We start from the raw sequence: 68,619 nt of genomic DNA, 5'->3' as shown, positions 1-68,619 counted from the left end.
GCAGGTGAATTGAAGCATTTTGATTTGAGTTCATCCATGTTTGCCAATTTTACAGACAAGTAAGCTACAATTAAAGTCAGAAGTGGGACCCTCTAATCTCATTTACTCTGCCCTTGAGCAAACATTCGAGGCTCACCTTGCGAGTGGGCTTCAGGCGCACAATCTTAAGAGCGGCTGGGACAACCATGCGCTTCCTCTGTGGAACAAAACTCAAAATCAGATAAAAGAAGAAAACACCTCATCTAAACATTGATAGGACAGCATGTCTCAGACATTATTTCTTTTCAAGGTCAGTATTCAAACAAGGTAGGTAAGGGATTGAGTGTTACATCACAGACAGCAGGTTAAAGTCACATGTATGGGCCACAGAGAATATGGATTTGATTTGGCCCTTGGTTGTTAACCGAGATCATCACCTTGTCATAGGGTGGGGGGATACCATCAAACACCTTCAGCCTCTCCAGAGCAGCCTGGCCTCTCTTGGTTTTGTGGGGCAGCATGCCTGGTTAGCAGAGAAAAGTATTTTAAGTTACCTACACTGTCCAATTGCAACTTTATTGTGTTATTTATCCGAGCACAAATGTACACCCTGACTCAACTCAGCAATCAGATCCGTAAAAGTTTGTTTCATCAATAGATGATCAGCTTCGGGATAAAGAGCTCATCATTGTCAAGTAAGGAACAACTTGTGCTGGGGCAAATGAACGCTAACATCACACTTTACAATGAGTCAGCTCTTAACCTGAACGTGACTCCCGTACTCAGATTGATATTTCAATCCCACACCAGATCCCTGTTATTAGGTTATCATCATGAATGGTTAAAAGGATCCACAACTGAACCACATTTAAGCAAACCACTTATGTTACTGAAAAATATTTTATTTCAATTGCGTTAAACTTAATGCATGTCCCAAACGCAGCCTACACTTAAGAGCATATTTACTCCACTTGAACTGAGCTCAGCAAATAGTCTGAGTGCAATCTAATCATTTCTCAAGTACATTTATAATGTATATAAATGTCTTTCACAATAAATATATCCATTTTTCGGTTGTTATTCTTGCTATATTCTCAGTGTAAAAATCTTTCATCAGCATTGGAATAACTTGATATGCTGGTGAGACGTTTCCGTATCACATTTTCCATGGCACATTTTCACCTCTGACAGTCCTCCAGAAGATCCTGCTGGGTGCTCTGAAATGGTAAGGTCCACGAGAGGGGTTGGTGTTCATCCTCTTACGCAGGAAAGCCAGATACTTCACTGCACAGAGGCACATGATACAGAAATACTTTTAAACAAGCTCCGTATACTTAAAGACACTAAGCAATGGTAAACATAACTTCAGTTTTTAATGCTGATGTCTCAGATGGTAGTGCATGTAAGGTTTTCTCATGGTCAATCAAACTCGAATTATAGTGGTAAAACATCACTGACAACAAGCATGTCAAAGAAGGCACAATGAAAACAGTTTAATGGGAACAGACATACACCCAACTTACGCTTGTTGCGGTAGAAGTTGCCAGAGATGTTGATGCCTTCACATCTAACCACCACCACTTTGTGTCCTGAATGATGAAGAAAATAATTATTCGTAGAGATCCCAAGAAAAAAAAGAAAAGAAAAAAAGTCCAGTCATGTTATTAATTTGTGACCCGTCTCAGATGGTAGTGCATGTGAGTTTTCTCATGGTCGTTAAACTCAAGCAAAGCAGATAATAGATCTTCATTGACAGATCAAGACGACAGGGCAGCTTCACGTTCAATGTGCTGTTCCGTATTTGAACATGGCCACTACACAGAGCTTAACAGTAACACAGATATCAACTAACATTTAGCACGTTACACTTCAATTTCTTACTTAAAACTCACCCAGCAGAACTTGTTTAGCCACAAGGGCAGCAAGCCGGCCGAGTAGATGGCCCCTGCCATCAAGCAGCAGAACCTGCAGGTTTGAAAGACGGAAAGAGATACTGTTTATCTGACCTAAAATCCGTTTGCACAGTGGCGCTAACCAAATCAGGAGTGTTTCAGATTTTACTCAATACCTACAGACAGCAAGTCACGATTTTAACAAGACTATTAACTCTCAAGCAGAAACTGCAAGAACTGAACTTCACCAGTGTTGATTTTAAACGCTTACTGATTACTTTAAGAGTTGTATCCCTGCCTCCATGAGCCTTATAGTGACTGGCACATGGACATTAATGACTTACCGGTTAGGCTATAACGTTAGCTTAGCATCAGCTTCAAAGCATGCCTACACGTCGACTAATTTAGACTTTGACAACACAGATGAGCATTAAAGCATAGCACCCGTTTTTATACAGAGTATAAGCCTCTTAAATTATAGTAAGTGTATCCAGACGTCACTCAGATTTAGAAACAGCCAGGACAAAAGTTAAAGCCAGCGAGCTAACTGCATTGACTCGTTAGGGAAGCTGCCATGATGAAGGCATGTCTACTCAGCTACGGCTAGCCGTCTCAAACGTTTTAAAATCCAGTGTTAAAACAAACACCGAGCAAAACAACGATTACGCCGAGTGTTCCCGTTGTTATCGCCCCAAGTTTAAATGTAAATAATAAGATTTAATTTCGACTAACATGCAAAAAGAAGGAATTATGATTCCGCAGCAGATGCTCACCTTATTGAACCGGTCCGCCATGATGTGCGAAAAGAAAGATACACGGGGTTGCTCGTGGTAAAAGGCAGGGGCAGACGGAAGTGACGACACTTATATTTCTTTCTCGCGGGAGGTGTGTAAAAAAAAAATATCTAAAAAAAAATATATATTGTATATTGTATTTTATTATATTTTTTTATAAAATATATATATATTTAAATTCTATATATATATATTATATATATTATATTTATATATATAAAAAAAATCTCCCCCCTTCCTCAAGCTCAGGTTCTCTACCAGAGGCCTGGGAGTTTGAGGGTTCTACGCGGTATCTTAGTTGTTCCTAGGACTGCGCTCTTCTGGTCACAGACCTCAGATGTTGTACCCGGAATCTGGTGGAGCCATGCTCCCAGTTTGTGGGTCACAGCCCCCAGTGCTCCAATTACCACTGTGCCTTTAATCCCCACATCTTTTCTAGATCCTTTCAGCTCTTCGTATTTTTCGATCTTCTCGTGTTCCTTCTTCCTGATATTGCTGCTGTATAGAATTGCTACATCTATCACTACTGCCTTCTTCTGTTGTTTGTTGATTAACACGATGTCCAGTTGGTTAGCCTTCACCAGTTTGTCAGTCTGGATCTGGAAGCCCCACAGGATCTAGGCTTGGTCATTCTCAACCACCTTAGGAGGTGTCTTCCATTGTGACCTTGGAACCTCCAACCCATACTCAGTGCTGATGTTCCTGTACACTAAGCCAGCCACTTGGTTATGGCGTTCCATGTACGCTGTTTCTGCCTGCATCTTACAGCCTGCCACTATGTGCTGAACTGTCTCAGGAGCATCTTTGCACAGCCTGCACCTGGTATTCTTGCTGCCATGATTAGTGCTTCTGTGCTGTCCTTCAGTCCAGCCCTTTGCAGGCACTGGTAGGATTTCTTGATATCAGCCACTTCTTCTATCTGTCGGTGGTACATGCCGTGTAGGGGCTTGTCCCTCCATGATGGTTCCTTCTCCTCCTCTGCATAATCAGGTTTCACTTGGGTTTCACTAGAGCCACTGTCCAGGATGAAACAACCAACATCCAGGAATACATCAGGAAGATGGCCCCCAAAGATGAACTGCTAAGTGAATACCTCAGGTAGCAGAAAGCCGATGATGCATTTCCATTTACAATGTTTAATAATTGGACTGAGATGAAACGGAAATTCATTTTGATTAATAAAGTCGTTGTCGGTCGCTGTTTAGTTGAATGACGAGTAATGGTATAGCAGATTCTTATTTCCAATAAATTGATACTCTCTTGATTCCCAGCTGATAATTTCTCAAAAATCTCCTCCTCAGTTATTTCTACTGTCAGGTTTAAACCTGTAACTTTAGCATAATATATAATAATATATACCTCACATAGCATATAACAAAGCATAGTCTCCTGATTGCCAATATTGGGCTGATATCAATTGTCATAGTTGCACAGCCATCCTGCTGTATGCTGCTTTTAATCACTTGTCATTTCAAAGTGATTTTAACTTAGAATGGGCTTGTTGTTAAAAAGCAATGTTAATTGCGACCATCCTTAAGTGTAATTCTGTGCTCACGTTGGCTCATGTTCTGTATTTAGAGACAATGCACATTGGAACTGCTCTGATTTATTTTGTTCAGAAATCCATTGGATGTGACCTCTGTGCTTCAAGGCTGGATTACCAACCAGGGAAAATTAGCAACTACCCCAGGGCCCAAACCCTCATTGCCCTGTGGGGTCCATATTCACTGTATGCCAGTTGGTTCATGGTCCTGTGGTGTATTTCATGGGACTTATAGAGCAACTTGATGCACAATGACACACTCACAAAATGCATTTAAAAACCCAGGGCTGTGCGTCAATTTTTAAAAGGTGTGTATTTCTTAATAACTTTGTTTTTAATCAAATTAAAAACATTGTTTGTAAAATGTCAAAAATGTATGAAAGAGTTGATTTGAGTCCAAGGTGATGTCTTCAGACTGCTTGTTTTGTCTGACCAACAGTCCAAAACCTAAAGATATTAAATGTGCATTGACATAAAACAGTAAAGAGCAGCAAATCCTCACATTTGAGAAGTTGCAATTAGGGAATGTTTAGTTATTTTCCTTAGAAAAAAAAAAAAAAAAAAAAAAACCCACATTGAATTGCCAATGCCATTACAAATTTATTTATACACGGACTTCTCCAAAACAGGGGAAATGGCTGAAAAAGTTGTACAACTTACGTCACAGCATGCTATAGAAACAATATTCGTTTTGTGAAGGGCTTTAATAACTAGCATAGCATTTACAGAAATATCTCCCACACATTCCTGACTGGCCCGGTGACACAGCGCACGCAGCAAACCAAGTAATTAGTAAAAGGTGTCCGACTGGGACGGTGGGAAAAACAGCAACTTTTGCTTTTAGGGAGGTTTCACTCAGTCATCATGCTTCAGCTTCCTGATCTTTCCCTTATGGCGGTCAATCTCGCGCTGCAGACGTTCAATCTCCTTTTTGTGGTGATCAATTTCCTCCTGGTGGTGCTGCTTCAATGCAGCCAGTTGCTCCTGCTCCTTACGTCTTGTTTGCAGATGGATAGATTCGGCAGCAGGAGAAAAGAGAGAAAGGAAAGGATAAACAGGCAGAAAACAGAGGAAGGGAACAGAGAATGGATAAAGAGACACGATAAGAGAGAAATTAGGGCAGTAAGAGATGATCGTAATGAAAAGAAAATATGGTGACTTGTAAGTTCAGTAAGTAGTACAGCTATAAATAAAGCCAAAGCTCTCTGTCCACATTTGGTTGCTGTAAAAGGAAGAAATACATACTTGAAGTACATCTCCTCCTCAGCGGCCTGCTTCTTCCCCATGGCTCCACCTGCCTCTCTGATGGACCCTCCACCTCCCCCACCTTTGCCTGCACCTTTACCCAGCTCACCCAACTGAGCAATCCAAAGAGGGAATGATAGGCATAAACAGCAAACATCAGCAACAAATTAGAGCCTTGTTACGGCTCTACTCTGTGGATATTTCTTTAAGGGACAGAGGCCTCAAATGACACAGTTTTAGTTAAAGTTAATTTCTCTCTTAGGTTTTGTTGTCAAGACATATCCATGTGATATTAAGGTAGTTGCACCCGGTGAAAACCAGACTATTCTGAAGGTCAAGAATCAGTTTATATCACAAAAGGAGGGGAAAGGGCCTCTTCGTTTGCCAGATGACAATAGAGACAGAGGTACTGTATTTGGAACAGACTAGAAAGTGTTTGTGCAATAACAATGCAACCAAGACCTCACGACAAACCAGGACATACTCTAGGACTGATTTGTTTTGATTACAATGCTTTGACAGACTACTACTGGTATTTTATTTAGACAAAACTTGATATGATTAAAGTGAATCCCTGCTAATTTATCCACGACATTTTTGTATATCTGTCCTACTGAACAATGCCCTAAAATTGCATTACTACAAAATTCGTCTGACGTATAATCATGTCACGGTTTATGTATTTGTCATAAAGGTACATTTCAGATAGGCAAAACTACCGGGCTAATTCTTTTTAAATGTTTCACATACAGCAGTATAACGGTTATAAAAAGCAGTGGTTTAATCTAGTGATGTGTTGCCAGGACGCATTTTACCTGGTCGGTTGACATTCTCAGCTGTGAGTTGATAAAACTCCTGATGTTAGGCCTCAGAAACCGCGCCATGTTTGACTCTCACATGGGAAAACAGCACTGACAGTGGCTTGTCCTTGTCCATAAATACTCACCGTAGGACGGCGCCATTACTGGCACGACAGGGGTGACGACACGAGCATCGCGTTGGAAAACGGAGTCAAATAGCAGTTCGTGAACCTATATACTTTGTACAGTACGCTGCCAAATTTGACTTTATATACGTAACAAGTGATGTAATCTAGTGTAAAGAAAAACAACGTTTCCCTTTTTCGTAATGGTATGGTCTCAAAAATGGACAGCGTGGTACCGCTCGTTCTTTGCGGAACTGTTGACCTTACGTTGACGTTTATTTTATTATTATTATTATTTTATTTATTTAGTATTTATATCATTTTACCTTATACTTTTCGTTAGAATATTACCCACATACCATTCACATACATGGTCATTTTCTGGTACCAATTTTATTTTCTGTTTTCTTTAAAGAATTCGAATATTATGTTAAAACTATCTAACAACACCCCCCCCAAAGAAAAAAAACCCTTATTAGTACGCACCACTGATCATTGTTTAATTTATGTTTTTTCTTCTTTTTTCTAAATTGCTTAAATAATTGTAATGGACTAGTTTTATTTCATGTTTTTAAATGTATTATTGTATTGATTGAAGTTTTCAGATAAAGTTGAAAGAAGAAAAATCTTAACAGAAAAAAAGGTTTATTTAAAATCTCCACCGTGTCAAAATTAAAATTTCAAAAAGCTACAATGGATTCAGTAAAGATCATTTAAATTCATAATTGCAAATAAGTCATAAGGAGCAATTCATATATAAATAACATGCCCTATTACCAAACTACTGCTGACATTAAACTACAACTTATCATGGTGTATTACTGGAAGTTGTCACAGTAAGATTTAAATAAAGGATGACATGTACTGTCAAAATAAAGGCTCGGAAATGCCATTCCATTTAATTTTCAGAACTATTTAAAAAAAACAACAACACAAGCGTCCAGAATAAGTGAAATGCTTTGAAGGATTTTATTCAACGCTGCAAAGGAAGTATACAGTCCCCTCTTTGAACAAACCAAGCACTGGCTTATTGGTGAAAGGACCCTCGCAGACCCCCTTCCCCAAAGTCCCCCTATAAATACTTTGCTTGCCAGGCAACTCTGCGCTCACTCACTCTGGCCCATAATCCAAGAGAAGAAACTAAAAAAAACACCATATCAACTTAAAATTTCAATCCACATTTAACATTTTTCACAATTTACTTCACAAGTCAATACTCTACTCATCAAAGTTACATATGTACAGGAATGGTTGCACCCTTGTTGGCGAGCAAGTGCTTTAGAAAAAGTAAAACAAGACACCCCCCAATGAATGTAAATAATGAAAATCACAAGTCTAATCCAAATTCAAAATTAAATTTTCTGCACTGCTCTGTTCATAACATTTCCATTATATTTCCATTAACAGCTATAATTAGAGGCACTCATATTTTTTCACTGTGATAAAGCATCTATACTGTAGTTCCTTTTGCAAAACTGGGGATTTGATTTGATAACTGGATTAAAATGTATTCTCTTGAGCCTGCCCGGAGATGTTGCGTTTATAAGGGGAAAAAAGAAAAAAAAAGAAAAGAAGGCTAGAGTTGCACTTGAGGGACAAATCAAATTCTGGCCTGTGTAGCTGCAAAAAGTATTGTCATGAATTTTGCAAGATGTCATCTATCTGCCCACCTACCATGTCTGTATTTGTTTTCCGTTTTTTAAATTCACAACAAATACAACTCGCAGTATACTGTAGGATTAACTGTCTCTTTAGGCTTATGCTCTTAACAGTCAGATGCAATGTCCACATCACAACAGGAACACATGGGTGTGAAAGTAAAATTCCAGGTTTTGTACATGACAAATTGTCTTTCTTACTCTTCCTTTTTAGATTAAAAAAATGACAAAGTTATATTTATTATTTCAAAAACTAAACTATCTGCAAAATGTGACCTGTGCTCTGACAACAGCTTTTTTAAAACACACATTGCCCAGATGTATTGATCTCAGCAAGTGCTTATTAGGTCTCTAGTGAAAGAGCAGAGACTTCAGTACAGGCTTATGATTTTTTTTAGGCTGCCTTGTGCTGATATGTTTTGGTTTTGTTTAAAACAAAGTTTCAAAGGGAACAAAATGGAAAAAATGGACAGTGAAGAACAGACCAAAACAAGATAAAACAAGATGGGGGGATGAAGATCGGCAAAGAAAGACCAGGGTGCATCACAGGGCCAGTAGCGGTCTGCGGAGGCCCTTCGGAGGAGGCAGCGGTCGCCGCTCCCCCTCCCAGCCCCATCAGTCCTGCTTGACGTTGCCCAGTGCTCTGAGGCGCTCCAGGAGGGGAGGGTGGGAATAGTGCCACATGGAGAACAACCAGTCAGCCACGGGGAAGCCCAGGTTGTCCTTGTTGAGCTTGATGAGGGCAGAGTAGAGCTCGGCGGCTTTGCCCATGCTGCGTGCAAAGGCATCTGCCTGGAACTCAAACCTGCGACTCAGAACTGTCAGACAGAAGGACAGGAGCTGCAAAGAGAAAATGTAAAAATATAAATTTGTGACTATGTAGATCTGTAAATAATGAGGTATATAAACAACTCAAAAACACTGGAATTTCACCAATACAATGTTTATGGAATCTCATAGTCACCTCATTGTACGGGGAGAAGATGAACTGGAAGATAATCATCAAGCCTATTAATGTGGGTTGGCTGTCATTGAAGCCAAAAGCTACAAACAGCTCCTTACGTCCAATTAGAACAGCAAATAGGGAGAAGCACAGGAAGGAATTCATCTGCAGAAACAAGAGTCAGCAGATGTTATTTGCATATTAACCTAAATCTGTATAAATAAAGTAAACACAGTTGGTTTCATTCAGTATTTAACCAAATCCATTTGGCTCTAGTGGTTTATGCCTGCCTTTTATCTATCTGTACGTAGGTTGATTTCATGCTCTTTGTGCGGTCATTAAAATGAACAACCAAAAGAGATTAGAGAACCTTAAAGAAAACAATACGGAGGAGAGAAATTAATGAAATCCCGACCTGACTGATTACAATATTCTTTACAGTATGGCCAAGCTTCCAGTGGCCGAGCTCATGACCGAGGACTGCAAGGATCTCTGGGTTGTTGCAGCCTTGTTTCTTGTTCTGCGTAAATATTTTCAAGAGAAAAACACAATTGGATTACCCAGAAAGACAATCCGTTACAATCATTGTCATTACCAATTATGCATTTCATTTAAATCCCAGAGCATTCCAGGGTCTGACAGTCAAGATTATAAATTCAAGGCCTTGTTTGGTCAAATCCAAGAAGGAAAACTGTGAAATTTAGGGCAAAAGTATGGTCGACAAAATTAGACGTTAAAAGGGCTACTTTTACTCAAAATGAAACATTATCAACATCATCAGGTACTGTCAGGGTAACCTCTTCATTCACAGAATACACAAGCTTTGAAACCATTTCAAGGCCATTAAGGAACTGGTTTATATTAGTGCAATAAGAATTTTTCTGAATTTTTTTTCTCGTGAAGTTTATGCCTATGTGACCTTGGGCTTGGCCTTTGCTTCACAAGGGGTCTCATCAGTCTCTGGCTGCTCGGGCTGTGGCTCTCCAGTTTTGTTGAGAGGCGAGTAGTCTTCCAGCAGAGTGTCAAACAGCACAATGCGTTTGTTCTTGAAGAACCCATAGAAGTATGCATTGCTGTGCGATGAACGCTTGGAACCTGAAAATACGGAAGGCATTCATGACAATTAAAGAGTGCTCTACCCACAACCATCCTGTAGAAATGCTCAACATATCTTAAAAAACTTTTAAGATAATAAGCAAGCATGCAAATTAATATACAGGCATGCTGGGTTTAGTTATTACTTTACCTTCGACAACATAGACTTTTGTGAGGGGGAAGCTTATACTCTTGGCCATAGCCTCAATGTCTGTCTTTAATTCTCCATCTGGCAACGGAGTGAACTTGTCAAACAGGGGAGCAATGTAATCAGCATAGATGGTAACAAGTACCTAAGAAAATAGGAGAAGAGGAGATGCATGTTGATGAATTGGTGGTTAGCAAACAAGTAACCACAGCCCAACTAAGGAGTGACCTATGTAGTACTTTTGAGTTACTCCCTTTTTACCAAACTACACATTCTTTTATTACACAAAGATGCCTTTTCTACAAGTTCACCCATTGTTTAACAAGCTGGAAAGGTGAACACAGCACTAACCAGAGACACAGCCAGGGTAAAGAGCCAGGCATAGATGAAAAAGTAGTCTCCACCGATCTTGATGATGTACAGGAGCAGCGAGGTCACAGGCAGCAGGATACACTGGGTCACAACAAACTTCTTTACAGCATCCTTGAGGAAGAACCCCAACGTCTGAGAGAAGACCGACAGAGAAGGAGAGGGAACAGTCAGGATGTGCGTGCAATTGTAGGTGTGACTAATGGTAGCCTGGGTTTTAAACTAATCCCACTAGACCTCTGATGTGGCTGTTAAAAGTCTGTAGTTTTAAGATGCTGTGGTCTGCTTGAATTCATATCAGTTACGATAGATTCCAATAGCGAAAAGTTTTCACAATGCATGTTTATTATGTTTCAAACAATCATCGTTTTTGCCAAAATACAGCTAAACTAACTACTTCCATTGCATCTTTGGGGCTCGTAAGAGGGAGACAGTGTCACACATCCCTCAATTCATGTTGGATCCATGTTGGCTGCAAACCACTGTGACCGTCATGACATCAAGCTGATCACATCTGCAGTTCTTCACGAGGAAGGAAACTACAAACAGCCACATTTCAGGTCGCCAGAGGGTGAGTGCTGCTCAGTCAGTGTACCTGCTGATTGAAGCCGTGCTTCTCCTCAATGACAAACGTATTGTACAAACTCCAGGGAAGTCCAGTTAAGGCACTGAACAGAGTGGCAAGCGTCAGAAACACGAGGGACTGGGTGATCTCATACTCTGAACCGAATCCAAAGCGAGTTGTCACAGAACCAGCGACGCCCCAAAGAAATGGGATTCCACCAAGGAGCAGGATCAACTAAAAAGTCAATTACACCATTATGAAGAACATTTTAAGTATTTGGCACAAACATTGAGACACATTGGACACCAAGTTAAACAGAACATTCATGGTAGGATGATCTCTCTTTCCGATTCTATGACTTATACGACTTAACATGACATATAAAGACAACTCTGACCCTTTGACACTCATGGTTAACCCACTTGTATCATCACATCATCATCCTTGAATGACAAAACACATATTGTCAAATGATCATTGTGTTTAAATAAACTGGTTGTTCATACCGTCCCCTCAGTCTCAGAGTAGAGTCCAGACCAAAAGCTGAAGTTGCTTTTATCCAGCTGATAAAGACGTGACTTTTCAAATGTTTCAGAATCCATGATCTTCCCTAGCTCAAGGGGCACATGTGTTGTTGATCTGTATATCCTCCTCTGTTGAAAAGAAAGATCAGCATCAATGTTTAATCTCATTACATTTAAAACAGGTCATCACAGTACAAACAAGGGGAACCACCTTTCTTGTAATGCCAAGCTGCATATTTCAGACAAATTATTTATAATTAGTTATCCGTGGCATTCAAACATTCTAAAATATCAGGCAACATGAGAGAAAACTGGTAAAATGGCATTTCCAAAGTGACAATAAAATAATAACGCTTTATGTGTTATCATTCTGGGCTTCTTTTGTCCAAGTGTATGCTCCAAAAAGCACCTATTTGACCTGTCTACCTTTTCCAACAGCTAGCTCAACAGTAAGACATGCCCATCACAGAAATTCAGGTTCATTTTCCCTCTAAAAATGGCCAATTTGAAAATAGAAACTTTCCAAAACTACACCCAACTTAGCAAAACACTCCTTTTGCTACTCTGATACCACACACATTTACACTTTCAACTTACTTTAAACTTTAGAATTATTAATCCAATATTTTTTCAAGGATATTTTGCACTGCCCATACAACAGCCCCGTATTAATGACATAGCAACTATTTGACCTATGTATAGACAGGTTGTTGCCCAAGGCTTGTCTGTACATTGTAGCTATTTGATTAAATTTGCTTACACGTGTATCCTGTGTCTAGCTGTAATCTGTTGTCTGCACTGTGTTTCAGGACATTAACTGCGAAACTAGACTCAAATTCTTTGAACGTGTCATCAACTTGACAAATAGGGTTGATACTGACTCCGACTTTTGACTGAGCCTTCTCTGCACTATGTTCTGATTCAACTCCTCTTCCTGACTTGACCAAACTTCGCAGATGCCAAAAATCTTCATAGATGCCAGTGGAGAAATAAGGGGAAGTAAGCTGCGCATTTCAGACAGTAAAGAGAGAACATGCGTCTCCCAAGTTCTGCTAGCTGCATTCAACACTGACTTAATATAAACTGAGGTAAATAACCAAATATATTCCTCAAAAATTTTGTAGGAGGACAATGTTTATGTCTATGAAATTTTCACACACATGAAAGGCCCAGATATTCGCATTTATAACAATCTTAAAATAGTATTTATCTTTATACATTTGTAGATTTTTGACAAGGTCTTAACATAACAGCTGTTATATAAATGTTTTCATACGAGATGTGTAAAAAAACAATTGGCTTTCATGTTATGTGCACCATTAAACTAATTTCTAATACTTTTCTGTTTGAAAGAATTGCTCAATCACAAGTTTTATCTTACCTACCGTTAGCCCACTTCACGGATCAATGTATTTTACAGACTAGCTGAAAAATAAACATTTACAAATCTAAAACTCTGACAGTCTGATACTAACATTAATGATTGACTTACCTGTCTGTAAGAAAGGTATGCTTCCCATAGATACACTGTCCACGAAAATCCCAACACAGCATAAAATATCTGCTTTTCGACCGGGAGGTCAAGTATAGTTTCAACCATGTTTGCTCTATTGTTGGTCTATGTTGTTTGAGCAGGGCTGACTAGCTCGGCAGGCTAACGCTAATGTTAACGTTACCTAGCCTGACTGGTAGCTTCAGGCTAGCAGCTACTTAGCTCCCGCTCTACACACAAACAAACAGAAACACTTTAAAGTTGAATGAAGTGAGAAGTGTCCCCACGTTAAATCGACAGATACGACCTAATTCGGAAACCTCTGCATCCAGTTTCCATTCCTAAATCAAGGCTTCTACAGCTAATATCTTTCCATTCATGCGAGACTCGAAACCATCGGCGAAGTGTGGCAACGATTACTGTCCCCATTGAAACACCTACTAAAGCTGCAGTTCCGCGGCTGAGGAACTCACTGAACAGCAAGTATGCAAGTTAATAAAACAACAAGTCTTAATACAAACACCTGTGAACAGATACCATCACGCAAAATTGGTGTAAAATGAGATATGTAAAACGTAGTTACTTGAAACGTGGACGGCTCATTCTTCTGTCTTAACCCAAACGTTTTAAGATTGTATCCACCGCTTAATGGTCGCAAATTAAATCGAGTCGGATCAGATACATTCAACAAGAGCAGTGTTACGATCTCCACTCGCAATGTACGTAACGGTAGCATACGCAAAATTTCTCTGTTAAATGAGCCAGTCGACAAACATGTGGCTTGCGTTTTAGTGGGAGCAAATGCAAAACTGGAAAAGTTCCTCATCTTCCTTTGAAAATATGACATTCAGTTTTGAAATCCAGTGAATGCTATAAACACGCCAAAAAAAATAAATAATCCTAGCAAACTAAAGAAGCTGTAATTCAAAGACAAATTTAAGCCTGTAAGGGGCACTAAAGGATCCTCAAACCTGTGGAGAAACTATGCCACACCCAGTTTATGCAGAATATGGCCTTATGTGCAAGAGTTTTCAACTGTATGGTTTAATGGAAAAGCATTCTGATCTATATAAATATTTGTCTAACATCTGTGTCTATTAATTAGCATATAATCACGAGAAATACTGCTGGCCTCCTATTAACCTCCATTTCTCCCAGTTTCCCTATGCTGTAATATTACATGGCTTGAGGTTTCAATCCGATTTAACACTCATTTATTTAATAACATTCACTTTGTAGCTTTTGTTAATAAGGAAGGTTTTAAAAACTAGATTTTGGCAAAGGGACCCTCTGAAAGCGTGTTTTTGTGCTTCAGTAGAACATATTCTCATACAACTGAACAAATTTACTCCAATTTTCCACAAATTTAAAATGTCACACTGTGAGCCTGGGGCATATTGGGCTCCTGGAGGTCTGGGGCCCCAGGGCAGTTAGCTGCTGTTGGTAATCCAGCCCAAACTACACAATTAACAGACTTGTACAGTGCAAAGCCCATTTTTTGGATAAAAGAGTGCAATTGTGGGTAATAAACTATGCAACTTTCAAAGTAATCTGTACTCCTTCTAAATACTGAACTAGAAACAGATGATATCCATCATAGTGTGAAAGATGTTTTTGAAAATAATTTTTTTTTTTAAATATACCTGTGTACCAGTAAACTTAAAAGCACATTCCAGCCTAAAAATTAAAACTCAACAAAATTAGACTCAACAACAGATTTTAATCATTTTTTTCTGTCTGTTCTTTCCATTAAAAACATTAATATTACATGTTAATGTGTTTGACTGAGTCTTCCTTGCGTGTGTTCTGCCTCAATGTTTTGATTGTAGAGGAAATACGCCCAACGTAGCAAAATTCTACAAAGATACCATTTAACTGTGACTTCAAGAACTTGGTATTAAAAAAAAAAAAAAAAAAGTAAATGACACAAATCATTAAGCGAATTGCTTTATTTCATTTCCACATTTATTTTATTAGAAAGTGTTACATACATGTCTGCCAACATCTGTCCACTGCATCCCAACATTGATTTAATATAAACTGAGGTGAAAAATAACGAAACATATTCCTCAAGAACTTTGTAGCAAGGAAATGTTTTTCAGTCACATGTTCACACAGGTGAAAAGGCCTTGCAATAAGCTACTGACCATTTCTAACAATCTGAAAATCTGTACATTTATCTCAGCGAACTACAGTATATACACTTGTGATGATGAGTTAACGTAACAGGTGTTATCTGAATACCTTCATAACATGTCTACAAAACAATCATCTTGGATCTGATGTGCACTGTTTAAGCTTGTTTTTTATCTTATGCTAATTTCTACAATGCTTAAGTTTGGCAACCGTAAAAAACAAACAACACAAAAAACCCATAATACTATCATTTTGGGACAAAGAAAAATACTGGTACACTGTTTGTGAAAATACAAAGTAATTTGCAATAGCCTTGTTAAAAAGATGCTCAGTTAAATTAACTTCCAAGAAGCAGTTTGCTGTTGTTGGTGTCTGATGGGAAGAGGTCAGGCAGGGTGGTGGTACACACAGGTCTCCCCAGGACCACCACAGGTCTGAGGTACTGAAGCTGTTTGATGGCCAGGTCCCCACACCCAGCCAGAGCTTTGTCCAGGATGGACTTCAAGTTTTGGACTGATGTGAAGTCCCCAGTCATAGCGTGGGGCTTCAGCAGTGGGGAATGAGTGCGTCTGCTGCGGGTGTGAGAGATCCCCAACTGGTTGTTCTCCTTAACAGAACAACTGCGTCTGAAAGCGTCTCGCCGTTTCACTGGCACTGTGTTTTTGTCTTTCGGGGTGGTTTCTTGTATGAACTTGAGGAATGAGGACTCAAAGCCCATGGGCTTATAAGCGGCGATGTCAAAAGGACGTGGAGAAGGGCTACGAGGCTGAGGGTCTTTCATATTTGACGGCTGTTCCGACAGTTCGTTTTTCCGTTTTAGTGGCTGGCGAACAGGAGGAGTGGGCAATGCTGCTGACCCGTTAAATATTTTACCACCATCCTTGTTGCTTGATGCATCTTGGAAGCCCTCTTCAGTAGTAAAGCGCAGTGAGCATGGTGGCGAGAGGTCGACAGTGACGGGACGAAGCAGAGGTTTGATTTTGTCCAAGCTTAATCTCTCCTCCTGTTTCTGACTGATCTGTGTAGCTGCAGCTGAGTCGTCAGTGTGCCCACCGGTGCTTGGTTCACCATACAGCACCTCATCTGCACCAACAAGGACGCCATTTCTCTCCACCGGGGGCGGCTCTTCCTCTTCCTCCTCTGGAAATCCCAGTGGATTGTGATTATCCTCATCCTGTGTGTCTGCCTTAATGGAGAGCAGGCTCATGGGTGCAGGCTGCCCCCCTGTGTTTTCTGGCTCTGCCTGATACTCCATTTTGCGAACCCCATTAGGGGCACACGCTCCCGCCACAGTTGGCCTGGCCGACTTCCTCTGAATTAGTTCCTCCAGCTGCTCAGCATTAAAGACAAGTTTATCTTCATTCTTAAAAAGATCCTCTCGTCGCATGCGGTGAACCTTCAGGTAGTGACGGTGCAAGCTCTGCATGTATGTGACGACAGAATCACAGTCCTGAACCATACATGGGTATGCCACACGCAGACAGCGGTCTTGGCACATCTGTAGTGCTTCTTCATGAGATCTGAAGACAAAACGAGTGTAACAATTTCTTTTTTGTTTCTTTTTTTCTCCTGACTCTTTATTCTCCTCAAGACACGGCTCGCCAATTTCTTCTGACTGGGCAGTCACTTCAGGGTTGGGACTCGATCTCTCAAGTGTGGTGGGTGAACCAGATTCTTCTTTCTGAGGACTCTGTGGTGTGACGATGAGCTTCTTTTGGCATCCAGTAATCGACTTCTTGTGAGTACTCTGTAGACGTACCACCAGTGAATCGTAGTACTCACAGTGACTATAAAGTGTATGTTTTTTAAGTGCATCATCATGGCTGAACACTCTTGTGCAGCCTTCATACTTGCACCTTATTAGCTCTGGTGGTTGAGAGTGGCAGTCTCGAGTGTGACGCACTAGGCTGCTTTTAAGGTGGTAGGAGGCGCTACAATTGGCAAAGTGACATTTGTATTGGGGCTGAGGTTCATCTGAGTGTGGAAGAGACCTTTTCTTGGCAGGCTCTTTTCTGACTTCTGGACTGTGATGCACATCAAAATCTTTTTCCAACAAGAGCTGAGAGCGATTGTAATGATGTACCAACTGTAAGTGACGCACAAGGCCTCCCTGGGTGGAAAAAGCTGCATCACAGTTTTTTGCTACACAATGAAAGGGCTTACTGAACTTATCCAGTATATAGCAGAGATTACTTTTGGCTACCAAACGTCTTGTAGTTCTGACCTGTTGTGTGGTCCTATCCTCACTTTTTCCCTTCTGCTCATTGTCTTCCACTCTACTCTCTGCTTCATCCTCCCCTTCCTCATCAGATGGAGAATGATTATCAAAGTTTTGTCCATTTTCGCTTATTGTGGCTGAGTTTTTTTTCTCAGGTTGGCGTTGCAACTTAGGGGTCTCTTTCTTCCTCACTTTTGGACCTTGGTTCGTTGAGGGCTGAGATGTTTGCTTTGCAGGCTCTTTGTTTCCCTCATACCGTACAGATCCACAACTTATTTTGTCCACCAAAGTCTCACTCAGGTTATGTATCTGAATATAGTGGGCCCTCAAGACATGTTTTTGTCTGTGACTTTTGGAACAGAGCTGGCAAACGTAAGGCTTAAAAGATGTGGTTTTCAGGGAAGTCAACCTTTTGGCCTGTTCGACAGTTCGGCCATGTTTGGTGTTATAGTGTCGCAGTAAGCTGTAACTCTGAGCAGTCCTGAAGCCACAACTTTTTACCTCACAGATATATGGCTTAGCAGTGGCTAATGATTCAACAGCGCCTTCTCCATCAGTAGCTGATGCATGTTCAAGTTTGACTTTTAACTTTTCTTCGGGCAGATGTGGAGGTCTCTTCTGAAGCAATACAACAGGAGGCTTTGCCATTATTGCCTGATGAAGAGAAATTTGCGATGCATTAGACTCTGAGTTGGACTGAGGTGGCTCACTTGGCACACTGTGAGAGGATGAGGAATTCAGGTCAAGTTTACTGAGCCCAATAAGAATCTCTTTCAGGGCATCATTTTTTGTTAAAAGACTTGAAGAATTTGATTCATTATTTTGGAGATGAGTGGATGCTTTTCTTTCTTTGCCAGCCTCCACAGGTTGAAATGGAGCTGATAGCTCATTTCGCCCCTTTTCCTCACTGTCTGGCTCAGTTTCAGTCTTTACCCCTTTGGACATTGAGCCACGCTCTTTGTCATGTTTGTGTTCTTTGTTCTCCAGTTTAAGATGTTCTGGGTGGGCACATTTCAGATGTCTCTGGACATCTCTGGCTCTGGAAAAAGTCATGCCACACTTCTCAAAACCACAGGTGAACTTGCTTCCATCAAAACACACAGCCACCAAGGTCATTGTTGCTTTGGGCTCTTGGCTGTCAGATTCTTGCGAAGAGGAGGCACAACTCACTGAGGAAGAGTTTAGGACATCTCCATTTACAATCTCTTCTGAATCAAGTGACTTATTAAGGCGGGCCGTCGCTTCAGGAACAGTCTTAAGAAGTTTCCGCTTTGCCTTCCTCTGAGCCTCAAAGTCGTCTTCAGAGAAGGTGATGTTGTGTGTGGATAAATGCTTTATAAATTCCTTTTTGGATAAATAGTATTTTCTACATTCAGCGCTAGAGCAGGTAAATGCCGCATCTCTGAAATGCTGTGCTTCATGGTGATAGATTTGTCCCAAGTCAGAGCAAGTGACATAACAGCCTTTGAGCTCACACTGGTAGTTGAGCTGATAGCCATGGGTCTGTTTGTGTGTGACAAGTTCGTTGGAAGTGCGAAACTGAGCGCCACAACCTATAACCACACACATGTAAGGCCGATCACCATAGTGAACCCTTCGATGTTTGCGGTGATGGTAAGCTGAGACAAAGTGCCGTCTACAAAAAACACACTTCTCCCGCTTGTCTCTCATCTGGTGAAAATGTTTCACATTCTCATCCCCTTTGTGCTCTGACTTTAAGTGGACATATAAGTACTTGGAATGTTTAAAAATCCGAGTACACCCAGTTCCTGGACATGGATACTCATCTCGGTTCTGCAGTTTGAAGTGCTGGTCAATGTAATCGAATGTTATATGCTCATCATCGTCCAAACTCTTCTCTTTCACAGTTTTGGCTTGCTGCACGATGTGGTGAAGCACGTCTGGATCATGTGTGGATTTGTAATACAGCATTAAAGAAGGGTCAATGGTGATCTCGCCTGGCTCAACCTCATCATCCTCATCTATCTGTTTCTGCACGTCCTCTTTCTTTACATGGTTTTTGTAAAGATGTGTTTCACTCTGAATGTGTTGTTTCATGTGAGGGACAAGTTCCTTTCTGCTCTTAAACCTTTCCAGGCACACAGGGCATGGATTGCTGTTGTCCTCTGCATGTCTTTTAGAGTGGTGAATAATTTGGGTGTCAGTTACTGACCTCTTACAAATCTGACAGCAGAACTTGTGTTTCTTTGCCTCTGAATCCCCTTGGATTTCTGGTAAGATAGAAGACTGCTTTTTATCCTGCTGCTCATGACCATCAAGACTTCCATTTATCCTCTTTTGATGCTCAGAGTCTACTTTCACTGTGACTCCCTGTGGCTCATGTTGTTTAACCTTCTCTTGTTTGTCTACCACCTCGTCCTCTTCCCCTTCGGACTCTGGCATCAACCCAAGAAGAGAGATGCAGTGATACTTTAGAGTTTTCCAGTCCCAGAATTCGGGGTCAAAAGGCCAGTATGCTTTCAGGGCTAGTAGCAACTCGCAGCGTAGTGAGTTGGGAATAACCTCGTTTTCCTGGTCATACTTTTGGTCTGGGCGTAAATAGAGCTCCTCAAGACAGCTGAAGACCTCTTGACAGGGGCCAAGTAGGAACTCTGTTAGTTGGCAGGCACGCAACACTTCAAGGTCGTCTGGAAGAAGACAGGACACTGTTTTACAGACAGATATCCTTGTTTCTGAGTCTTCCTGCTTTGGAAGTTGAAGGGCTTTGACACAAAGTTCTACTGAAGCAGGTACCCCCAGATCCTCTGCCTGAAAAGAGAGTGATATATCATTACCATTGAACAGGACCCCGAAAATCACAAATTTAATGGTGATAAGACCCTATTTACACTTGTCATTTCAATATGCAGTGGCCGGATAAAACCCAGATGAGATTTAAGATGCTTTCATTTACACTTGGCCACATGTGTGTCTCTCTGTTGGCCAAATCACAAATCAGATTAAAATCCATTTTTGTTTTCCCAGGCTAAATTCAAATAAGGGCTGGCCCTCCTGCAGTTCAGGAGGCAGCGATAATGTACTTGAAGCTGTCCAGTAACTACCAAAAATGCCACAAAAATAACAACTTCAGCAGTTTAGTTACAACAATAAAAGTTTAGTTAATGTTAGCTATGAACTGTCGTAACACAAACACATGAATGAATCGTGTTTAGCAGCAGCAGCTCGGCGTGCCTTGTATTTGATCCTATGTATAGAAATTACTGGAGCTTTTTTTTTGTTGTATGACGAGAGAGAACAATTTTAGTGTAATTTTAGTGTAACTTTTGCTGCTGTTATCACTGGATACAGACAAGACGGACCCTGTAGAAGATATTTCCACCGACAGCTTACTGACGTAGTTATAGTCGGCAAGAGTAAAGATTACGTATGCATCTTGAAGAGATGGATGAATTTACACCTTTTCGACATCTAGCCATGAAGTGTCTCCAGAGGTGGTTTGAACACAAAGCATTTTACAGTCACACTCTGAAACTCTATAGGTGAAATGTTGTTGCAATTAAAAATGCAAATCAATGTAGTAAAAACATGGATGATACTTCTGTCTTAGCTTGGGTTCCAGAGAAGTGAATTTACTCCATTAAAGAGTAACTCAGTACTTAATTATGAAAGGAAAAGGAAAAAAACAAAAACAAAACATAGCTGCACTGGCCTCTATGGGTTGAAATGTACAGTGTAAGTCTCTTGAACCTATGACCAAATCCAGCATCACAGCTCAGTGTGGTCAGGGTGGCTCTGTATTGTAGTGCCAAGCTATATCCCTGCGACACAGGGACACTGTGGGAAAACAGGCAGTGTTTCCCATAGGATTAAATTGTATTTTTGTACCCCGGGGGGGGGGGGGGACTCTATCCGTGTTTGTTGTCAATCTCACCTTTTGCTTCTGCCCTAGCTGGCTCTCCAAGAGCAGCATGTTGGTAGCTGTCCTCCTCTACCTCTCCTACATCTCTCTTCATTAGCTAAAGCTATCCCTTCCTAACCCTCTCCTGCTGCTTCAGCTGCCACAGCAGCACTGGCTGAAGCTTGGAAATATTCAAAACAAATTAATTGGATAGGTAATCACACCGGTCAGACTGTTCAGCTTCCCCAGGTACTCCGTTTTGCCAATACCTCTGGTCCAGACCGTCTTTGCGACTCCTCAGGACGAGCCCTTTTGAGTCTTTGAAAAATATTTTTCAGTATTCATCTGTACTGAGGGAGCAAACATTCAGCATCAGGGTGAAAGAATTAACATTAAGGTTATCCACTTGCACAAGCAGTCGATATTGACTAGCAGTTATGCTAGCCATCTTCTCTGCTGGGAAAGGCCAACAACAATCCTTCATCTCGCGCATGATCATGTTTTGATTCAGACAGGCACGGAGAGGAGGGGCTATTCACAGATGGGTCCATTGACAATGAGTTTGTGTGTGTGTGTGTGTGTGTGTGTGTGTGTGTGTGTGTGTGTGTGTGTGTGTGTGAGAGACTGGGAGAGAGAGAGATGGAGGTAAGGGGGGATGAGCGAATCAATGCACTGCGCACAGCTCTACAATGAAATTAGACTTTACCCATTTGAAGTAGTAAAGAAAATTGAAAATCAATTATGTGATGGGCAATGCTGATACTGTGGTGGGCTGTCACAAATGTGGGAAACACCTACTACGTTAGAAAACTTTTGTTAGTTTGGTTAATAATATATTCAATATATTTGGTTCATTATGAAACGGTGGCATGACAAATTAGACTGTGGCGAGCTACCACATTCTAGGTAATTAATACCAAACACTTGTGGGGATTCTGCAGTTGAAGACTTTCGACCCGACCCACCCTGAAGGTGCACCTTATAGATAACCAGGGCCTAAATTAGTTTAGTTCCTCTGTCATAGTCCCTGCCCTGAAATAGTGTGTCATACAACTGCATAGTTTTTAAATCTGTTGTCAGACTAATTTTCCTAATCTTCAGTTCTTCAGAGGCAAGGGAAACAAGGACACACAAGCTAAACAGGCTTTTATTTCCTGAGTTTAGTTCCTGTGGCACCTTAATACCTGGAATTACCGAACTATAACCAATGAACCGATTTAAATCCAGAATCAAAAGTGGACAGTACGGCTGTTCACACTCACCTCTGTCTGAATCACACGGACCAGGTAAAGCAAATGGTGGACCGTTTTGGCAATGGCACCTAGTTGAAGGCATCGTTCCAGGAGAGACAGCAACGAGGGGTCGATCCTCCTCTGAAGTTTACTCCATAACAGAGTCAACTCCCTTTGGAGAAAAAAAAGACAAATAAATTTATGTAATGTTGTAATTCTCATTCTCAAAAACAAAAACAGACTTGACTCTGGTGACAGCTAGAATAACAAGGAAATCAAGATAAAACAAATTATTAAATCATAAATCTATGCTCTGGACATCCAGTCTAATTGCTGCTAACAATTTCAAAACATCAATAATTTACATGTGACTGCAGTCATACATGCAGTCCACCCAATCCCTTGACCCTTAACAAGGACTACTCACCAGGAGCAGTAAAGACTCTGCTGCTGAAGCTGCTGAGTCAAGAAAGTTGTGCACAAGATGAAGGCTGTATTCTCCTCCCCCTCCGTCTCCAAATTGCATGTGATCTCCAGCACATCCTTAGAGTCAAGTCTGGATATCTGTATGGAGAGTAAAAGTTGAATACTTAAAAATAAGTTAACAGACAAGATATCTAAAGCCATTTTCAAATTTAGATATGGCAAATCAAATGTGGAGTCATAATTCTCTCCTCTGGCAAAATATGAACCTGTCAGTCTCCCCTTCCTTTCCTGTCTATCTCCACTATTACTGTCAGAATAAAGGCCAAAAACACCAGGAGTAAATAACTTAATGGAAAACAAAAATGTTTACATGTCTAGAATTTTTCATCAAATCACACATCACTGCCGGGAGTGTGTGCTAAAATAGAGCGCAGATAAAATCAGGATTCTTTATAAAGTACTGTACAAGTTTTTCTAGATGGGGCTTGGGAAGATAAGAGGACCATTCTGGATGTGTGTATTATGCTCAACGAGGTCAACTAAGTACATCAAAAAAAGAACAAAAACACTGAAGTGAACAAGTTTTAAAATTAATTCACATCTATAAACACAAATTAAACATTTTAGATAGAATATGTAACTCTTTAAAAAGTGTAACTTGACCACCCCTAAAAATCTTGTCTTTGCTGATCTCCAGGGGTTTAACTTTTCTTCTTTCTGTAATGATGCATGATGTACTCCTGGAGTCTTGTGTACTGCATTTAAATCATATTCAGTTTTTGGCTCTATTTTTGGAGACGTTAAAGACAAACTTTATTACTAATAACCTTTTTTTTTAAAATTATATTGTCATTTAATGTATTATGAGGACGGCTTCACCCATTTTTATTTATCACCTAATATCCATTGTATACTGCCTGGACAGAGAGAAATGCTGTGTCTGTGCTGCTGAGAATAGAGGCTGTTTTATCCGGACTCAGTATCTTGTCAGTACCACCTGTCTCCTACCACAGAGACAGGATATTGTTAAGTGCATATTCTCCCATTTTTGAAATACAATCCCTGACTGTCGCACAGAATTTAACACTCTGTATCTTACTTTTTGAAAATCTTTCAGGTTGGTTTGTCACTTGTATACTTCTAAAGAGTGTCAGCGCAAGTACATGTGAGACCCAACACACTTATGTAATATTTCCTCATCGTTGTCAAAACTGACAAAAGGGGCACAAATGTATCACTGTCTCAAAACAGCATCAGGCAAACAACTGAACATCTAGTGAACGTGCCATAATACCTCCATGATGGCTTCTTCATTAGGCAGCAGGTGACAAAGCAGGGAGACGTATGTTTGACGAAAAGTAGCTTGGTTGGAGATGAAGCTGCATTCAGTGCAAGCTTTAGCCAGCACCACTGCCTTGGCAACTTCACCCATCTTCTCCAGATGTTTCACCCGCATCTCCATGAAGCCCTCGCCCTCCAAGCTGATGTATGCATCAACTAGAGACAGAATTCAAACAAAGTCTGGTTAGCAAACTATCAGGACAATGCCAATGTGACAATAGGCACTGATATTAAAGCCTGGTGCTACCATCCTTAAATAACATAACCTAAATAAGTTGACCGAACTCCCAACCTTCTTCTGGGTTGGTGACCTGGCCGGTGAGGAGGGAGGTAAGGACTGGGTTGCTCCATGCTCCTCCCTCTCCTGTGATCTGGAGTAAAGCTTGAAGGTCTGTGCTTCCATACTGCAGCAAGGTATCATGGGCAATCTGCAGTAAACACACAAAAAATTTAAAATTTAAATACAATAAAAATAGCTATTTGTTCAGCACCCTCTTGAAAATTAGATTTAAAAAAACAAACAAACAAACAAACAAAAAAAAACCCAAAAAAGGAATATAAGTTGTGGCATTTTTTTCCCGACACAGAGGAAGAAGTGGTGCTCTCCACTACTGTCATGTGATAATGAATATTACAAACAAACAACTCAAAAGGCCATTACTTCAAATCAATACATTACTGGCTTTAAGGTGGAAACTGACAACTATTCCACTTTTCCTCCCCTAGCGTTTACAAGTGTTATAACTGTTGGAGCCGCTGTTGCATAGACCGCATCGCTTTGCATTTTCCTCAGAGCCTTGAAGCTACCAACAACAAAGGACACAGGACACGAAGTGAATGACGAGCGAATGACCGTCTGAGGTTTTACGTTACGTTTTACCTTGGTTTCTATCACTCTCCCTCTTTGCCTTCCTTGCTTCCTCAAACAACGGGGCTCTTTTTCTTTTAGTGGACAGTTTCCACAATTACTCTGGTTGTTCCACCATCCACCATTTCTGCTAACTGGGGAAAGCTACCGATAGCTACCAGGGAGTACAAAAGTGCTATCCTCCCCTGTTCTGGTTGTGCAGTGGCAGACGCACTCTCTTTGTGCTGTGGATCGAGCCTTCATTTTCCCAGGAGATTTGGTTCCAGGTGGCAGAAAAAATTGCATAGTGAAAGCAAAGCTTATAGCGAACCAATCTAAACGCAGATGGCACCATTATTCTATAGCCATTACACATTGTGCAATCAATATTTACTTCAAAATGATTAATTAAAGCAGAAAAAACGCTGCCACTTATATTTGTTGGCCCAATGTAACAATTTATGTACCCTACACAAAGAAAAACATTAGTCTAACTCCCTCTAACAAACATTTAACTATTTCTTATTGGAAAAACATGAAACAATGTAATTCTTGAATAACATCCAGGCAAATACAACACAATCTGCTTTATGTGTTACAAAAACTTGGCTAACCCAGTAAATAAAACGACAGCACTTTTTCTTAAACCTATATAAGACTGTATGTCTAACTGCAGCTGCAGCGTGGTGATGAGTTCCCATGACTCCTCATACTGTATCACAGTTGTGCTCAGCTTGGACATATTGAGCTGATGTTACAGGGTGCCCTGCAAAACCTTCACTGCAAATCTGGCACAAGACTTGCAGTCTATAGCTGTGATGTTCATTGTCTAGAAACAGAACTGTTGAATTTATATAATTTTTAAAGACTACATTTGTAGTGTTAGATTCTTTAATCCTGTGACATAAAGACTATTTCAATCACCCTTCATTTATAGATACACAACTGACATTAGTCCGAGATTATAAACACCGGTGATTTCGACTCAACAAGGGGCAAACAGAAACAAAACACTGCCATCTACACCAGCTTTGGGCATTTTTCTCAGGCCTCACTAACCTCCTATAAGAGGGCCTTTGAAAACACCGGCTTTTCCCATACATACGCTCTACTTGGGGGCCCCACCGAGGTAGATTAAGAACCGCCCAGGTAGATAACATAACTCGATTTCAACTTAAATGTAAATCTTACATTAAAACGTCTTATTTCACTCTTTTCAAACTAATTTTTGGCCACACACCTGTTTGAGTTGCGTACGCTGCAGTAACTGAGTGGGGACTAGAAACTTCTCAGTGTGCAGCCGCATAGCTGGCCTCTACCTAGGGCTTCCATGTGAGGCGTTCAGGGGACATCTGTAAATTGTAGCTACAGAAAATAACCTGGGTTACACTCTCCCCCTCTAAACTGCACGAGTCTCTGCATGCACACTGGTCACCCGCCATGCCACCTACCACCACAAGCAAATTCTCAACCTGTGGGAAACACTGAATACCCAACGAAGAACAAATAATCAAGTCCCTAAATTCTTGCTCTCTCTCAAACTCAAACTCAAACTCTCACACACACACACACACACACACACACACACATGGCATTTTTGTTGAAGTAATTGTTGACTTAAGTCATGACCCTTTTGAAACAAGAACCTCTTACCTGAACGGAGTGGTGGAATTGAACCCAGGCTTCATATGGGATTTCATTTTCAGGCACTGACAGTAACAGTTCAAAACAGCTCCTGCAATAAATAAAAACAGAGAGAACGCTTGGTTCAGTAAATTATCATAATACTGGACAGCTCTATTTTTGACTAAAAACTAAATTTAAAAAAAACTCTTAAGGGGAGGCATTGCAAGTATAAACCATTTCATCCAAACTACACATATAAATTTTGAACAGACTATGATATTACTTAAACTTCAATCAATGATGTCAGTGATTGTTCTGATCGTACGAGAAAGCTTTCTGCAGCTCTGCATTAATCTTTTAGAAGAGTCAGTTTTACATCTTGATACATTAAAACATGTCAAAATGCTTGCTTGAAAATAGAATGAACAGTGGTGAAATTCTTTTTAGATAAGCTGCACCACATCTGTCAGTAGTTAAATTTAACTATTACAATCTAACTATTAATAGATCCCACACGTAAGACTTTCTATTAAGCTGAAAACAGTGAAACAACCCCCAACACTTGTGTAGGAACATTTGCAGATGGTGCGTGGAGCCGTAGTGAGAGAGCTCAGCAATTAACTGGAAGAGACATTTTGAATCTCTACTTGACCTAATTTAAGTCAAGTCAGTATGTTCAGTAAATTTCTTAAGACAAGCTGTCATTTGCAGCATTTGAACCTTTTAATGCACCTGAAAGTACAACAAGAATCACATCTAATCCAAAGTAACAACCAATCACTGGTAGTCAGTGCTTGTGTCCTTCACGTGGGTTCATCCATAGCAGAGTTTGTTGAGTTGTTACTGTTGATAAAAATGTTAAAAGCATGATGGCTTTGAAAGGAAACAAAAGCAATTTGTTCTATGACCTCTAACACATCCGTGTCATATATGACCAGTGTGTTGACAGAAAATAGCACGCTTGAATGAGGTTATTATACACGTGTTTGTATAAGAGTTTTACCTTTTGGGTCACTACGCAGTCATAGTTGTGTCATTTACATATATTTCACATCTCAACCATGTAACAAAGTACATGCAAAAGATGTGAAACAGACACTATTTTTACTTAAGATTTTCTATTTTAACAAGCAAATGCCTAAAAGCAGTCTTGACTATTGAATTTATTGTGAAATGCAATGTGACATGTTTATGGATATGTCCTCACAAAACTACATTTTTGCAATTTACGTTTCTGATATCAAATTCAAGTCTGGAAAACAGCAACTGAAAAGATATTCAGCGAGATCAGGTACTTGTCAAACAAACCAACAAACTACAGGTAGGGATTTAGAGGACAATGTCACTCGCTGTCTGTTGAACCTATCAAACTTTGTGTACAACCATTTCAACCCCATGCAGTGTCTCTGCTATATACATTTTGTAGCGGTGGCCCACCGCTGCAAAATTATAGTCGCTGCTGCAGTGTCAAGTAGACACAACGACTACTTTAACTAGAAATAGATTTAACTAGCTAACATTGACATAAATACATGTTTATTGCCTATCGATATTCACTTTGACCGCCGGTGTACTATGTGCAGGCTTTTTTTTTTAAAAAGGAGTCTGATTTGCAAGTGGATGTTATATTTTTGCCTCAAATTTATTCAGAAACTAAATTTGGTGGATATTTTGGAAGACATAAAAAAATGAAAAAGACTCTGATCTGAGCTCTGTTTGTGTTCATTGAAGTTATATTATCTCTGGATACAAGATGTGAAGCCATGTGGATTCTACTTTATTCAGTCTGTCCCTGCCATGTAGCAGGGGAATATATGCACAATGATGAAGCCATTTTAAGTGGTGCAGGTTTTTTATGCACATGGCCTTAAAAAAAAACTCTGATATGTCATATTTTAATTGCTTTGTAATTTCCAAATAAATTGCAATTTTTTTTATAACTGGGAAACGTGTTTACAATTGAGCCTATAATGTGCATTTTACAAAAATTGCAATTAATGGAGACCAGAGTGTTGCTCACTTGTTGAATGCACTTTACACAACACTGGTATTTATCACATGTAACTGAAGCATCATCAACTTTGTGCATAGATATCTGATCCAAGCTAGTTGTGCCTTTGCCCAGTCAGGTATATGAAGGGTGCATACTGATGTGCAAATGCCTGAATTACGACTACATTACGCAAACTAGAAATTGTGGGCTTGTACTGCCTGTCTGTTATAGACTTAATAAGTAACTAAAGAAGCTGACCTTTTCACCTCAAATCCATACGGTGACCATGAAAGTGCAACACAGCACAAACTGCTAAGTGTGAAGGCAAGGCATAGTTGCTTGATTACAAACTCAAACAAAGTGTGTGGACCAAAGAAAAATTCAAACGGCTTTTTATTCTTCTACAGACTGGCTTTCTTGTGTTCATGGGTGGTGAGAATTCATCAAATCTATATTTCTCATTATGTTTATTTTCACTGGCAATTGATCAGTACTCACAAAGCTAGTCTCTTCAAAACAAGGGCCACTTTGTCAGACTCTGCAGTGAGGTGGGATCGGGCTGCAGCAAAGCAGTTTATGGACAGGCAGTAGACCTCCAGAAGAGGCAGACCATGCTCCATAGAGTTCCTGCTCCCAGCATAGTGAATCAGTGCCTAAAAACATACATACAAATCTCAAAATGTAAACAATGAAGAAAAAAAAACAGTTATGTACACAGGCTGTAAATACTTTCAAAAACAGATCAGAGAAGATCAGATGAGAGACACATTTGTCGGGAAGAACAGGGGATTTCCTCCTGGGGGAGATACGGGTCTATACCTGATTGATCCCAGTTGACAGTCTGTCTGTTGTAAGGTACTTCTGATTGGGCCTGGGGGGACTTGACTGTACAGCATATGAAGACCCTGAACCCTTAATAGTGAGCCAACATGGACTACAAAATCCTACTCGAGGAGGGACACACAAAGTATACTGTGATGTCTTTTGATAACACTTTTTCGTTGTTTTATTTTAAATATTTTACTGATTAGAGGATGCTTTCACCCAAATATGTTTTGATGACTGCAAGCTAAAGTCCCTTCATTTAAAATATATTAAAATATAAAAAACATTTCTTAAACACACCACCATGGAAAAAAAAAGTTTCAAATACAAGAAATGATAAAGAAGAGAAAATATTTGGTTCTCACAATGTCGTTTGTATGAAATATTGTCTTCACTGTCAACTGTCCCCGGCATAGAGGAGTCAGCATCACTGTGTCTAAACCAGCCTGTCACCTGTATGTAGCTGGCAGGCATACACATTAAATCATCATACTATCAACATCCCAGGGGTCCCATTTGTCAGACAGCAGGAACCTTGGTGGTTTGTGTTTGTGTCTATAGAGGCACTAAATTAATTCCCTCCAGTCCAAAAATAAGGTACGCTCTCTGAGGGAGCCAAGAATAAAGTCTAAACCCTGGAGACGCTTATCAGTGTACTAATTACATCTGGACTACTTCCGATTGGAAGAGAAACTCAACACCACCACAAAATTGTCCGTTTGTGTTTAATATCAACCCAAAAAAAATTCAGTGTACCCAGAGTGGACATTAAGCGGCAGGTTCACATTTTTTTCAGGAGTAGCAGTTTCATGCTCATATGTACATTGAATGAGTTACTGTTTGCTGTAATCATTCATTTTCTCCAAACTGGCTATAGAAAGAGGGGGGGACAAAATCCACACTTCTTGCTGTGGGTTAAAAAAAAAAAAAAGCCTTTTAAAAAAGTTCAAATCAAGTGGGTATCTTAGTTAATAAAGTTACAGACTTTTTAGTACAAAATTCCCTCATTCTGGTTACTATCCCTCTACTACAGTTCTGCAAGAAAATACTGTATACAAAGATACAAAGTTGGAATTCTGTACTAAAAAGGAAAGGAGGGTCACAGAGATCAATGTATATAGGGGCATGTGAGTATTGCTTTAAGACGAACTTTAAAAAAAAATGTTTCCCTGACTCAAAACACTATATTTTTCTTTATATGGTAAAAATCAATAATATATACAATTCAATGAGAGTGCATCTTCACTGATGATGCGAGAATAATTACAATATGGCTGATCCACAGCAATGCCAGTCCATTTGAACGTAAAAAACAACAAAAGTACTTGGCTGCACAGCCTTTGACGGTGTAATCAGAGCTCAGGAATACCAAATTTGACAGGTACAAGACATGTGCAACTTATGGAAACGTCCAAAATGCCATTTTGCAGTCGCCCCAGCTGGCTAGAAAAAAATTGGATCAACACGCCGCGATGCCGCCCCGCCCCACACACATGCAAATATGCATAATAAGCAAACTGTGTCAATGTCATGTGTATACAAACATCTGTAATACATTTCCTGTTTTGCATATGTTTAAATAAGATTGAGCTATACAACGAGTTATATCAATGACAGTGACGCGAGCTTACTGTACAACTTAAAGGAGTAAACGGACCCTATCACTCAACCAATGTAATTAGTCCAGTGACGGTAAATTAAAATGTTTTGGCGTGAAATTGTATGTGTACGTGAAAATGGGTAAAAAAAAATACACACTGTGCAATTGCTGGCTGGTTATACACCCACCCTAAACTTGGCCTGGTAGCTAGCGGGCCAGCAGCCGTCGCAGATTAGCTTGCAGGCTGTGAGAAAAACAATCCTGGGTGAGCTAACGTCGGGCTAACGTTAGCTTCGATGTTGCATGTACACATTACCTGACAGAAGTTGTCGCAGTACTCCGTGGAAGATGCTGTGGATATTTCTTGTTGCCTGAGTACGTCTTCGAAGGCTCTCAGTGTGGCCAGCAGGGTTTCCATCGCAACCAGAGTGTCCTCGGCCGTGTCCAGGGCCCGGTCGCTCCATTCGTGCTCTGGTTCGACATTATTCTCCGCCATCTTCGCTCTCCGCCACGGCGCGTATGCAGTGCAGTCTGACGCCGCCTTCGAGTGCCGTCGGAATATTTAAATATGTGAGATGAACTTCACCTGAATGACCCGAAAACAGAGTGGGAAAGTAGGTGACTAGTTGTAATGTGACGTTACGTGTGAAGTATTATCGTTTATTGTTATTATGGTTACTTGCTGTTATAAACATAATTAATAATAATAATTAATTAACCTTCTTTTATATTTGATGCAACCCTTGGTCCGTAAATTAGTGCGAAAATCTATTCCATTAGCCTTCAGAATGCCCCAAAATTATATCTGCCTATCCCACTGTTTTATCATGTTGTATACTCGTTTCATTTTATTGTATCGTTGTTTGTAAATTGTTTACAACACTGTGCATTGTTTACAACTGCATTGTTTACAACTACTGACAGGTTGACTTGTATATAGATATGGTATGTTGTGTCCTTTGGTGTTGCTATATGTACATGTGCATCCTTTTTTAACCTGTTTGCGAATACATATGTTTATATTTTTATCTTTTCCTTAACTATGTGTGTGTATGTGTGTGAATTTTTTATTTTATATTTTAATGTATTTTCTAAGTTCTTATTTTTACTATTATTATTTTTTATTATTTTTTGTTTTACTAACTGGCTTGTCCATAATTTTAATATTTTTATGTTTATTTATCTTTGCTCAGCTTTTTTGTCCTTTTTTTCCCGCTGTATGTCCATGTGTTATTGGTGCTGGGTACTGTGTGTAAGCACATTGAGAGCCACTACACACAAGACTCAGTTTTCTTGTATACATAAACATACTCAGCCAATAAAGCTGATTCCGATTGTTTGTGTCTTGTGTCGTTCTGCATGTAATTTCTTGTTGATTTTTATGTTTTACACTGTTCCGTTTGTATTTTATTGTTAAGTTTGTCGTATTTGAAAGGGCTGTTCAGAGAAGACGAGAGATATTCATTTTACTTTCATGTAAAACAAAGAAAAGTTGCCAGATAATTTCCTGTAAATCGACTAATCGATTAACTAATCTTTGCAGCTCTTCAGTCCCAAAACACCTCCCTCCAGGTGACTATGAAAATTACGAAGAGCGAGGGAAGGTAACATGTCACGTAGCCTGACCATAACCTGCCTGATAACTCCCCTTACAACAGAACATAACAATATCAAAACACTGCGAAAACTTGTGCAATTCATTCAGAGCAAATACGCGTCAGCTGAGATCGTGTGGAGAATTTAATGTTGTTTTTTTTTCACTTAATATCAGTGGTGGACTTTAAATAAGAACATCTACTCAAGTATTGTGCAAATTTGAGTAACTTCAACTTGACTATTTTCTTGTCATGCCAATTTATAATTATATTTCACTACAATTCTGAGGGAAATATTTTAATTTTTTGATGCACTACATTTATTTTACAGGTTTAGTTACTTTACACATTAAGATTTTTGCATGCAAAACATATGAAGAGTTAATAAAATATAATGTTTTACTTTAGATTTTTTCTTCTTTTCCCCACCAAAAAATACTGGTATTTGGCGCCCTCTACAGGTAAACAGGTGCATGTAACTCTTGTTTTGACCCGGAAATACATTCATCTCTCTGCGCCACACGTGTGGAAGGTAAGTAATATCTCAAAATGGATCTGCAAAGGTTTTTTTAGAGGCATATCTGCTATATCACTGATTTTTCTTCAGCTTAGGTAGTCGGTTGCGTGTATCCCATAAAACCTGAGCTGGTGGCAGTGACACAAAATGGCCGGTTTGGTTTGAAAACTTAAAGTTGACATCTGGATTCTCTGCACTGCGCCGTAAAACACTGCCATTAAGAAGGTAACCACAAATTGTATCGCAATTTATGGACAGATCCTGGTAATGGTTGACCCGACGGAGAGAATGGGTCAAGCATGATTCAGTTTTCTCCTGATATTTGCCTACAAGTAACTTTATCTGTGTTGATCCCTTCAGGCTGACAGGTCGTGTTTCACCCAGTTCTGTAGGATCTAACATGGGGAAGTCCAAACAAAAGGGAAACCACAAGAGTGACAAAAAGAAGAACATCGCCAAGACATGGAAGACAAAGCGCAGGACCAAAGACTTGGACCAGATCCACTCTGACATGAAGCCAGAGACAGCAGCCAAACTGCTGCACCAGGAGGTGGACTACGATGTGACTGGATGCGCACAACACTACTGTTTACACTGCGCGTAAGTGTATCCCTGTGGCTTTACCTTGCTAATGGGCCAGACGAATAAAGAGGTGTGCATCCAACTGAAAATAGGCATTTTATGGGGTCAAATACAAATGTACAAATACAACCATCACAATACTTCTCTGCAACTAACTGATTATTTTATTACTGATTGATCTCTTTATTATTTTATCAGTTAATCAATTAATTATTTGGTCTAAAGTTACAAAAATATTAGGCTTACTGTCACATACGATCAAGAAAAGACCCTAATCCTGACAATTGACAAGCTGGAACTTGGGGCATTTTTGCTAGAAGGAAAAAAAAAAAGATAGTCTTTTTTTATTTAAATTATAGTTGCAGATTAATTTTCTGTCATTGGACTACTCCATTGGTTCCCAGCCTTTTTGGCTTGTGGACTCTTAAAACGAACATGTTTACAACACAAGAGTTGTTAGCAGTTGAGATGATTTTACTTTTCTCAGATTGAGACCTGAAGGTGTAAAGTTTGCAGGATTTCACAAGAAAAAGATTCTAAAACATTCAGCAAAGTCAGAAAAACTGAAACTTAGTTTTGTGCAACAGAAACACATTAATCTTATCTCATCCCTTCAGTCGCCTTTAATTTTTTTTCGAGGAGCCTTTGGGGGGGTCAACTTTCAGCTCTACTGTCATCAGAGTCGCTGGGGCAGGACAGTGTTGCAGATAGCTGTTTGACAAGGTGGCACTTTATGTCTTGCAGGAGATATTTTGTGGATATGAGATCCTTGAAAGAGCACTTCAAAAGTAAAGTGCACAAAAAACGGTAAGGCACCAGTATCTCTTCTACCTGTTATTCTGTCTGCACTCACATTTTGTGAGCAATTTGAGTTTCAGAGTTGAAATTCTCCTTTGTCCATCCAGGTTGAAACAGCTCAGAGAGGAGCCCTACACCCAGGCAGAGGCAGAGAGGGCAGCAGGTATGGGCTCCTACATCCCTCCAAAAACTGTTGAAGTGAAGACACAGCCTGTGGAAGAGGACATGGCCTGAGAGCCACCCACGATAACCCATGGACTGACGAATTCAATAACAGAAGCATTGACGAAATGGATAGTGCTCCTGTCATTTCCTTCTGTCACAAATGTCAAGTGGAGCCAGCTGTGATATAACTGGCTGTTTAACTTCTGGGTATCACCAGAGTCAGGGAAAGCCTGACCTTACACTGGGTGATGTAATGCAACATGTACCTATGTAAATACTGAGTATGTGTAGAACTGTGTAGGATGATAATAAACTATACAGCAAAGTGGATTCATTCAGATTGCGTTTATACAGTACAACACCAAGCATTTAGAGCAATCTTTCTCAACCTGAGGTGGGCGAGACGTGTCTGAGGAAGGGTCACCAGATGATAAAGGAAATAGGAGGAAATATTTCTGCCACACAAAATTGTTTATATTTATTATTTCTCGGTCTCTATTTATTTTTCAGCAGGGTTACACAAAAAGTACTGAACCGATTTCCACCAAAGTTATAGGAGGGATGGGGCATGGGACAGGGAAGATCCCATTACATTTTGGGGCAGATCCGGATCATTAACTATAAATTTGAATTTTTTTTTCCTCTGAAGTCTGGTGTATGTTTGGCACTGGTCTTGGCCGAAGTCTGCACTCTCTGAGTGCCCTCCTGGTTTATTTATTATTTTACTATTTTTTTTTCCTTTCGAAATACTCCATACTTTTTACCTAGCCTGTAAATCCAACTGAATTGTCATTTGTCGTCACTTTAATATTCTTTTGAATGGAGAAAACTGGAGATGTGGATGGTGGTTCAGATGTCTGCAACCAGGCTAAATTTTACCTCTTCGGGCCCATAGAAATCATTCAAATCAAACAATCTGTGAAGGACTAACTATTGTTTTTTTTGGTATGGCATTGCAACTCATGTTCACACTTTTGTGGTAATCCAAAATGAGGGGGTCACACACAGACTCTGCTTCATTTTAAGGGAGAAAGTGTACATTAGTCGAAAGCAATGGGTTTGTGTCTCACCGTTGGCAAAATCAAATTTACAGAGGTTATTGTGACTTTAAGATTACAAGGAGGCCCCATTGTGGACCAATGACTTTACAGGCAGTCCAGCAGAAAGAAAGCCTTCGCTTCCACTGGTAGACATGAAGTTACAGAAAAGGTAATGACAGACTCCTTTGTCAGAGGAACATATAATTAGAGCTCTATCCTAGACATTCCTGGGATGAACAATACCCTACCCCTTTAAATGCCACTACTGTGCCAGCTCATAACGCCTGCCGAGCCAGAAGGAGTGTAAAGTAGAAGATCCGGTCACCACTTTCAAAATAAGGCCCTCGACGGTGAAATGCCTGGATAGGTTTCCGTAGGTCACCCAGTCACAAAGCGTTGTCTGGGGGAAAAACCCAGGGGGGAAATATCAAAATCAACGCGTCATTTTTACCTCTCATTTCGCCAAGGGTATTTTCGTGACTCCGCAGATGTCTTCCGCTTGTCCGCGGCGAAACCGACGTTTAAATCCAATGTTTCCACACGGCCGACATAACGTGCCTTCCAATGAAGAGGAGGAGGAGGAGGAGATCATTGAAATTTTGAATTTAAACCACCGCTTTCAAACGTTTTATCATAGCGGACAGAAAGTAGACATCAGGGAGATCACGAAAAAACATTTCAACCTGCAACAGACGACTTGACAATGGTTTAAAAATATCACTATTTTACACTTCCCCTTAGGGACCAAATCAGGGAGCCGCGTCCGGAGTGCGGAGATCACAATGACGGTTAGCTTAGATTTAGGCGTCTACGAGGGGTTTTTATTTCGAGCCGAACATCAAACGCCAAACATCCGGTTTCATCCCGTCTATTACTCGCTCACTTGACGCATCCTAACCACATCCATATGGTTCTGGATTGGATGTGGGAAATAAGAAAGCTGTGCTGCTAGCTAACATTTCACAGCTGTTTACAGCGAGAGCAACGGTCGGAAAGGACGCGCGGTCCCCGGCTGCAGGATAACAGAACTGTCGGTAGATTCTAAACACTTTAAGGAGAAAGTTTAGCCCGAAGCGTCACTCTCGGTTTTGGACGTTATCCGACGACCATGCTGTCGTCCAAATAGCCTCGGTGGAGGTTGAGGATGGCCGCAGACGTGGATAAAATTATCCGCCAGAATGAGAGCACTATTTCGCCGCAGAACAGGCATCGGAGTCCGGGCTCTGGATCCTGGATCTACAGGGGAATGTGGACCCTGCTGATCGTCGGCGCCGTCCCTCTCCTTGCTTTTGGGATCAAGTATTATCAAGATGCCCAGCTCGTCAAACGTCATGTGAGATCCGCATCTGAAATAACGTTATACGCGTCTCATAATTTAGCAGTGATCTTATTGTGGTGGTATTTTTTTCGAATCTTGAAAACACCTATAAGAAATAAACCTGCATAAGGGCGCATTCAATTCTCTGAAAATCAGTGCCACTTTACTGTAAGATGCATGGCAAATGCCAGATAACTAATTAACAATCCCTAGCTTTAGTAATAGAAAGTTTGCAATTGCCTCGAAGTACATTTTACGAGCTACGATTACTCTAACGTTACTCTTGGGACGTTTAGTTGTTATATTCCAATACTGTTCTCCCAAAAAAGGTTGCTTTCATTTGTCAGACACCAGTCGCCTTTTTCCACCCCATGGTGTTTTATTGGGGGGTTGTGGCTCTGTGTCCCAGCTGCTAAATCTCAACCTCTTGTTTAAATCCACACACAGAGGGGGCCCAAGTTGTTCTTGTGCCCCCCCCCCCTTCCTTTCCCGTCCATTGTACAGGCTCTAGTAAGCACGCATCTGTCTGAGAGAGGGTGGTCTTACTGAAGCACATGCTAGGAATTCGTGGCCTCTGGGCTGATCTCTATCCAGACAGGGCTGCTGAGGGTGGATGAGTGCCCGAGCAACATCCTAAAGGAATGTAATGTGCCTGAGAGGAATATCATACCTTAACATAAAAGTAGCGCACATCTGCAGCAGTTTTTTTTTTTTTTTTTTTTTGTCATCCGTCTATTTCAAATTTATAATTTCCCCAAATGATGTGTTTTGTGTGATACGATGACTCACTGGCCCAGTTTTGATGCTGCATTGAAAATCCCTGAAGCATGTGAAATGACACTAAGGATCAGCCTAACGCATTTGTCCCTCCAATAGGAAGAGAGTGTTCGAACTCTGGGTGCTGAGGGGCTTTTTCTCTTCTCCTCCTTAGACACCGACCATGACCTCTATCTCAGTCCGGAGGAGTTTAAACCTATTGCTGAGAAACTCACAGGTACAGCAGGTTATCTTCCTCTCTGTCTTTCTCATCACTGTCTCCTCTCTCACTAACCAAAGCTCAGTGTCACTGGTCTCGTATGGTATAACCCCACATTGACTCTGATGCCTACGGCTTCCTCACAGGGATTACACCCCCTGTGGATTTTGAGGAGGAAGTGATCCAGGACCCAAATGGAGAGACTTTGACCTTGGAGGCCAAAATGCAGCCTCTGCTGCTCAACTCTATGACAAAAAGCAAGGATGGTTTCCTCGGGGTAAGACACGACCAAGTTCTCCAGGCATCCTTCATATCGGAGGTTTATTGTTTTCTTTCTCTCCACTACCATACAGGCTCTATGGAGAGCTGCTTTGATGAAAGTCAAGGATTAGCCACAACAACAAAAAAAATCACATAAGAGCCTGCACCAAGGGTTTCAAATATAGTCACACATTCATTTTTGAAAGGTTGAATAGACTTTTGTAAATAACCATCACACCAAGATACTTGAAGTTATTTCAATTAATTCAGTTATTTTCCAAAAATATTGCAGTAAATTTTCTCTGTCTGACTCAGCTCTTTTGTTGTTTGCAGTTCAGTTGCTGTGTACGCAACCAAGAATTGAATCAGCAATGAAATAGCAGTGATTTAACATGTAACTGATTAAACTGTAGCATAAAGAAGCATTTTTTCTTAGTTTTGTTCTGAATAGAGATTTCCCCCCCCCCCCTTGTTTTGAAGAATTTACCAATAGGAAATTGATTAAATTCCTGTTTTTCTGCCACTGTCCCTTGCAGGTTTCTCACAGCTCTCTGAGTGGGCTGCATTCTTGGAAAAGCCCAGCGGTGCCTTCTTCGTCATTCTTTGCCAGCCAGTTCAGGGTCCTCCTGCCCCCAAAGAACAAGGTTGAAGTGGGAGACACGTGGTGGGTGATTCCTAGCGAGCTCAACATCTTTACTGGATACCTGCCCAACAACCGTTACCACCCTCCCACACCAAAAGGCAAAGAGGTACCCTTAGAAAAACCATTCCTGTTCGGTCATGGATTAGGTTGTAAATTGTGATTACAGCCCTGTATACTGATAGCTGTTCCTCTCCTGCCGCAGGTTCTCATCCACTCCTTGTTGAGTATGTTCCATCCTCGGCCGTTCATCAAATCACGTTTTGCTCCTCAGGGCGCAGTCGCCTGCATTCGTGCCAGCAACGACTTTTATTATGACATTGTCTTCAGGTGAGGAAGAGACACAGGACTATAGTGGTGCTTTTTTTATGTCTCAGCCCATTAACTTAGAAATGATTTATGTTTTACATTAGTGCTGACTCATGTCCAAAACATATCATGAATTTTTAGATTTATGTCTGGCAGGGAGCCATTGGTTTTGCTTTAAAATCAGCATGCAGGGACTGATCCACTTTGAAACTCAGAAATTGTCAAAGTCTCTGCAATCTGGTGTTCCTGCTGTAGTGAAATAAAGCCTATTACTGCCTGAGAGGTTCGTAATCGATCCACAGCTGATGGTTTGCTTCGGAAAATGGTCAGCAGTAATGTTAAGTATACAGAATTTGTGATTCAGAGGATAGAAATGCATGACCACTGGTTTGGTCTTTTAAATGGCTTCACCAGAGGCTTTAAAACTCAACCACTTGATCTGTTTTCCTCTGCAGGATTCATGCAGAGTTCCAGCTCAACGATGTTCCAAACTTTCCCTTCTGGTTCACCCCGGGCCAGTTCACTGGTAACATCGTCCTCTCTAAAGACGCATCTCATGTCCGCCACTTCCACCTCTACGTCCCTAATGACAGGTAACGCCTTCGAACCCCATGTCCCAATGCTGTTGAAAGCTACTGTAGAGCCAGTGTGACATGTCCTGTTGTGTCCCAGGTCTCTGAATGTGGACATGGAGTGGCTGTACGGGGCCAGTGAGAGCAGCAACATGGAGGTGGACATCGGATACCTGCCGCAGGTACAGCTGCAGTGATGCATTTCCACTTGAAAAAGCACTGGGGCCTCTATTACTTCATTTATATTACCTTTTGATATGTTACCCTAGAAACAAATTGTCCCAGCTCAAAGTATATGTAACGTTTTTTATGAAAGATTCCTTCGTGTTAAAAGTTTTTCATGTGTTTACAGTTAGAGCTGCAGTCCACAGGCCCGTCCACTCCGTCCATCATCATGGATGAGGAGGGCAACATCATCGACAGTCGGGACGGCAGCAGTGAGCCGATCCAGTTTGTCTTTGAGGACATCCACTGGGCCTCAGAGATCAGTCGGCAAGAAGCCACTCGACGCCTGGAGGTCACCCTCTACCCCTTCAAGAAGGTAAACATCCACACCACTTATGTTTCCCCTGTAATTGGCATGGATCATGTAGTCAGCACACTGTTATCTCTCATTGCTCCCCTTCCCAGGTGTCCTACCTGCCTTTTTCAGAGGCCTTTGAGCGAGCCGAAGCAGAGAAGAAGCTGGTGCATTCCATTCTGCTCTGGGGAGCATTAGATGACCAGTCCTGCTGAGGTCAGATCATTAGCAAATAGTTGATTTCACAGCATTGTGCACTGTCGGTGACATCTGAGAAGAGTAAGATTTGGATTACAAGGCTAAAAATGGGCCGGGTGACAAAAAACAATGACATAGAAGCAGGTTTATAAAAATGATACCATAAAAGCTCAGTTTCTGATGCAAAGTGTTCCACAGTCTGGAGGCTGTTTGGGAATAATAGAGTTACACTAGTCTGCAGTCAGTAGACGCATCTGAGTGTTCCTCCAGAAATAAACTCTATATTCATTTGTTATGAGTGACGATATGCCAAATTATGGAATATTATGTTTCTCTGTAAGAAAGACCAAACTTCGCTTCCAAAGTGGAGCCACAGTCAATAAATTCAACTTGCCGGCCACTGGCTTCTTATTGGAGCACAGACACTTTAAGGCACGGAGAACTTTTAAAAGAAGAAATGAGCTAATCTTGAATTCATAGGCAATAAAAAGCACTGATGCTTACTGTTACAGCCTAATTTGGTGTGGAATGACCAGTAGCATGTGGTTGCTAATGTTATCAAACTTTATGGCTCTTCTCCCTTGTGCTATTGTTTAGCATTTGGCATTATTCCCTTACTGTCACCTGTAGCCACAGTGGCTGCAGTTCAGCAAAAGTCACATAGTCCCACTTTAAAAGCAAATCCATTTAGTCCTTGAAATAAATCGTGTTGAACTGTACATTTTTGTGTATTTTTATGGCATTTTTCGAAATCTCTCTCTCTCTCCTCTCTACACCTCTGTAGGTTCGGGGCGAACTCTCCGGGAAACAGTCCTGGAAAGTTCGCCCATCCTGGCTCTGCTCAACCAGAGCTTCATCAGCAGCTGGTCTCTGGTCAAAGAGCTGGAGAACATGCAGGTGAGCAGTCACTCTACACCCCAAGAACTGCAGCCAGTAACAAGTTGTCTGGAAAAATGTTTTGTCCTGCATTCGCTTCAAGTGCAGTAGTTTCAAATGTAGTATGCTGCTACTGTAGCTGCAGTTTTGTTCCTCCTTTTGATCAGGCGGATGAGCAGAACCCTGTGTTGAGTGAAAAGGCCCGCTTACATCTGGAGAAGTACAACTTCCCTGTGGAGATGATGGTGGCACTGCCTAATGGAACCATTGTAAGTATTTTTTGTCATATTATCAAATCATGTTTACCAGTATTAAATTAAGACATTTACTGTGAACCAGTAGCAGTATTAAACGCTGGGTTTGCATTAGCAACAACTTAATACAGCTCTGACACCACTGTAGAATAGTGAACAGTGAGGCTGATATAAAATTAAATACAGTAACCCTGGGTTACACACATGCATCCTATGAATGCCTAGTGCGTAGATCGGATGTTAGTGTGGAAGTGCGGGAATGGCAGACTCCGTCACTAACAATGAAAACTATTGTATAGAGAGATAATTAGAGACTGTAAATACAATGATGGCTATTGCAGAAAAAAATGACAACCATAAATAGTATAAAAACTAGTTTGATTTAAAAAATCTAAGCAATAAATGTATTGCAAGCTGAAACTTGTAACTCACTTGATTAAAACCACTTATTAACTTTAATTCTAGCAAAGTTTGCTGAGTTATTAGTTCTACTCTATCTTATGATTATTCATGGCCACCATCTTTACTTCAGAAGTTATTTGCCTAACCACTATTGTAGCGGAAGAATTCTCAGTAAAAGCTGTCATCTATGTCTTTTAGGTCCACCACATCAATGCCAACTTCTTCCTGGACCAGACGGCCATGAAACCAGAGGACGAAGGAACAACTTTCAGCTTCTCTGGGGGGTTTGAGGACCCCTCCACATCCACTTATATCAGCTTCCTGAAGGAGGGGTTGGAGAAAGCCAAGGAGTACCTGCCACAGTAATGTGTATGTGTGTGTGTGTTTGTGTGTGTGAGCCTGAGAGACTAAATTGGGGGAAGTGATAATCATTCCTCTGGGTAATGATCCAAGATATGGAAAACTCTCCAACAATTATGTAGAGAAGCTTTCTCATCAGTGTTGGCAGCTGAGAAACGTCTTTGCCTTCTATCCTGTTTGTTACTATTTATTTGGGCGTCTCTCCTGGTCAGATATGAAGTTTTCAATACAGTATTTGTATTGTTACAAACTGTACATATACGATACTGTTACTGGCCATATAGTAGATTTTAATGAAATACAAAGGCCTCCCACTGAGCTGTAACAAATATGTAAACACATTTAGATCTGCTCTCTCTGCTTGTAGCTGCTGATTAATGGCGGTATGAAATGTAGACAGAGGCCTGACAAGTCGTTCTTGAGTGCATGTGCCCATGTCATCCTAAAGACAAATCATAAGTGTGGCACAACACAACGTGAGATTTGATATTTCCTCTTCTGTATCCCGATGTTGCATGTGCAATATTTAATGACTGCGCGAGTTTTCCTGCTGCTGAGTGTACCCAGAGACAGCGCTAATGCAGTTGTTGCCTCCAGTTGTGCTTCAGCAGTTTGTGAAGGCTTTGCCTGAAAGCTCTCTGTGGGCTGGGTCACGCCTGATGTTCCTGCCGAGGCTGCTGGGAGGTAACACCCTTCTTTGACTCAGGGGACATACGCAGCAGGAACAACTAAACGGGGCCGTGGCACATAAAATGATTAATTCAGTCGTTTTCTTGTACTTAGAGTTTGAAACCAAATGTTGAAATATTTTGCAGATTTTCTGTTAAGAGGAAGATGTGACCACACCAAAGAACATTGTTTTTGATATCTACAGTAGCTGGCTTGCACCTAGGGCAGCTGTTGAGCACAAAGAAATTCAATAGGTTGCTTGCCCACTTGGTTTATATTTATGTAACTCAATGGAACCAAATGGTGTTTGCGAGCAAAACTGTTTGGTCCTTGAACTGAAAGGCACATGATACCATATACTGTTGTTATCCTTTTGTAGGCTCCAGTCAAAATAATGTTTTCGGTTGTGTCTTTAGTTAGACAAAGAGGAAATCCTTGATATTTCAAGGACAAACATTACGATCTGGACCAACCTTCAGCTGTTTTTAATATTTCCTCTTCAAGTCCTAATTTCTGTTTTTTTAGTGTGAAACAGAAGAACCCAGGAATCAAGAAAACTCATCTGAATTAGTAACAGTGAATTTCGATAATGATAATAACATTATATTGGAATATGACTTTGTAAAAGTGTTGCACTTTCAAGGTCATATGAGTCCTGTCAACCTGAAATATCTGACTATTTGAAATCTTTAGGGGAAAAACACTGTTATTCTGTAACCTACCAGTGCCATTTTTTTCACAAGATGAAATAAAAGACTTTTTTTTTTTTTTTTAGCACAAATTGAATTGTGTTTTTTTCTGGCAAGTACATCAATCAATCATACAAAAGTTTTTTGTAATTTTGACATTGTGCTGATTTTTATTAACTAATCTACAATACTGTACAATATAAGCAAAGTAGATCAGCGTATCAGAGGGAGAGCATGTCACGGATACAGTTGAATGACAAAATTGCATTAATTTGCAGTAACAATCGAGCTGTTGGTTTCATGTTCAGAAACCACAGAGGTGTAGGAGTCATCCCTTGAAATGAAGAGTTCAGAATAGTCATGAATGAGACACAGATGGTTGGAGAGGTTTTTCAACTTGAAAGCTATTCTCAAACTGGAGCTCCAAGTGCTCTCGTGATTATTTCCGGTGTTAATTTATGCTCTCTATGGCGCTAATGACGAAAACCCATAGAAATGAACGGTGTACACGTGTTTGGAAGTGTGTTTCAAAGGTTCAGCATTAACTGAAAGAAGCTGTATGGAAGTGGGGACATGCATTAGCTATGAAGACCGGTCATGCTCACATGATAAATAATGAGATATCATGAACTTGCTGATTCACATTAAGAGCAAAGTGCAGTTTCTGAGACTTGTAACCCACTCCATTCAAAAATTAGGTTTCAAAGAATCCAGTTTCAAAACGGTTCGGATCAATTCCCTACAGCAGAACTCAGTCTGGTTGCCAAAACCCAGTGGAATGAGTCAACCATGAAACAGTCCAACATTAGATCCAACTTTGGGATAGGGAGCCGTTCAGGATCAGCCTTGTTCAGTTCATTTCAGTCCATGGAAATCTACAATCAAACAGACAAATCCAGCAGTTTGCAGTTAATTTTTTTTGACATGGATGTTACCATGAAATGAGCGCACAGCTGCTTGTATTTTTGCTCAGTGATAAATGCCGTTTTGATAAAGCAGATCGGCAGCAACGAGGTGAGTCGAGGAGAAACCCAGCGTTCGCCCAGCTCTCTCAGCCGAATGCCCACACCTCCAGCTCCATGACTCGGAAGTCATCAGTTTCTGAGAGGCAGCAGTTATTGAAAGTGTAGCAGGGGCTGCTGCGGCCCAGGTACAAATTCTCATCCACCCACAGACCAAAGTGACCACTGCAGAAGAAACAGAGAAAGTAGTGAAGAGAAAAGAAACAGAGCCTATAAAAAAAATAAAAAAAAACTTGGTTTGACTGATTGTCCATCATCATTTTTTCGTAACATACAAATATAAGTTGTATGCAAGAAAGAAAGTGGGGGAAAAGACATTACCTGCCTCCACCAATGGCAAAGGAGTCCAAGTCTCCTTTAATGAAGAAAGAGTTTTCTCCAGTCCATCTGAAGCACTGCAGAGAGATACCAGGCACAATTACCAAAAAGAAAGCGTCACAAATACTGAAGTTGTGGAAAATTCTAATTTGACACATGCAACTTAATGGACTTTATTAATGGCTTTACTGACATTTTGCATTTTGACCTTACACAAAAGGCAGAGTTTGTGACGTTTAGCAGATATTTTACAAATCAGCTGAACTAAGAAAACCCAAGAAAAACCCTGAGCCTAGCTGTTAACAGGCCTACCTTGAAGCGAGGGTGCAACATGAAGAGAAAGGTTTCTCCTGTGCCGTAGAATGTCTCACTGAGCCTCAGAGGGTGAGAGAGGAAGGCCCCGAATATCTGATGAAGAAAAGTCACAGCAGACGGTAACAGTAAGAAAACATGGCAACTTAAAAAGCAAGCAGGCAAGGAAACTTTATTTCAAAACCAGAGTTACAAAGCGCTGTAACGGAAAAAGACAGGAGAAAAAGATAGATGGAAGAGAGAATGAAGACCTCTCACTTTCCCAAGGATTTTTGGGAACACTTTTGGAGACACCTCTGATTAATTTTGGTGATGTTTTTTTTTTTTTTTTACCTCATCAAGTGCATCCTTGATCACAATAAGGACGGGGGAGTCAGTGCCACCCAGTTTTCTGTAGAGGGACTTGAGGCTGGCACCGTGACGGGACGTACTGTAAGCCAGCTGCCAGCTGTGGCCGACTGTCCTGGGGGGAAGTTCTTTACATAACTGGAAAGAGATGAAAAGGAGTGGAGAAAAATGTAATAAAATGAAAATGAAAATGAAAGGCATTGAAGGAAGGATCAGGAATATAAACAGAGCCAGGTCCTGACATCAAAATGCTAAACAGATACTGTAGGTACCATCTGTGGGTACAGAAAGGTAGTTTAAAATCACATATCACAAATTTCCCTCAAAGAGCTTCACAATCTGTACAACATCCTCTATCCTTAGACCCTCAGCTCTGACAAGGAAAGACTCCGCAAACACACCTGTGATGGGGAAAACAAGGAAGAAACTTCATATATGGTCGAAACCTCTGATTGAAATGTTGTTTAATAATGATGCAAACAGCTGCAGGCCTCAATCTCAATCTTTGAAAAAAAAAAAGTGTCAATGGAAACCTGAATTAACCCACGCTGTCGCAGATTTTATGTAACTTAGATATGTCTAGACCGCTAAAGAAACTGGCCTTAACTTAGAATGTTTAACTTAACACTATGTAACGCTACCTCGGATCACAAAATTATTTCCTAATAACCACACGCCAAAAAAACTACCTCTATCTCTAAACTGTACCAATACTACAAATTCTTAAACACACCCATTTCTATATGTACGCATATATAAATAAGACAACGTCATGTCTACATTTACAAAGGACTAGCAGTTAAGTTCAATATATCCTCTGCCTCCCTAAACCTGTTATTTTTAAAAGTAATGTTACAGCTGCTGTTACTTCCTGAATACATAGCTGATTGCTTTTGATTGGTCAGCCCCGAAGATGTTTCCTAGCAACCAATTTATAAAAGACTATGGTCTTTACTAGCCAATACATTCCTAGTGTCTTAGTTAAAGGTATAATTTACAATCTCTGGGGGGGGGGTGTTCTTGCCCTGGGTTTTGCCTCTCAGGTCACAGTACATATTGTCTGCCCTACCTTGTCGGTGGAGGTGAAAAAAAAAAAAACCACCACCTCTTCGCTATTTTTTTGTAATCTATATTTTTATTTACAGCTAGAATTGAACACTGATCAAAACTAAGGTAGTAAAAGGAGATTGCTCTCTGTACTAAAGAGACAGATACAACTACATCTGTCACAAAAAGTATCAGGTCTCTATCAAGGAAACCAAATATGATTTTAATTATGATTATTGAATTAACAATTCTACATTTAACATAGCATTTCAGATTGTTTTTTATACTACCATTATCACGGAGAGCACCATGACCAATTTTATCACACAATTATTATTTGCTAGATTTAGATATACATGCATGTAAAGGCAGAAAAGAGGATCTACACACACAGTATTTTTTTCCTTTTTCGGTTGACGAATCTTTAACTTCATTGTGTCGACTCTTGAACCTAAACCCATGTGCCCTTGGTTTTAGTTTTACTGACTTTCAATGGAAACCTCTATTTTGAACTTAGCTAGTAGTTACTTAGACCTTACGAATGACTTTACACACAAACCTACTGCAACGATAGATTTACAAACAGCTGATGCCGTCTGCCCTGGCACACAGATCAGAGATGTGTGTGAGGACTTTCTGTGCTATATTCTATCTATATGTTACTCACCTCTCTAACATGTGAGGGTTCCAAAATGTGGCTGCTCTCTACAATACTATTGAGTCCTTCTGGGTCTCTGTCAGTGACCGCGGTCGGCTTGTCCCCATTCTCTTCCATCAACACCATCTGCAAAAGAACATCGATGCATTAAAAACAAAACAAAAACAAAACATTCAAGTCCGTTTGTTCTAGAACATCAGTCGGCACAAATACACCTCTTATTCTCCATTATTTGCAAAAATGCCCTAGGAACATTGGCTAGATCACCACTCTCCCACTTACCTAAAAACTAACCCACTTACCTCCCAGTCATCCCCTGAGCTGCGGTGCCTCTGGAACACCTCCTCCTCACCTCCTCCTCCTCCTCCTCCTCCTCCTCCTCTTTGTCCTCAATTAGTACAAACTCCTCTTCGTCACGATCCGCCTCCCCTTCCTCCCCCCCTCCCTCAAGTATACACAAGTCTGGTCGACAGTGTGTTAGGTAGGCATACAGCTCATCAGAGCTACAGGGGGGAAAAGAACGCAGTCACTCAGAGCTGTTGCAACGACAAAACAGCACCAACTGCTGTGTTACCAGGAGGAGACCGAGTAGCTTTTGAATGCAACCCATGTTTTTATTGTGCTGTTATGAATATAAATTGTCAAGTCCGTAAGTCTCTTTCATTTTAATTTCAATTTTTGATAAAGTAACTAGTAACTATGGCTAGTAGTTATAGCTGTAGCTGTGAAATAAATGTAGTGGAGTTAAAAGCACGGTATTTCCCAATGAAATGTAGCGGAGCAGACGCCTAAACTAGCAAAAATTTAGATACTTAATACGTAAGTACAATTACCTAAAAATTGTACGTACAGTACTTGAGTAACTTAGTTACCTCTTCCAACACTGTTAAATAGTCACTGTTTGGATGCCATACTGGCCCCTTTCACAGCGATCATACGTAACTAACTGTTGACAGATTAATTTCCTAAAGAGCCACCTTTGTATTTTCACTGTTGTCAAAGTTATGTTAGTGCTTTGATAATGTTTACTGAGAGAAAAGAGTGGGTAGAGCGGGTTAATATACAACAGCAGAGACCGGTGTGACTATCACAAGTCAACAGTGCCATGAATGGATGCTTATTTTAAACTGAAGTAGACAGGTTTGGCATCGTTTCCATGCTATACAAAGCTGATGACCAATAAATCTCAAATGTATTAAAGGTGCACTCTACACACAATCTGTTTACTCGTGATGCTGAGTACTACACAGTCTATGAAAACAGTTGTACAATGCCTGTTGTGGCTCTGGAGCAGTTTTCTACAGTAAAAAAACAAAAAAAAAACCTGATGACATCATCAGGGTTATTTTGGGGCTTGAGACTGATACAGAAAACCCTGAATTACAAATTAGACGTGTGGGGTTTAAGGGAAGTTGGTACACCACTGCTGATTTGTATTACGGGAAATGTGGGATCCAGCGCTTTTGAAGCTTGACCCATACTAGCGACTAAAAGTCAAAAATATGTCGACCTCCGCTGCACAGAACATTCTTTAACCCTGTAAAACTCTGCCAATAGTTACCGTACCTTTCTTGTGAAAGGGCGAGCCAGGTGTCCCTTCTGGGTAAGGTTTTGGCTGACCCCAGATTAAAACCTCCTACACCCTTTTTCTTCCTCGCTGAGGGCTGAACCCGCAGGCGCACAAACATTAGACTCCCGGGACTACCTGCTGATGATCTATGAGGCACTGGAAAATAAAAAGAAAACAAGGGTTGACTTATACTACAGAAAATAAAAACTGGGAAAAAATACATCTGTCACACAGATCACGATTCACATTTGCACCTGCAGTCAGCCTCTTTACTTTAGACTTCTCGGTGTCATCGGCGTGCAGCAGCTCTGTCTTCACCTTACTTGCGGCCTCCTGAGCTCCACAGCAGAAGGTGGCAGCACTGCTCAGGACGGCCACTCCCAGGCCGCCGACAGAGGCCTCAGACAGCACCTCCCCAGGTCTGCCATCAAGCTCCCGCTCTGCCTCCGCCATGTCTCTGCTCTCTGCCTCCTCATCTCCAGAAACCTCTTTGGTGAGGCTCAGAGCCAGACTGGACAAATCTGAGGAAGCTGCAGACACCAGAGCTGGGAGTGGCTCCCCCTTGTGGTCTGGGAAGACGCCTGCTCGGCTTTTTGCAGTTTTCAGTTTCTGGAAAATTTTCTTTCCTCTTCTCCTAAAAAGAAAAGAATATCAAATGCTGGTATTGACTCCTCATGTAATCTGAGTGTACGCGAGTCGCTTAGGAACAGTGAATCATCGCTGACCTCTGCTGGGAGGTGTTGAAGTGAACACGTGAGATGTCAGAGAAGAAGGAGACAGATGCCAGATTGTCAACAGAACACGACAGGAGGTACTCCTCACAGCCGTGTTCCCTCACGAGAGGAAGTGTCTTACACGGGTCGAAGAAGATCTTATTAGAAGTCACCAACAGGATCCCGGAAACTACGCCCTGACAGAGACAGAAAAAGGCTCACGTTAGCCGACCAAATGCCTACTACAGTAGTAAGATCAAACATAAGCATTCTTGCCACCCACCTTACGGTCAGTGATGTAGCGGCAGAACAGTTTGAGATACGGCATGGCCCCTGGTCCCTCCCCCTGACAGCACTCTGGTGGGAGAGCCAATAAGCAGAGCTGTCCATCAGGCAACGGTACCGCCTCCACATCCTATCAGCATCACACATAGTATCAGTGTTAAAAAAAAAAAAAAAATAGATATGATGATCAAATTAGAGCTACAATGGTTAGTGAACAATCATTTTGATAATCGATTAAACGATTAATTTAGAGTCATTTTATAATTAAAAATTCAAAAATACGGGTTGTAGCTTCACAAAAGCAAATATTTGCTGGTTTTGTTAGATTTTTATGGTAGTAAACTGGGTTTTGGGTTTTTTGGACAAAACAAGCAATTTAAATAAATTATAAAAAATAGCAATATACAAATCAGGCTAGAAAATAAGCAAAAGATCTGATTTTTTCCAAAACTTTTTCTCATAAGTTGTGTTTTCTGATTGTTTGCTGTCCACATAATTTTGGAAAAGACTGCCGCGCCCACAAAGCACAGACTGATGTTTCTTTTTTTCTGTCCGTACTCGGTGCTTTAATGTTTTCATTCCCGGGTCTTGATTTGTTGCTTGTTTCCATCGTATCGTTCTGTTCGTTTGATCCATTATAAAAACCTCCACGCTCATTTTTTCTCACCACATCTAAGAAGTGTCAAATAACTGTAAAAAATGCAAGGTGATCCTGTTAAGATGAACAGCCACTAATGTGGCTCACATCTGTTTAATTACAAAGATAGCTCTTCTTCTTTGCTGGTAGTTTTTCCTCATTTTCATATCTTTTATAAACATATATATATTTTATTAAAAGCTAAGACGAGCACCTGCACTGCCAGAGTTTTACTTTGTTGACAGCAAACACATTCACACCCTTATTTTCACTTTACATTGGGATTATTTTTGTTGAATTGAAGCGTCAGATGTTACTGTCAAAAGTCATGTTATGTAACCAAGGTACTTACACTTTCTCACTTAGGTTTCTATTTATTTCCTTCCATGTGTTAATCCAGCATGAGGTCTTAAGGTGGCTGTTTGGTCAACAATATTGAATGAACAGTACTTTGACCTGTTATGTTAAGGTCAGTACATTATGTAACCCAATAGCATAGGAATGTCTCCTTATCCTACTCTTCACTACTGGTGGATTAACTCTCAGATCCTTTACTTGAGTAAAAGTACCAATACAACAGCTTCAAAACACTGCATTAAAAGTAAAAGTCCTGTGTCCAAAATCCTGCTTAAGTACAAAAGTATTACCAGCAAAATGCACCTAAAGTACCAAAGTAAAAGTCCTCATTGTGCAGTAAAATGTTACATTATTAGGTTGTTGATACTGATGCTTCAATGTGCATTTCAGTGTTGGAGCTGGCTGAGGTGGAGTTAGTTTTAACCGTTTCATTTACAGTTAGACAGATCAGTGGTTCCCAACCTAGGGGACGGGCCCCTCCATAGTGTCACAATGTCAATCTGAGGGGTAAGAAGGGGTCAGATAATTAATGGGGTAGAAAAGAAGACAAAACAAAGTTCTGCTCCACAAACTTACCTTTCTCTAATATTTGATTTTGTTGTGAAGTAATGAATTAGCTTGACCTCTTTGAACAGTTAAATGAAATTCAGAGGGGAAAATCCCATGACACTGTTTTTTGTTTGTTTTTGTAATTTGTCACAAGTCAAACTGGAAACCACTGATGTAATACAGTTAATCAATTTATCATGTTTTTTTATGTAAAATCTTACAAAACCTTTTAATCTGAAAAGTAAATATTAACTACAGCTGTCAAACATATGTAGTGGAGTAAAAAATACAATATTTCCCTCTGAAATGTTGTGGAGTGGATGTAAAAGTAGCATGAAATGGAAATACTCAAGTAAAGTACAAGTACCTCAAAACTGTACTTCAGCGCAGACTTGAGTAAATGTACACGAGCACTTCAAATACACGTGTATGTTTTAACATACTGCAAAACGAGTCCCTTCTAAATTACAGAGCGTGCAGTAAAGGCAGCTCTTTTTTGTCCTTACCAGTAGTTTGTCATATTCTGCCTCTGGTGAGGGGGGGTGTGGTGGAGCGGGGAGTATATCCAAACAGTCTCGGCCTGCCTCTGCCTTTGCCTTCTCTTTAGGATCCAAGTCAGAGTTCAGCTGCAGCTGAGACGATCCTTGACTGGTGGAGGTGTTTTTTCTCTTCAGTCCGACCAGCTCCTTCAGAATGGAAGCCATGATAAGAATAGCTCTGACATTGAAATAGATACACCCCAGTGACAGGAGTGACTACTTCCTCTTTCTACAGGCCTGCATCTCCCAACTTCTCTTTGTTTGTCGTCACATCGAGTTGTGGATGAGGGGTTGGAAACTTCGTTTTACAGCTACAATATACCAATTTATCACATTAAAAGGATAGTGACTAAAGGGAATGTACTATATATTGTATTATCAGTCTGAGTTTGTTCAGAAAGGATAGGTTTTGGGTGAGGTACTGATTGCGTGAATGGATTTAAGTCAACAACAGACAACAACAGCTGGAAAAATAGTGTCATTTCCAGCCTTTCATACACCTAATATACACACTTAATGTGTGCATCACATGTCAGGTGCCATCATGTGCTTACGGTTGACTCTTACCTCTCTAGGGAGGGGGGCAGCAGACGAGGAGGATGCATCTGAAGAGGTGTGGGAGGGAGGGTGGCCCATGTTGCTCTCCTCTGCTGAGGAGGTATCGTTACTGTTGAACTGAGATGAGACGCTGAACACCGTGTCCCCAGGGAGACCCTAAAACACAAACACAAGAAAATCTCTGAAAGGGTGTTTTGAGAAGTTGTCTTTTTCTTTTTTTTCAATTTCAATATTTTAGTTAAACTGCACATCTATTAAAGCCACTTTTTCCCAAAGAAACAAAAAAAATTGTACGAAAGAAAAAAAAGGAGAAAAAGGAAGAGGGGAGAAGGAGCACAATGGTAAACAAGGATAATGTAGTACATTTCCAAGCAAAGATCAAATAAATCAGACCAGAGCACTTAGTAATTAGCACTAACGCCCTTTCCAGATTCATATTAATACAGAGCCGATCACAGGCAGGTTTAAAAACAAAAAAACAAAGAAAAAACAATCCACTGATAATTCACTACTCGGGACCAAAATCAAAAAAGCTGACACATACCTTAGAATAAAAATCTGAATACACATTCCTGCAGCTGTATTTGTTGTAGAGGCTCTGTAAGAGACGCTGCTTCCCCATGGTGTGACAGCTCTGACACACAGCTCGTCTCTGAACCTTGAACGCTCTTTATCAAACTCTTTCAAGACCATAAAATTGTGAAACCACACCAACCTTGCACCAGCATACCCAATCATGCAGCAATAAACCCATTATCTGTCACTTCCCAATTCTTCCCTTACCTGTTCCCTCAGCCGTGTCCCTGAAATGTGCAAAAAAAAAAAGTCCAAAACCAAAAAGCCAAATCAAAAACATGTGACTCACTCTGCTCCTTGTGCTGTCATCTGTCGGTCCACCCGTGTGTTGTTGCTTCACTGCTGTATTGTTCGGATCCCATGAAGTCCCTGTAAGGGAGAAAAAAAGAAAAAATGAATTTCTGTCAAGTCTTATGACAAAACATCCATTGCACATCACAAGTATGAGGAAGCAGTGCCTCAGCACCACTTACGCTAACAGGATTAATACAAGCCGCTACAGCTCATATGCCTGCCAGTCCTCTCTGTATGAAAATGAAAAATTATGCAAAGACATCAAACTTCCAACAGGCTCAGAGTGAGAATTATACAATGTAAATTCAAGCCGGAGTCCATCCCACGACTACTTTGCTCCCATTTGTTGCAAACAGCCTGCGCCCTGCCTGGGGACATCAAACACTGCTGGGGCACCTTGCAGGTAGTACTGCCGCAGCTTGGGGTTTCTGATGTGGGGGATGTGGTTGAGAGGCCGGCCCGCAATGGGCTGGTGCTGACGCTGGCTGCTGGCTGTGGACTCCTGCGTCAGCCGGGCCTGGGGCTGAGTCTCCCAGGGTGGCTTAGCGAACTGCGGAGGCTGAGAGACCCCGGGAGGAAGCTTGGAGCCCAGCCTGAAAGACAGAGAAGAAAAAAGGGAGGAAATGCCCATTTCTTAACCTTTCACATGGCATGTAGTGACTTGATCCATTGCTAATATGAAAATATTGATTAGGATTAGATTTACAGACCCAAACAAACGTCTCCCTATGCAGGAAATCAGAAAATCCGGTCTTACTGTAAGTTAACAACATCGGGTGACTTTTTGTAGTTACAGACATTGAATTAGTGACTGAACCAAAAGAAGTTTTGTTTGAGATATTTCATCCAATTAAGTCTGACTTTAAGGTACAGCCAACATCCCAGCTATGAATCATAAGATGTCTCATTCAAATGAAATCACCCTGTGAGTTTACAGGAATCACATGGTAATAGTATCACAGAATTTATGCCTTTATTCGGTGTCTATAAAAAAAGCTACTCGTCTTCATCTCTTTCTAACATGATCTCCACAGTCTCTGCTACTCAGCTTGAGGAGACACGGGTACAAAGACCTAAAAGTAGATTAGTGAATATTTTCATTATCAATTCATTCACTTCCACGCTCAAATATAAATTGTGTTGTAGGGTGGATTTTCCCTTTAATAGCAGGGTTTCAAGGGTTCATTGTTTAGCGTATATGAAGTGTGAATAACTGCATGATCTGAGTTATTTATAGGGGAGTGGGAGCTGTCTGTGCGATGGCTAGGTGAGTTCCCGTGCGATGCTGTAGCTCTCACCCACAAGAGGCGCTGTGATGGTCCGTGCATTCCTTCAGTGACTGCTGATGAAACCAGCTGGTGAAAATGTGCATTTTGTGCTAAAAGACATTCCTGTTTGTATTATAGTCCGGCATGAAACCAAACTGTATCTAAAACCTTGTCACCTCTTGATGAAAGAATGAATGGTAGCGTGCTTAAAACTGAGAAGCAAATGCCAGCCAAACTTGTCACATGTCTGCCTGGAGCTTTCCCCTTTGTTTTCTTTCCAGTAATCCACTAATTTAGAGGCCTGACCTGCTCTTAACGTTGCCAAAGTAGCTGGTCCTGCCCTTGTCCCTCCTGGGCTCGTGGTCCATGGCTCCTAAAGTCTCCGGCCCCCTCAGAGACTGAGCCATCCCTCTGTCTTTCTGTAGTCTGAAGCCGGCAGCGGTGGCAGACGCAGAGGGATGAGGGGCTCAGCTGGCATCCTTCCTCCTCCTTCTGTTCCCCATGCCTACCTCTTGTCCCAGTTTACAGCGCCTACACAACACAGCAAGTCAAAGAAATACGGGCTGATTTCACAAACAGGGGCCAGGCAGGCAGGGGGGGAGGCAGGAGGGACGGCAGAGGCTCTGCTGTACATGCAGCCACCTGACCCAATAAGGAAGTGAGCTAGACACTCAGCAGCATCATGGAGCCTGATATCCAATTCAATTAATCTGTCAATCGATCCATGTAATTGGTGAGTGAGAGTGCTTGGAATCAATGCGACTGAACTTTCCGGGTTCAAGGTGGCGGAAAAAGAGCGACAAACTAGGTACGTTTTGCACTTCTGAATAGCTTCCATTTCACATTTCTATAATAAAGTTACACAGAATATTATACAAATCAGCATTTTGCCTCTAAAATGGACCGGGCACCGTCTTTCCCGACTGCCATTCAGACATGACCTCACACTATGTGCGCATCATGACCCGGGAACGCATCGGGGCTATATCCTCACAGAAGCCTAATTTCTGCGACTCGCGCGTCCTTACAAGACTCGCATCCTTTGGGCTGGGGATCTGTCTGTCAGCTGTGACAGGATTAGTTTAGCCTCGTCCCGCATCCCCCGAGAGCTCCTAACATCACCCGGTCATGTGGATAGAAAAAAAAAAAAAAAGAAATGTAAATGCTGCTGGTGAATGTATATCACCGTGGAGGAAGTGAGAATTTTAGACGACATTACAGAACAATCGAGACAGCGGCTATGGCAGGAAAGAAAAAAAAAAAAAAATCATCACATCAGCAGCTCAGCGGAGATGAAGGACTCACGGGAGCAGCAGACAGACTGAGCAGGACCTTCACTGACCTGTGTCATGCCCAGGGATGGAGACGGGTGGCGGTCCTATGAGAGCGTACTCACATTGCGGTGTTATGATATCACTGCAGACAACCGTAACAAGTTCAATATTCAAGCTCCGCCCTGAGCTTAACGGACCTGAGGCGCCGAGAGCCAAGATAGTTCCTTCCCGGCCGGCAGACCCGCAGCGAAGACGGACGTTGACGGGAGGGAATCATCTTGTCGGACAATCATCAACCATCTCTGTGCTTTTTTTTTTTTTTTAGACTGATGAAAAGAAAACATGCCAACTCTGCCCTCAAATCTATACCTTTTTTTCATATTCATTATTTTTGCGCGTTTATGTTATTTATTTTCATTTGTTTTAGCCTATATTTGTTTCACGTAACGTGCCTTGTTCGCTAACAAATTTACTTTTTTTTCTATGCCTTGATGTTTGCAAAATAATAATCTAGCAAATAACAGAAAAATTTCAAAAGTTTTTCCTGCACGCTTCCAGAGCACAGAAATAGGGACAGGCTAGAGATATTCTCGGAAGCTGCCAATTTCTGGTAAAACACATTTATAGAGGGTTTATCAGCTGTAATTAATTGGGTTTATTCATGGTTAACACATCATACCAAGGCTTTATAAGTGGAACAACTTTTGAGTTGCCAGGTTGCGGAAGATCTTCCTCCACTTTTCCTGTCTTTTTAGCTATTTAGTTCCTAAGGGAGGCCTCCCCAATGGGCTGTTTGACCACTTATCTTCTGGAAAAGGTCTGCAGGACATCTGTACCAAAGTCCATTTATAAACTTCTTATTAACATTTACAACTGCAGACGTATTATGGTATAATCATGTATTAACTTAAACATGGAGTTTAACTGGCCCTTAATGTGCGTGCAAAACTTAGAATAGTACAAATGTAGAGAGAACATTCCAGTTAATGTGAAATTATGGTGGTAAGAGCTGTTTTCATCACATTTTTAAATTGAGAACTTCCAATTTTGTTGTTTGAATAAAGACTTTCTTGCATGAGTGTGTCCTGTTTAAATAAAATGTTTTGGTAATAACATGGCTGTGTGTTTCTGTTCAGCAATAATACAGTTATCAATGTTGGTAAAACATTAATAATTACTCGGAGTTTCACACCTTCTACAAATAAATCCATTAATTACAGTTTATAAACCAACTATAAACGGTCCCTTGTTAGGCATGCTGTATTCAACAGTGCTCACTTCGACCTCTGGGGGTCGCTCTAGGGCCAGTTCTGATACAGTGAGGTCATGAGGCTCCAACCAATCAGATCGCAGCAAAGGGAGGCACAGGTTTCCGGCCTGATTGACGACAACACAGTTGTGGTCTGAAAGACGAAGAGGAGAAGCCGCTACTCGCACAGAATTTAATGCTGTAGCTTTCCAAGATTCAGCTACAATCTACTGTAAGTTGCACTCTTGCGGTGCTCTCCGCATTTCGTGAGTATAAGCGAAACCCAGTAGAAAATGGCGGTCTACGGTTGAGGGTCAAACCGCTGGTGCTGCTAAAGCTAACTGACTGTCCCTGTGTTTGATTGATGCCCGTAGTAACCGGCTAAAGATGAACAGAGCAAAGCTGTTCACAAATCACAACTCTGAAGCCTGTTCTCCCTCCTTTCTGGCATTTACAATCCTCTCATGCGGTCGGTAACGTTAGTCAGAGCAGCCTTGTAGCGGTGCCGTTAACACAGCGGATTTAAATTTCAGACGCGGTTGGTTAGCTGTGGTAGCGCTGTTGCACATGCATGTGTTGATCCACTCAACGGTGAGATGATAAAGTACAACCAACACCTGCCAGCTCGCCAAACCTTTTAGCGATACAATTTGTAATATACATTAATTTGTCAATTATTTTTTCGATTGTTTAGCTAAGAAAGTCAAAACTGGTGAGTGCTGAAATATTTTACGTTCGGACCTAAAATCTATATCTAGTTGTTTCTAATGCGTTTTGCAGTGGTGGGAAGTAATTGAGTTCATTTACTAAAGTAATAAGTACTTAAGTACAAATTTAAAGTTCTTGTACTTTACTTGACTATTTACAGTTTATGCGGCTTTATAGTGGCGGATACTTTTTCCTCCACTTTTTTTTGTATGCATGGTCTCTCTTGCCAAATAGAAAAGATGTTGATCTTAATGACATTACTTGATTGAATAAAGGTTATATAATGAGCTATAAGTTGCCAAAATCTCAAATGTTACACTAATAATCACCTTATAATACATAGAAACCTAAATACCGGAAATTAATGGCACCCCTGGCGTTTAAGGACAGAATTTAGAATATCTCCACAAATAAATCAGAGGAATACCAAGGCATTTTAGAGCAAAATGTGTTACCCAGTGTCAGAAAACTAGGTTTGAGGTGAAGGTCTTGGGTCTTTCAGCAGGACAACAACCCAAAGCTCACATCTAGCAACACAAAAGAATGGTTGAAAAGGAAAAGATGGACTGTTTTAAACTGGCCAGCAATGAGTCCTGACCTAAATCCAATGGAAAACCTTTGGAGAGAGCTGAGATCTGGCAGTGCAAAAGGGACTCCTGCAGACTTAAGAGCTTGAGCGCATAGCAATGGAAGAGTGGCCGAAACTACCAGCAGACAGGTTCAAGAAGCTTCTAGATGGCTAAAAGAAACGCTTAAGGGCTGTCACTGTTGCCGAAGGTTCTGCAACCAAATATTGGTGAAGGGTGCCAATATTTGTGTCTGGGGTACATTTTGTGTTTCCATTATTTCACTATTATGCAAGTTTTGGTGTTTTTTTATTTTATTTTCTTCAGTAACCTTGGGCATTCTATTAAAAATATTTAGATTATACAAAATTGGTTAATTTGCATTTATTTCTGAAGATATTCTATATTCTGTACTGACATATGCATTTTACTTGAGAAATGACTAAAAACAAGTAACTGTTTTGTCTGTTATTTAAATTTTCATTGATTAATCTTGTGTCATTGGAGTAACTATTTCTAAACTATTTGTTAAGTTGGTGGTAGAGTATAGATGTGTTTCAGTTCTCCTACCTGTTTCTTTCAACAGATACTCTAACTAATCACTAATTTATATACCAAGAGTCGGCAGTCAGGCAGACATGGCATCTGTTTACTGAACGGCTCCATCTTCAGCCACTGCTAGCACCAAACATTGGTGTGCAATTTCCCAGCGAATGAGACTGACCCACCATCATCATGGAAGCAGAAACTGTAAGTTTGTTCTCTGTGTTAATGCTGTCTTTACTTAATACTGTTTAACTTAAAACCCGCCTTTTCCTCACGGGATTGTGCAAACAGTGCAGTAAGCATTGATATGAATGACATTTTATTGTTTTGCAGGAAGTTATTCCTATCTGGCAGAATAAGCCTCATGGTTCCACCCGTAGTGTTGTGAGAAGAATAGGTTCTACTCTCCCACTCAAACCTCCACAAAGGGCATGTTTCCAGGTACATATCATGTCCAATGTGACCTTTTTATATTTAGTAATAACATTGCCCTATTATTACCATAAACATGTTAACGTGTACGACATTAACTTGTGCTTTTGTGCATCAGGAACTGCCGGGCCTACCCCCTCTTCGGCCTCTGGATGGCCCTATGGTTCCTACCTTGGCAGACATAGCCTGGATTGTTGCAGATGAAGAGGAGACATATGCCAGAGTGCGGTAAGTACACAGTCAGTCGCTACTCCTTGTTGGAGTGCCAAGCCACTTCTCACTAGCCGCATAGTCCCAAACTTTCAGACTTTGCAACATATTAGGTGCACATGTGCAGCCTAAAGAAATGCAGTACAAGGTTGCAATGTCCTGTTTTTCTGATGCTGTGTCACAGAGGTGTTGATTCAGCTCTATGGGGATTTTTGCAGCCATAGGTAATGGTAAAAGCTAGGGATGTGCCTAACAACTGATTTATCTGTCGATTAAACGGTAATTTAAATTTAGACTAGTCGACTAGTCTTAAAGTAAGGAAACACTCAGAGAACATTCAAAATTGAGAACAATTTAATTGAGAATTAAATAGGATTGGAGTGTCTGCTGGTGAACTATGTCATATTGGAGTGTGGCTAACATTGGCAGTGCTAGCATCAGCAGCCTTCTTTCCTTGGAGGTTAACATCCACATCCCTGCGCTGAATGTGGTTACGCATTCCGCCTGTCGAGTGGTAATATGCCAGTTTATTCTGACACAGCTTACGTACAAACTTATTTTCATTGTCTAGATCAAAATTCTGGCAAACCGCGCTGGTTTTACGAGATGTCAGTCTCTGTGTCACTTTCCACTTGCTGGTTTACAAACATTCGGGCATTAGCACGGGGAGAAGGGGGGCTGCTGTGGCGGCAGCTGCTTAACATCTGACACATAACAGTTAACTGATGTTGTACATTAATAAAATATTAATAAGTAGTTTAATTGACTAGTATTTGTGGGGTCGACTAGCGAGGGTAGCATCATTTAGTTGACTAATTGGGCACATCCCTAGTAAAAACAGATCATTATAAACAAAGACAATAGTGATTTGGGGCTATTGTGTTGGGTTGCATCAGACTGTACACTGGACCTAATAAACTGTTTGCAGATGTAGATTAGTTCAGTAGGTAGAAAGAAAGGGGTATCAGAGGACATGCGGCACAGAGTAAAAGCTAGACTCAGACCCAATAGGTTTATTGTAATCAAAGTTTCTGCTTGATGACACTAATCCCTCACTCTTCTGTTTTCAGGAGTGACACACGTCCTCTAAAACACGAATGGCGGCCCACGCCTCTCCTGGTACTCCACAGGAACTCATCTGTGCCCAACTTCCGGCGTGAGGGCAAAAGGGTGGAGGGGCTTAGGAAGCCTGGGGTCACAGCGCTCAACCGTACTACAGCCCTGCAGGATGAGCTTAGCAGACTCCGTGCACAGATCGCCAAGATTGTAGCAAATGACTCTGGTGGGTAACGCTCCCAGAAATTACTGCATGCACTTGTTCACTCTAGATATTGAATCTGAAATTTGGGTAATGGTAAAATAACAGGGAAATAAGAACTGGTAACACATCTAACTTTACACTCTCTTTATTGATACTTGAGACTCTGATTCATAAGGCTGTGTTGAGCGATGTAGATTTAAGATTGAATTACTGAGGCTACATGTTTGTTTAACCACAGAGTAACTGTCTTCATGTGACTGTGATTCTTTTGTTGCCAACTCAGCTGCCCTGATTCTAAAGCTCTTTGGTACTAAGATGTCTTGGCATCAGTTTGTAGGTCAGTCACTACAGACAATCTTTGCAGTTCTGTGGTGTTTGGTTGTTATGCATTGACAAGAGACAAAACAGTTTCTGGGAGGAGAGCTTCTGCCAGCAAGAGTAGCATAACCACACTCATGCTCTGAATTCACATAGGAAAAGACAGACAAAAATAGAAACGACATTTGGTCTCAATATGTTTCTCTTAACACTGTCCCATGCCAACTCCACTCAGCAACAGTCACAGATCCTCTCATTTCTCTACTCCGCTTTGCTTTTTTCTTTCAGGCTCCAACCCCCTGACTCCTGATCTGCTCTCCCCCGACGACACAAGCATGAGCTTCTCCATGGCGCCTTTCGAGACAGCCTCCTACCAGCCGGCTGCCACGGCTGCCGCTTCCTTTGTCATCAGTGATGTCACGGAGGAGGAGGAGGAGGAGGAGGAGCTGGAGGTGGAGGAAGAGGAAGATGAGAAAGATGTGGTCTCTGTGGTGTCAGAGCTGGTCCCTGACCCTCTGCCGCCTGTTTCCATGACTGCATCGGCGACCTTTGACCTGGACAGGCCCAGCATGGACTTCAGGGAGGCTGAGGAGGATACAGTGTCACTGTCAAAGTCCACCAGCTTTGCTGACGTTATGGACATCCTGAAGGACATGAACCGCATGAAGATGAGCAAAGACAGGTAAGGGTTTCCAATGGTTCGAACATCCTAAAGTCTTCAAATAATGTCTTAATGAGTGAGTTTTATAGGTCTTAGTAGATGGATTTTTTTTGTTTTAAATCAGACAGATCAAGGCTAGCTGTTTCCCCCTGTTTCCAGCCTTTATGCTAAGCTAACCTAACCTCCTGCTAGCTGCTGCTTCATAATAAACAGACAGATACAAGAGTGGCAAAAAAGTGAATAAGCAAATTCCCCTAAATGTTGTACTATTCCTAAGAAAATGCTTTATTCATATGCTTACATTTCCATATGAAATTAAAATAACATTGTGCTTCTTTTCATACATAACCACATTATTATATACAATCAAAAAAGTATTTGGATGAGGCTGAACAGTTTTTACATCAGGTTGTATTTTCTGTCGTCTCTCATTGCAGGTACAACAGAGGCTGTACTTCCCTGAGAGAGGAGGACTCTGCAACTCTGATTTCAGAAGCTTTGAGGAAAAAGTTTGTCTTGAAGGAAGAAGATACCACCACTCTGAAACGGAAGTAGCCTGGAACACATGTTTATCATCACTACCCGATCCTGCTGTTCCATGTAAGTCGGGACTGGATAGTGGAGTTTTTGTATTTGTTTTCAGAATTTTTTTTAAATATTTTGTATAATCAAACCTTTGTTAATGTTGGTCAATGTTTTCAGTGGCAGAATGTTTTAGCTCACTTGTGGGTTCTTAGTTGTTGTTGTTGTTGTTTTTCTCTCCCTCATTATTTTTAGGCCTTTGCCTGTGGAATATGTACCCATGGATCCACAACCTTGCTCCTCAGACCCAAGGCAATAGCTGTCTGCCAGAGTTAGAACAAAAAACACTTTGTCCCAGACATTCAAAACCAAATGTGAACTCCACAGTGCTGATGCAGTGTGAGGGGGGAACGGCCATCTCTTGATAACAATAATCAGTTTCAGCATTGCGTTGAATATTACATTCAGTGTATTTCTCGCAAAAAAAAAAAAAAAGACTTTTACTGTTCAAATTTATTTTCAATAAGGACTCAACAGATGCAAATGCTTTGGTTTTTCCAGTTGTGTAAAGAAGTCCTCTAACATACTTGAAAATATTTTTGAGATGGAACCGACCTAGTGCACGTGCAGGGATATACTGCAGCCTATCAACTGTGTGTGTATGGGGGAAAAATGAGTTTAGACATTTGCTATTAATATTTGCATTTCAGTACTGAGTTTGCAAATGTGTACAGCATCCTGTAAGTTGCTTGCTCCACTGCACCTCTTATGCCTGTCCTCTTGTTTGTGATTAACATATAGATTGGTAGTCACTGAACCACAGGACACTGATTTTGAATCCTGAACTGAAATACATTATTGATATAGTTTGAAGAGTGAACTGTGTGATATGTTTGCAGCTGTTTGTATACTAAAGGCAACACCAAACAAGCTTGTACAGGTCTTTTACATAACAATTACCTGTGTGTAATATGTGCTAACTGGTAGATGAAACCACTTTTATGATGGTTCTTAATGATGTGACATCGAAGAGGTCATTTCAATTCAGTCAACTGAGCTACGTTTGAGCTTTTTCATCAATATATACATGCATAGTTTTGACAAAACCGTTGGTAAAGTGTGTGTGTGTGTGTGTGTGTGTGTGTGTGTGTGTGTGTGTGTGTGTGTGTGTGTGTGTGTGTGTGTGTGTGCATATGTCACGATGAATATTCTTGTTGACGCCTTACCACAGATCTATTGCCTGTTCCAATGCCTGATTTTATTATAACCCTTATTAGCTCAAAGTGCCATGGCTTCCTTTTAATCAGCCCACCCTTCAACACCTGCGCTTTGTTTTTCCGGAATTGTGCCCTTCACCCTCAACTTTATTAAGTTTTCCAGATCTTCATCCCACAAACATACAATGAACGTATATGTTAAGAGCCAGATCTCTGTGCGTGTGTGTGTGTGTGTGTGTGTGTGTGTGTGTGTGTGTGTGTGTGTGTGTGTGTGTGTGTGCGTGTGTGCGCGTGTGCGCGTGTGTGCGTGTGTGCGTGCGCGTGTGTGTGCGCGTGTGTGTGTGTGTCGTGTGTCTTGGCGTCTTGTGTCAATAAAGTTTGTCATAGTTTGGGTTAAATATAAATATTATTATGCATATTATATATTTTTTTTGGTATGTGTATTTTTTTAAGTGTTTTTGTTTGTGTGAAAAGTGTGGTGTGACTCTCTGTTTTGTATGCTGTGGAGTGTGTGCCAGTGTGTGTGGTGTTTGTGTATGTTGTTTTCTGAAGTATGTTTTGTCTTTTTAAATTTTCCCATTTTTCTGGATTCATAATTTTAATATATTTATAGTTATAATAGTTATAAAATACTATATATATATTAATATATATATAATATTAAAATATACTCTATTCATTGTATTTCTGCACTTGAGATGGTGGAACTTACACAAGTTTAGTTGGGGATTTTCCACAGAATTTATTGACTTTATTTTGAACTTTGACCTTTTCTGTGTGCTAGTTTGTTCGTTTCTCACCATCATACTTCTGTGTAGGGTTAAGCCCACCACCTGTATGTTTATTTTTTTGTCATGTTAGGACTTGTAAATAAAGATGGGCTGATGTTTTGAAACTAAGACTATATGTGTTTTTGTAGAAACTGTCACTTTTGGCATCTTCATGCAGTGACAAATGTCACCAGAGTGGGGCAGTGCAGGTCAACACAACTAGTGATTTGTGCGGTTTATTTTTGCCATATACACAAAATAATGAGCACCTTAAGACATAACACCACCAGAGAGCTGTATACTGTCATAAGTACAGTACTTGAGTAAATGTACTTAGTTACACTTACATGTACCAACATTCGGCATCTGATCATTTAAGCCCAGCCCCCATGCAGTTAGAGTTTAGGTATATCAAGTCACATCTGTGTTTTTCAGGTGAATAAAATCTGATAGACAGTCATAACATGCACCTCTTCACTTGATCAAACCACAGGGGGCCTGAACTTGTGCGCCTGTAATTTCAAAGGATTATTGTTAACCCACGTTCTTTCCCATTTCTTGCTCTTTCCCAAGATGATCCTGCCCCTCAGTGAGTCACAGCCTATTATCTGTGAGAGTCCTTGGCCTACTTTGTCCCTCTTCACCTCCGAGATGGACTTCCTACCTATTTTAGATACAGGGAGATCTCTATGGAGAGCTCAATTAATAGGGCTCAGTTTCAAAATGAGGCTCTGTTAATCCTATAAATACAGGCCTTTAGTTCAAAGTGACATTGACGCATTTTCATCGCTGTGAGACTTGTGAGGGAATTTCAAAGGGGGTTAATACACATTTGAGTGGGCAGTTGCTGGAGGTTCTCTGGAGCAGTTGAAAGGTTTTTTGTGGCTCGGTGACTATTGTCTGTGAAATATCAGTAATGAATATGACTGGGTAAATTTAAAGTGACATGAAAACCTGGAGTGGTGTATCTAATGACTTTACATTTGACAAAATGAGGAAAAAACAAAAATCTGACTTTGACTTAAACGCCAATGACTCCACTTACACTTTTGGCCTTTTAACTTGGAATGACTAAAACCAAGCTTAAAGATTAAAAATTGTTTTTAAAAAAATTGGTGTGCAGTGAGTCAAGTTTATATTTTTCTGATTTTTTTTTTTTTTCAAATATTCTTCAAATTAATCTGGCAGAAGCCAATCAAACAGATAACAGACGCTACCTTGAATTAAAAAAAATTTGGGAAGTAAAGTCTCTGTGGTAATCAATGTGTGTCTGGCCACATGGTGAATGTAAGTCCAATATTCATTCTCTTTTAGCTCTGCTTTTTGGTTCTTCCTACTCCTGAGGGCAAATATCTTAATTTTTAGCCATTAAATGGTCTACTATATTCACCAACTAGTTGCAAACTGTGTCTGTCGGCCATTTGGTGCTACGCAGGTAGAGTAAAGTGGTTTCTTTGCTGAAAACAGCTGCCTGCTGTGGCTAAAAAATAATCCTATGAGAGTGGTGGGAGTGAACAAAAACAATGTGCTAAACAATGAGTTGAAACTCTCTGTAAAGCTCTAAAAAGCCGAGGGGAGCTGTAGATTCTGGTGATAATTCTCCGTTGGTTCATCACTACGAGTGACTCCTTTCATATTGTCACATTGTTTTAACATTATTTGACACATTGTGATCATAAAAATATCAATTATATTACACTTCATCTTGAGGGGGACATGAATGTCTGTACCAGGTTTATGGCAATCCACATATCACTCAAAACCACGAGTGTGATCCTCATGGCGGCATTAGAGGAAAAGTTAGGAGATGATAAACTCATAGGATTCATCCTCAAGGGAAAAAATTTCATGGCACACCTTCCAATAGTTGAGTAATGTCAGCCTTGACCAAATTGGTGGATCGACTGGCCAACAGACTGACCTTGCCATCGATAGAGCCATGTTGCTAGCATGGTTAATAAGCATTAAATATTTCTGTTGATTTATTATAACTATTACGTTTAAGAATAAAAAACGGTATTATGTTTGGCAAAGTGACATGTTTAGGAGGTCGACTTGGCTAGGGACATGTTGGTCTTCACTTGAGACTCAATATTCACACAAAACAATGACTTTGTCCCAAATGGATGTGCCTCTTCAGCAGTGCCTCCATAGTTTGGCCACCTCCAATCCTACCAAGTAGGGCAGTAGCCCCAGTCAAGTTCCCACCCTGTGATAAGTAGCAGTGAAGCAGCAAACACGCCAACAGGAAGAGTATCTGTCACCCTGACTGGTCGGCGTGGCTCCCTCCATCTCCCTGAACCTCGGGGCTTTTCATCACTGTCTCCTTACGTGGCTGGAAGCTTGTCATAAAGAGACTTTTCACGGAAACAGAAATTTCCCCAAAATGTACTAGTTGTTTTCTCATGCTGCCCAGGGGGTCTCAGGTTTCAAGCCCATTTTTTTATTTTTGGCTTTCCCCTCATGAAAGATATGATTAAAAGAATTGGTCTTCGGCTTCCCGTCATGGAGCGAGAACTGTCACGTGCCATTTGAATGGATGAAGTTTGACTTTTGACAGGAAAAGTGTTAGGGGTTTTTTAGTTTTGATTAATCTGTCTGACAAATGTGTCGAGCACTGCTGCAGCAGGGAACGTAATTCTGAGCTACAGCTGAGCTGAAGCAAAACCAGGGGAAGACAGATCACTCCAGAAATGATCGCTCTCATTGAGCAGGTGTTACAGAAAATGTGACATAGTCTGTATTATTTATTGGCACAGTTGCGCCCTTCAAGGAACAGGAAATGCTTTCATTCATGGTTCACATCTCAAAATGCTGCATTAGCGTTCCTGAATCAAAGTAAAAGGTAGAGTTTTTTATTTGAACTGCAACTGCTGTTGATTCATAGTAGGTTTTTTTTAACCTCAACCATATACTGACCTCTCTGACTATAACTCAATGTTAAATTAACACATTTTACTACATGGGTACAAGTCTATTTAACACAAGTGAGTTCAGAAAATACTTTCCTCACTCAGGCTATGAAGCTGTACTCTTTTCTGCAGAGAAATTACAGTCTTCTAGACCGAACGGCCTTCAACTTTGGAAATACCAGATGAAATACCAGAGGCAGAGTGCACTGAGTTTCATGATGGTAAAAACAGCTCCCACACTCTGTCCTCCTCATTATCTACACATGAGAGAGAGCAACCTGAGAGCACAGTGGGGACATAAAAGCTCCCCTCTTTATCCAACTGCAGTCAAAATCTCATCGTCTTCACTCGACAGAAAGAGACACTGCAGTAAACATGTCAAATGCAGTTCATGTGGGATTTATGTTGACTGTGGCAGCAATATGTTAAGTGTTCCCAGCAAAACAATCCTGGTGGGACTTTGCACCAACTTGATGTGGGCAAGACATTTCAATTGTGTCTGACGTAGAAAAGAATTCCCAGAATGTGTATAAAAGTAAACAGCTTTCGTGTGTTTGTCTGCGTGTTCAGCTCGAGTGTGTCATCTCCGGTGTTTGTATCGTAGCAACAACCAGTTAAATGAAGCTGAGACTGAGTGGATGACAAAGGTCTTGGGGAACACAAGTGTTGCATCTGCTGCTCCCAACCCATCCGCCCAACCTCAGCCAGTGTCACCCACGCTTCCGCCCGCGTCATCAAGACACAAAACTAACACTTATGAGTCACAACAGCAACAGCTCCACCAGAGCGGCTGCAGTTCCATTGAATTCACTCTGTTGTTTCTATTTTGGGGCATTTGTAGTGTTTCTGTCTCGTTAGTGGGCTTGCCCTCTAATCATGACTGCTTTGTGATGCAAAGTAAATTGC

At 40.8% G+C, this 68,619-nt stretch overlaps 8 protein-coding genes and 3 non-coding genes across 17 annotated transcripts in view; 3 read left to right on the top strand and 8 right to left on the bottom strand.

Annotated features, from left to right (window-relative positions):
• Nucleotides 1–2,752, bottom strand: part of rpl13a (ribosomal protein L13a) — a 3,333-nt gene extending 581 nt beyond the window's left edge. The window contains exons 1-6 of the mRNA XM_040138220.1: nt 2,645–2,752; nt 1,872–1,944; nt 1,503–1,568; nt 1,162–1,263; nt 417–502; nt 137–196 (exon numbers count right to left, since the gene is read on the bottom strand). Of these exons, the coding sequence (XP_039994154.1) occupies nt 137–196; nt 417–502; nt 1,162–1,263; nt 1,503–1,568; nt 1,872–1,944; nt 2,645–2,665 (408 nt within the window). The 5' untranslated portion in view covers nt 2,666–2,752. The remainder of the gene's footprint in view (nt 1–136; nt 197–416; nt 503–1,161; nt 1,264–1,502; nt 1,569–1,871; nt 1,945–2,644) is intronic.
• Nucleotides 597–673, bottom strand: LOC120795986. Its single transcript, XR_005708316.1, has one exon. It is a non-coding gene; the product is annotated as a small nucleolar RNA SNORD50 (small nucleolar RNA).
• Nucleotides 1,360–1,440, bottom strand: LOC120795983. The gene has a single exon (XR_005708313.1). It is a non-coding gene; the product is annotated as a small nucleolar RNA Z195/SNORD33/SNORD32 family (small nucleolar RNA).
• LOC120795984 lies at nt 1,655–1,736 on the bottom strand. The gene has a single exon (XR_005708314.1). It is a non-coding gene; the product is annotated as a small nucleolar RNA Z195/SNORD33/SNORD32 family (small nucleolar RNA).
• Nucleotides 2,753–4,788: 2,036 nt separating the features above from the next.
• Nucleotides 4,789–6,352, bottom strand: atp5if1b (ATP synthase inhibitory factor subunit 1b). The gene is made up of 3 exons (XM_040137526.1): nt 6,269–6,352; nt 5,454–5,566; nt 4,789–5,205 (listed from the first exon to the last, which is right to left on the bottom strand). Exons 1-3 carry the CDS (start codon nt 6,335–6,337, stop codon nt 5,064–5,066), a joined length of 324 nt encoding a protein of 107 aa, XP_039993460.1. The 5' UTR covers nt 6,338–6,352; the 3' UTR covers nt 4,789–5,063.
• Nucleotides 6,353–7,266: 914 nt separating this feature from the next.
• Nucleotides 7,267–13,966, bottom strand: zmpste24 (zinc metallopeptidase, STE24 homolog). Of its 2 annotated transcripts, none has more exons than XM_040138104.1 (9): nt 13,756–13,966; nt 11,663–11,809; nt 11,187–11,390; nt 10,574–10,726; nt 10,226–10,367; nt 9,899–10,074; nt 9,395–9,499; nt 9,001–9,144; nt 7,267–8,876 (listed from the first exon to the last, which is right to left on the bottom strand). In XM_040138104.1, exons 1-9 carry the CDS (start codon nt 13,906–13,908, stop codon nt 8,652–8,654), a joined length of 1,449 nt encoding a protein of 482 aa, XP_039994038.1. In that variant the 5' UTR covers nt 13,909–13,966; the 3' UTR covers nt 7,267–8,651. The 2 variants fall into 2 exon arrangements, with proteins under 2 accessions (XP_039994038.1, XP_039994039.1); XM_040138105.1 differs by lacking the exon at nt 13,756–13,966 and adding an exon at nt 13,173–13,678 and having other exon boundaries at nt 7,281–8,876.
• Nucleotides 13,967–15,123: 1,157 nt separating this feature from the next.
• On the bottom strand, nt 15,124–36,533 carry rlf (RLF zinc finger). The gene is made up of 9 exons (XM_040137978.1): nt 36,424–36,533; nt 31,592–31,861; nt 29,349–29,503; nt 26,885–26,966; nt 24,677–24,812; nt 24,338–24,540; nt 23,045–23,181; nt 22,648–22,789; nt 15,124–20,295 (listed from the first exon to the last, which is right to left on the bottom strand). Exons 2-9 carry the CDS (start codon nt 31,769–31,771, stop codon nt 15,646–15,648), a joined length of 5,685 nt encoding a protein of 1,894 aa, XP_039993912.1. The 5' UTR covers nt 31,772–31,861; nt 36,424–36,533; the 3' UTR covers nt 15,124–15,645.
• Nucleotides 33,300–35,280, top strand: znf593 (zinc finger protein 593). 3 transcript variants are annotated; one of them, XM_040137982.1, is made up of 5 exons: nt 33,300–33,402; nt 33,478–33,612; nt 33,772–33,987; nt 34,714–34,776; nt 34,875–35,280. In XM_040137982.1, exons 3-5 carry the CDS (start codon nt 33,788–33,790, stop codon nt 34,999–35,001), a joined length of 390 nt encoding a protein of 129 aa, XP_039993916.1. In that variant the 5' UTR covers nt 33,300–33,402; nt 33,478–33,612; nt 33,772–33,787; the 3' UTR covers nt 35,002–35,280. The 3 variants fall into 3 exon arrangements, with proteins under 3 accessions (XP_039993916.1, XP_039993914.1, XP_039993915.1); XM_040137980.1 differs by having other exon boundaries at nt 33,748–33,987; nt 34,875–35,278; XM_040137981.1 differs by lacking the exon at nt 33,300–33,402 and having other exon boundaries at nt 33,409–33,612; nt 33,748–33,987; nt 34,875–35,278.
• On the top strand, nt 36,529–44,097 carry selenon (selenoprotein N). The gene is made up of 12 exons (XM_040137979.1): nt 36,529–37,305; nt 38,167–38,284; nt 38,413–38,543; nt 39,064–39,276; nt 39,373–39,497; nt 39,932–40,069; nt 40,149–40,230; nt 40,401–40,589; nt 40,679–40,784; nt 41,551–41,663; nt 41,810–41,911; nt 42,497–44,097. The coding sequence occupies exons 1-12, from the start codon at nt 37,117–37,119 to the stop codon at nt 42,662–42,664; spliced, it is 1,674 nt and encodes a 557-aa protein (XP_039993913.1). The 5' UTR covers nt 36,529–37,116; the 3' UTR covers nt 42,665–44,097.
• Nucleotides 44,098–44,179: 82 nt separating this feature from the next.
• si:ch211-15d5.11 (nuclear receptor coactivator 7) lies at nt 44,180–56,511 on the bottom strand. The gene is given in 17 exon segments (XM_040138285.1): nt 44,180–45,203; nt 45,360–45,433; nt 45,669–45,764; nt 46,002–46,154; nt 47,731–47,847; nt 48,024–48,073; nt 48,076–48,224; nt 49,288–49,447; nt 49,546–49,925; nt 50,017–50,201; nt 50,288–50,419; nt 52,339–52,518; nt 52,939–53,085; nt 53,795–53,874; nt 54,196–54,392; nt 55,374–55,598; nt 56,410–56,511. Coding segments are annotated over 16 exon segments (2,337 nt in total). The 5' UTR covers nt 55,475–55,598; nt 56,410–56,511; the 3' UTR covers nt 44,180–45,067.
• A 1,172-nt stretch (nt 56,512–57,683) lies between these two features.
• mtfr1l (mitochondrial fission regulator 1-like) lies at nt 57,684–64,314 on the top strand. 4 transcript variants are annotated; one of them, XM_040138152.1, is made up of 8 exons: nt 57,684–57,822; nt 59,451–59,614; nt 59,744–59,851; nt 59,961–60,070; nt 61,123–61,334; nt 61,920–62,313; nt 62,730–62,892; nt 63,070–64,314. In XM_040138152.1, the coding sequence occupies exons 2-7, from the start codon at nt 59,600–59,602 to the stop codon at nt 62,845–62,847; spliced, it is 957 nt and encodes a 318-aa protein (XP_039994086.1). In that variant the 5' UTR covers nt 57,684–57,822; nt 59,451–59,599; the 3' UTR covers nt 62,848–62,892; nt 63,070–64,314. The 4 variants fall into 4 exon arrangements, with proteins under 4 accessions (XP_039994086.1, XP_039994089.1, XP_039994085.1 ...); XM_040138155.1 differs by having other exon boundaries at nt 59,484–59,614; nt 62,730–64,314; XM_040138151.1 differs by having other exon boundaries at nt 62,730–64,314.
• Nucleotides 64,315–68,619: the final 4,305 nt, after the last annotated feature.

The sequence above is a fragment of the Xiphias gladius genome, chromosome 10 (genome assembly GCF_016859285.1).
Source record: "Xiphias gladius isolate SHS-SW01 ecotype Sanya breed wild chromosome 10, ASM1685928v1, whole genome shotgun sequence".
Taxonomy (NCBI): domain Eukaryota; kingdom Metazoa; phylum Chordata; class Actinopteri; order Istiophoriformes; family Xiphiidae; genus Xiphias; species Xiphias gladius.
Note: the sequence above shows the minus strand (reverse complement) of the source record. Positions and strands in the feature narration are given on the sequence as shown.

Excerpts from the sequence above, each read along its gene's own strand:
- atp5if1b (XM_040137526.1), bottom strand. The coding sequence starts at position 6,337 with ATGGCGCGGTTTCTGAGGCCTAACATCAGGAGTTTTATCAACTCACAG. Across the intron at positions 5,567-6,268 it reads TGAGAATGTCAACCGACCAG|TTGGGTGAGCTGGGTAAAGG; the intron begins GTAAAATGCGTC and ends TGGATTGCTCAG. Across the intron at positions 5,206-5,453 it reads GAGGAGGAGATGTACTTCAA|ACGTAAGGAGCAGGAGCAAC; the intron begins GTATGTATTTCT and ends TCTGCAAACAAG.
- znf593 (XM_040137982.1), top strand. The coding sequence starts at position 33,788 with ATGGGGAAGTCCAAACAAAAGGGAAACCACAAGAGTGACAAAAAGAAG. Across the intron at positions 33,988-34,713 it reads CACTACTGTTTACACTGCGC|GAGATATTTTGTGGATATGA; the intron begins GTAAGTGTATCC and ends TATGTCTTGCAG. Across the intron at positions 34,777-34,874 it reads AGTAAAGTGCACAAAAAACG|GTTGAAACAGCTCAGAGAGG; the intron begins GTAAGGCACCAG and ends TTGTCCATCCAG.
- rlf (XM_040137978.1), bottom strand. The coding sequence starts at position 31,771 with ATGGCGGAGAATAATGTCGAACCAGAGCACGAATGGAGCGACCGGGCC. Across the intron at positions 29,504-31,591 it reads ACTGCGACAACTTCTGTCAG|GCACTGATTCACTATGCTGG; the intron begins GTAATGTGTACA and ends GTATGTTTTTAG. Across the intron at positions 20,296-22,647 it reads TCCGTGTGATTCAGACAGAG|GCAGAGGATCTGGGGGTACC; the intron begins GTGAGTGTGAAC and ends CTCTCTTTTCAG.
- zmpste24 (XM_040138104.1), bottom strand. The coding sequence starts at position 13,908 with ATGCTACCGTTACGTACATTGCGAGTGGAGATCGTAACACTGCTCTTG. Across the intron at positions 11,810-13,755 it reads ATGAGCCGTCCACGTTTCAA|AGGAGGATATACAGATCAAC; the intron begins GTAACTACGTTT and ends TCTTTTCAACAG. Across the intron at positions 10,368-10,573 it reads TTACCCTGGCTGTGTCTCTG|GTACTTGTTACCATCTATGC; the intron begins GTTAGTGCTGTG and ends CTATTTTCTTAG.
- mtfr1l (XM_040138155.1), top strand. Across the intron at positions 59,852-59,960 it reads CACAAAGGGCATGTTTCCAG|GAACTGCCGGGCCTACCCCC; the intron begins GTACATATCATG and ends TTTGTGCATCAG. Across the intron at positions 61,335-61,919 it reads GATTGTAGCAAATGACTCTG|GCTCCAACCCCCTGACTCCT; the intron begins GTGGGTAACGCT and ends TTTTTCTTTCAG.